At 32.3% G+C, this 50614-nt stretch overlaps 3 protein-coding genes and 1 pseudogene across 9 annotated transcripts; 2 read left to right on the top strand and 2 right to left on the bottom strand.

The window, feature by feature from the left end:
* Nucleotides 1-4995: 4995 nt before the first annotated feature.
* Nucleotides 4996-7160, top strand: LOC127794013 (putative UPF0481 protein At3g02645). 3 transcript variants are annotated; one of them, XM_052324867.1, is made up of 3 exons: nt 4996-5499; nt 5804-6235; nt 6367-7160. In XM_052324867.1, the coding sequence occupies exons 1-3, from the start codon at nt 5007-5009 to the stop codon at nt 7038-7040; spliced, it is 1599 nt and encodes a 532-aa protein (XP_052180827.1). In that variant the 5' UTR covers nt 4996-5006; the 3' UTR covers nt 7041-7160. The 3 variants fall into 3 exon arrangements, with proteins under 3 accessions (XP_052180827.1, XP_052180828.1, XP_052180829.1); XM_052324868.1 differs by having other exon boundaries at nt 4996-5436; nt 5792-6235; XM_052324869.1 differs by having other exon boundaries at nt 4996-5436.
* A 2321-nt stretch (nt 7161-9481) lies between these two features.
* On the bottom strand, nt 9482-19510 carry LOC127793711 (uncharacterized methyltransferase At2g41040, chloroplastic). Of its 4 annotated transcripts, none has more exons than XM_052324399.1 (8): nt 19224-19510; nt 16289-16404; nt 16037-16177; nt 14857-14938; nt 13604-13797; nt 13318-13429; nt 12153-12257; nt 9482-9811 (listed from the first exon to the last, which is right to left on the bottom strand). In XM_052324399.1, exons 1-8 carry the CDS (start codon nt 19386-19388, stop codon nt 9683-9685), a joined length of 1044 nt encoding a protein of 347 aa, XP_052180359.1. In that variant the 5' UTR covers nt 19389-19510; the 3' UTR covers nt 9482-9682. The 4 variants fall into 4 exon arrangements, with proteins under 4 accessions (XP_052180359.1, XP_052180358.1, XP_052180361.1 ...); XM_052324398.1 differs by having other exon boundaries at nt 9482-9814; nt 19224-19507; XM_052324401.1 differs by having other exon boundaries at nt 16289-16389; nt 19224-19506.
* Nucleotides 12618-12754, top strand: LOC127796095 (U2 spliceosomal RNA; annotated as a pseudogene).
* A 3566-nt stretch (nt 19511-23076) lies between the features above and the next one.
* LOC127794176 (probable flavin-containing monooxygenase 1) lies at nt 23077-28029 on the bottom strand. 2 transcript variants are annotated; one of them, XM_052325106.1, is made up of 7 exons: nt 27624-28029; nt 26014-26520; nt 25518-25755; nt 25082-25257; nt 24633-24991; nt 23563-24534; nt 23077-23248 (listed from the first exon to the last, which is right to left on the bottom strand). In XM_052325106.1, exons 2-6 carry the CDS (start codon nt 26449-26451, stop codon nt 24162-24164), a joined length of 1584 nt encoding a protein of 527 aa, XP_052181066.1. In that variant the 5' UTR covers nt 26452-26520; nt 27624-28029; the 3' UTR covers nt 23077-23248; nt 23563-24161. The 2 variants fall into 2 exon arrangements, with proteins under 2 accessions (XP_052181066.1, XP_052181065.1); XM_052325105.1 differs by having other exon boundaries at nt 26014-27542.
* Nucleotides 28030-50614: the final 22585 nt, after the last annotated feature.

Raw genomic sequence — 50614 nt, forward strand, 5'->3', positions numbered from 1 at the left:
AAATAGGGACACCAAGCCTCACGGAAGCTCACAAGGGACAAGCCACACAAGACTCCCAAATCGGAGCCCTAAACCCTCTCGGCAAGAACACCAATCTTCTCCCAAAACCACACAGGTAACGTTCATCACAAGATCCACCAAGGAACAAGAACGATCACAGAGATATGAAACGAAGAACAGTACCCAAGAACTTACCTCAAACGGATCTGTCGCGCCAAGTAAATAGAGGCTACTCACCGACCGACCATGGGCTTCCCAAAGGAAAGGAAGATCACTCCAAGAAGATGAGATCTGACCGAAGAAGGAAAAAACCAACTTACGGATCTCAGCCATCGAAGGAAAGGATCGGGAGAGCAAAGAGAGGAAGAGAGAGAGAGAGGCCGTCAAATGAGGGCAAAGAAGGCAGAAAAGATGCCTTTTATATGGTGGTACTAGGGCACGATTGCAAAGGGCCATTTGGCTTGGGCTTAGGCTTGGGCTCGGCTTGGGCTTCCTTAAGCCTTGAGCAAATGGGCTCAGCCAATTTCTCCTCCAAATGCCTAATTAAGGGTTTATGGCCCGACTTTTAATGGGCTGCCAATGGATGGTATTTTGGATGGTACTTCAATCCCGGGCCGAAACCTATGAAGATAAACCCGAATATTTCGTCATAGCCTTGGGCCTCTTTGGGAAACAAAAACAACAGTTGAAAAATAACTTTTGCTGTTAGTAAATGCATTTTTGTAATTTTTGCCAAATATATCTATTGTTGTCAAGATATATACAATAATAAATTTGTAGTTGTGGAAGAGTATTCGTCTTGAACTTCTAGTCTCTAACACACTTGCAAAAGAAGAAGCAATAGTTAGGGATGTCTCTTACGTGAGCCTTTCGATGCTTAAATTAGTCTTCATTGAAGAGTATAAAAGAATAAGAAAAATTATAATTTAAATATAATTTAGTTTTATCTCGATCAGAGAAATCACCTCTTATTTATAGAGGTTGAAGTTGACGGGTGAAAAAGCATCTATGTCTTTTAGATCATCTATTTTGAATTTTCAGCTAAAGATATTAGAGATAGGTTTAACACATTTTTTAATCTTAAAAGATTTTGGGAAGGTCTCCTAAGTTACATGGGACAGTTATTTGAGATAATCTTTCAGGGATAATTATATATTTCATAAAGGCCTCCTAATTTTTATTTTTTATTTATTTTTTTTTTTTTTTGGGGGGGGGGGGCTTCTTTTCCTTGAATTTATCTTAAAATTAGCTCCACTCTCTTGAACACAACAATATAACAAATTTATAAGATATTTATTTTACAAAAAAAAAAAAAGAATTTTCTTTTTCCTTGTGACCGCACAGCGAAACAGGCCCTAAACCCGTGGAACAATGTAGCAGGTCATTGGTAAGTAAAAGTGTTAAAATTTTAGGGTTTCAAGAAATTAGAAAATTTGCCTAGCTATATAGTTAATTATGTCACATGATATTACTTAATTTTTTTATTTACGGTATTGGAGTTTATACTTAGAATTTCTAATAAATAATTAACTTATAATTAACACATGAAGTATTATATCAATAAAGTCTCAAATTTAGATTCGGCATTTAAACTTTAATTGACATTTTCACGCTATATATGATAAGTAGTCAAGTCTCAGGTTAATTAGCAAAAATTGAATTATCATATTGGCTTGCCACATTTTCAACATGGTATGGTATATATATATATATATGTTAAAAACTTGTGCTTTCGCAACATAAAATCCAAAATTAATTACGTAGAGATTGGATTACAATTAATATTATCTAAAAGAATTGACTTACGAATGAAAGGTATCAATTAATTATAAAAGGCTAATTTGTCTTATTATAGGTCGAAGTACCTAAAAATTAATTAATTTGACATGGATGGATGCCCAATCTATCTATATTTATAGCAGCCGAACAAGAAACATTTAATTATTTGCAACATTGTTACCTTAAAGGATTATATTTATATAAATGTAACTATCATCCTATAAATTTTTGTTTTTATTTAAAAATTTCCTTATGAATTAAGTAGATTTCTCAACGTCATTGATCTTAGATTTAGATAGAAGATAAAAATTTATATTAAATAACTAACAAAATAACATGTGTAAAATTATTAAGATCATGTTCGTATGCGTGAAATAAAGCATTTGAATTGAACGAATACTAATCAAACACGCACGATAACTGTTACTGTAAAAAATTTTAATATTTTTTCATATAACAAGCAAGTTATTAGATTGGATGAATGTTATTCAATGTTGCAACTAGTACCTCATAGTTAATATTTAAGATTACGTTCTCTTTGTTTTTCAATTTTCAGTTTTGAGTTTTGAATTCGTTTTTAATTTTCTATTTTGCTAGTCTATTTTTAGAAAATTAAAAATACGTTCTATTTGTCATTTTGAAAAATTATTACTCAAAACAGAAAATTAAAAAATGTGTTCTCTTTGAAATTTTAAAAATAATTTTTTAATAATATTTTATTCAATAGATTTGATTATTCAGTAAATTAGAAATATTTAATATTAATATATTATTAAAAAATATATACATTTTAAAGTTAATGAATTTTATAATATTTTTTATTATAATAATAAAATATAAATAAATAAATGTGTTTTAAGTTTAGAGTTTATTTTGGATGAAAACATTTAAAATAATTTTTTTTTATTTTGAATTTTTTTATAATTTTTTTCATTTTAAAAAATATATTTTTAAAAATAATAAAGAGAACGTATTTTTATTATTATATAGGACCTTGCTATTTGGATAGAATCTATCCGGATAGAATTGTCCTTTTTTGTCATTTTAATTATTAACATTAGGATAATTATGTCATTTAATATTTTTTTTACCAACGATACCAGTCACAATTTAAAATTTCATTCTCTCTCTTCCTTATAAATTTAAATTTTAATCTCTCACCTAATTTAATGAATTTTTAGAATATCAAAAGTCATAATGACTTTAAATACGGATTATTCTACTTTGTTCGAATTGATTGACGCACAAAATCATTAAAAATATCAAATAATAAAAACATTAATAATAAAACCCACTCAATAATTCAGGTAAACCCCAATTTCTGAGACTGCATTTAAGATGCAACCGCTGGCGGGTTGCATTTGGGATGCACCCGCAGCCTGCCAGCATGCAGTCCGCTGGGATGCACCCGCAGCCAGCCAGCATCCCAGCGGATTGCAGCTGGGATGCAGTCGCTGGCGGACTGCATTTAGATGCAGCCCGCCAGCATCCCAGCGGACTGCAAGACGCTGGGATGTAGCCTCGGGCTGCATATGCAGCCTACCAACATCCCAACAGATGCAATCCGCTGGGATGGCAGGCTGCATCCCGCCAGCATCCCAACGGACTACAGTCCGCCAGATAGAGAACTGCATCATCTGGCGAACTGCATTTTTTGCCTAGTATGGGCGGACTTCAATATAGATGAAGTCTGCCCGTTCAACTCGAGGCAATGCGATAATTTTAAGATGAGATATTTTTATCATTTGATGTCTTTAGTCATCTAGTGCATCAATTAATTTGGATAAAATAAAATAATCTATGAAATGAGTCATGCATCAAAGGTGTACCAATAGCATTTTTTGAAATAAAATAAAAGAAGAATGCAAAGAGAATATATTAATTATAGCCAATGGTGTGTTGCCACCTAAGTGTCATGATGTCATTATTCATTTTCATAACTAATTTTTTTTGCTTTGAAAATATGCAACTTTAATGTGTTAGATAGTAATTTTAGACGGGAGTTTTAGGAAGAGAAAATACGAGTGAAGAGTTAGAATTTTTATAAGGTTAAAATTGTCTTTCTGTTTTGTTTAATATAATTAAATTATTATAAAATAATATAAAACAAGCATTAAATGTCTTTCTATCTAGATAGATTCTATCTAAATAGATTTACCGTTTAAAAAAATTAAAAATTAAAAATAACTTAAAAACAATAAAGATGAATGAATTAATAACAAAACATTAATCCCTGGGATGCATGAATGAATTAATAACAAAACATTAACCCTTGGGATGCCTTCCTCTGTGAGGTTCCCCTCACTTGGTTTTACAATTTTGTATAAAAAAATTGGTAAATTTGAATCTATTCACAATAACTATGTAGAAAGTAGAATTGGATAGAAAAACTTGGAACGTCCACCGCATGCTAGTGACACTGGGACAACCCCAGGAGACACAAAATATTAAGATTTTGTTCTTTTTGCTTTTTAATTTTTAATTTTGAATTTTGAATTCATTTTTAATTTTTTGTTTTGATAGTCTGTTTTTAGAAAATTAAAAACATATTCTCTTTGTCATTTTGAAAAATTATTTTTCAAAACAGAAAGTTAGAAAACGCATTTTCTTTGAATTTTTGAAAATAATTTTTTAATAATATTTTATTCAATAAATTTGATTATTCAGTAAATTAAAATTATTTAATATTTATAAATTATTAAAAAAATATCTATATTTTAAAGTTAATAAATTTTGTAATATTTTTTTCATTATAATAATAAAATATAAATAAATAAATATATTTTAAATTTAGAGTTTATTTTAAATGAAAACACTCAAAATAATTTTTTGTTGTTTTGAGTTTTTTTTATAATTTTTTTTGTATTTTTAAAAATAATAAAAAAAAACACATTTTTATTATTTTTAAAAATTAAAAATTAAAAATAACTTAAAAACAGTAAAAAAAAAAAAAAAAACGCAGCCTAACCCTTTTGACGTTCGTTTCGCTGTCTGCATGGTAGTAATGGTATTACAATGATGCCGCAATATAAATAAATGCATGGTTACGAGGGAATTGTAAAAAAATGTCAAATGTCATTTACACGTGGGAAAGAAGAGATAACTGTTTGGAGAATCTGATGTGGATTGTCGCCAACCACACGCCATCTCCCTTCCCTCCTCCTCCTCCGATCTCTATATAAACACTTCCCCCCATATATGCATGCAACTCTCCAAACCAAACCAATATGTCCATGGACAGAATCTTCAACTCTCTCTCCGGCGAGGAACTCTGGGTAGAACAGATCTCTGAGATCTCCGAGAAGGAGCTCGAATTCGACATCGGCATCCCGGTCTGCGTTTTCCGAGTGCCCAAATCACTGAGCGCCTTCAGGCCGGCCGCCTACAGCCCCCAGCTGGTGGCGCTGGGGCCCTACCACCATCTCCGCCCGGACCTCTACGAGATGGAGCGCAGCAAGATCGCCGCCGCCAAGAGGTTCCTCAAAACCCACCGGAAAACCCTGAAATTCAAGGACATCGTGGCCAGGCTCCACGAGCAAGAGCCCGCCATTAGGGCCAGCTACCACAAGTACATTGAGCTCAACGGCAACACCTTGGCCTGGATCATCGCCATTGATGGGCTGTTACTGCTCCACATCTTTTATCAGTGGGCTAATGGTACGCCTCCTCATTACTCGCTGCAAACTGAATATCCGAACCGGATCGACCAATTTCGGTTAGGTTCGGCTAATTTAAATTAAATTCTTAAGATTCCAATTTTTTTGGTTTTGAAGATTATAATTTGATTTTTAGCTTTGGTTATTTAATTTTTAGTTAATTCAATCTTCAATTTTAGTTTTTAGTTTTTACCGAATAGGAATAGGTTGAGATAATCAGACTTAATTATAACTTTTAAAAAAAATACCACAAAATTACAACTAAAATAAATACATCTAACAATAATTCTTAATATTGGTTTTTCTTTATTAATTTTGGTTATTTGCTGTCATTTCAATTAATTTTCTAAATTTAGATTTGGTTGCAGGGTTCGACGTCCTCTACTCGGCTGATTTTGCCAGCCGGAAGCTAACGCGAGACGCCATTTACAGAGATATAGTGATGCTAGAGAACCAGATTCCGACGGTCCTGCTGAGGGAGATTGCAAAAATAGTGTTCTCATACTCTGAAAATGATTACAACGATGTCAGGAAGTTGCTGATCAACAGCATGGTTTACTTCTGTGAAGCCCTCTCTCCACTCGCAATCTCAAAAACGACTTTTGATAAGGATTACCAGTTCGCTCATTTGCTAGATTTGATGTACTTTTTACTCGTGAGCGAATCGTTGAACCGGAGCTCCGAGCCCAGCAAGCATGGCGGACAGGTGGAGATCGTTGTTGACATTGGAGAAGAAAACAGACATGCTGCTATAGGGTTTGGTGGTAAAAGGATTAACAGTATTCTCAAGACTGTGACAGGTAAATATATATATATATATATAGTGTTCATCATGATAATCCAAATCATATATAGTTTGAATGAGGATTTGTCGATAAAATTCATAAAGAGATTATAGTTTTTTAAAATATTTTTGTTTCTTCGCCTTCAGATAAGAGTAGAGAGAGGATCTTGGAAAAACTAGGGTTCGATAAAGGGAGCGAACCCAATGAAGTTCGAGAAGAAAACAAGGTTTCCTCAATGGAGCAAATCACAATCCCCTCGGTGGTGGAGCTCTTCAATGCCGGAGTAAAGTTCCAATCGACACCTGGGGGGATCGAAAGCGTCAAGTTTGATTCCAAGAAGGGGACTTTTGGCTTGCCCGTCATTACTCTGAACGTCAATTCAGAAATGGTCCTGAGAAACCTGGTGGCTTATGAAGCATCAAGAGCCGAATCAATGTCACATTTGGTTGTAGGTTTGTACACGGATCTGATGAATGGGATCATCGACACCGCAGACGACGTGAAGTTGCTTAGGGAAAAAGGTATTATCAGGGGGCGGCTGAGAGACGGCGAAGTGGCGGATCTCTTCAATGGGATGTCTCGGTCGATCGGGAAACCGGACCACCGGTCGGTGATAGAGAGGACGGTTGAAGAAGTGAACCGATACTATAATAGTAGGCCGAAGGTGAAGGTGAACAATTTCTTGAAGAAGTATGTTTATGCCTTCTGGAAGGTTCTCACATTTCTTTCTACGCTTTTGGTGATTACTTTGCTCTCGTTGGAGTCATTTTGCAACGAATATGGCTGCTCTCGACTCGTTGGAAAGGGTAGCAACAAATGATCTTATTAGCATATACGTACTAATTAGTTTCATTCATTAAAATGGTATGGACAAAAGTGTTTATGTAGTTAAATACTATTTTATAAATGTAATGTTTGAAATTTTAAATGTTGGTAAAAATATTATTTTTTACAAAAAAGGAGACTTTTTTCATTGTGACAGCACGGCCAAAGATGCCCTAAACCCGTTTAACAATGTAGTAGATCTTTGGTAGAAGTGCTAAAATTTTAGTGGGTTTCAAAAAATTAGAAAATTATACAATACTCCATTCTTTCATTTGTGACTAATTTTGTAAAAATTAAAAGAAAAACACAAAACATAACTTATTACAGGCTATTTGACACAAAAATTCTATACTTTTACATAGAATATACAACTTTGTGTAAAATACAAATATTTTGGGTCAAATATAACATAACAAGTTATTTGTGTCAAATCATGTCAAGTTATTAAACTCTTTTTATTATTAGCACGTGAAGTATTATATCAATTAAATCTCAAACTTAGATTTCATATTTAAATTTGTGATAATCGTCTTTATACGACTCCTTGTGTTCGTGCATTTGATTACGTCAAGGGAGATAAATTATAGGTTGGGTCTTTGATCTTTGAGTAGAGCAAGAATCAAACTCATAACTTATCAAATTAACACTGACATATTCATCTAACAACTCGAGCTATGTCGTGAGAGCTCCCTATATAAACTTTAATCGACGCTTTCACACTATATGTGATCACGTAGTTAGAGTCTCAAGTTAATTATCAAAAGTTGAACAAAACTACTTTGACTTGGTTATCATATGGCGTACCACATTTTCAACATGGTATGGGATATATGTTAAAAACTTGTGCTTTCGCAACATAAAATCCAAAATTAATTATGTGGAGATTAGATTAATTACAATGTTATCTAAAAGAATTGACTTAGGAATGAAAGGTATCAATTATAAAAGGCTAATTTGTCTTATTATAGGTCGAAGTACCTAAAAATTAATTAATTTGACATGGATGGATGCCCAATCTATCTATATTGGTGTTGGTGTGGGGTAAGTAAATTATTTGCAGATGAAACGTTTAATTTCTAATCTTGACGAACAAGCAACATTGTTATCTTGAAAGGATTATATATTTGTATAAATGTAACTATCATCCTATTAATTTTTATTTTTATTTAAAAATTTATTATAAATTAAGTAGATTTGTCAACTCTATTAATCTGACTTAGATAGAAGATAAAAAAATATATTAAATAACTAACAAAATAATACATATAAAATGATCATGATCGCATGCGTAAAATAAATTATTTGAATTGAACAAATACTAATCAATCACGATAACGATTATTGTAAAAAATATTTTCATATAAGAAACGAGTTATTGGATTGGATGAATGTTATTCAATGTCGCAACGTGTTAACTCATAATTAATATTTAATATTTTGTATTATCTTCTTGTTGTGTATACTATGATGCTTATATTAATTTTTATTTTTATGTACTAAAATAAGTAAGCAGCCTTTTCTCTCTCCCCCTCTCACTCTCGTCAAGTCCTTTTACAAGAACACTTCTATCTTCCTAATTAATGGAAAGATCATGTCACGCATGGATGCACCCATAATTTATAGCCAATATAAGATATAATAATAAATAGTTTCGACATTCAATTATTTATTTTTGCTATAAGCGAGGTCATGCAAATGCAACGTTTTATTTATTTATTGTGTTCGCATACTTAATTACCTATATTATATCTTGTAGAGCTAAGTTATGATATATTCTAAAAATTTAGATAAATCTTATTTATGAGTTTAAATATATATATTTTAAAGGTTTTTTACTTAGAAAAGAAACTTATCATTATTTATTAAAGAAAATTTGACGACAAATTTTAATCGATAAAGAATAACTTTATAGTTTCTATTAAAGTTTTTTTCTCACTAATTACTTTACAAATAGACTATTTTCATAACTTGAGTTTATAATATTATAATTTCAATTAAAAAAAACTTAATGATTGTTACTAAAATATGCCCTAATAATAAGTCAATGTCTCTGTGTGTTAAAAATTACAAGGGGGTATGAGCAGCCATTATTCAAATTATTTGATTTTGTGTTCATTTCCCTTAGCAATTTTGTTTTCTTATCAAATTTTCCTTGGGATTGAAAAGATCAACTATTAATAATGTGATTTAATATGATATGGATTGAATAATTCAGCACATAATTCACATTAAAACCTGATCATTAGCAATGTCTAGGGGCATCTCCCTTAATCAACCAGCTTTAAAATAACTGTTCATCATTTTGCAGTCATTGGTATTATTTATAGAACACTAAAACATGAATATTACAGTAAATACACAACTATTTTTTGAAAACAAAAATTATACCCAATAAGGTTAGTGTAAACTCTTATTAAAAATCGAACACACAAAACATGATTAAAATGATTTAAACATGTGAATTTTGCACATGCAACCACATGCTTTTTACATGTACATGAGAATCTTTGTTTTCTGTTGTCTTCCTTCCTTCATTCATTCCACAAATCCTAGTTCCAAACATAACCTTAAAAAGGGATACATTCAACACGGCATAAGACAACAAAAGGTGCCAAGAAAATGGTACTTGAAGCCTCTTTAAGGCTTCTGTGCAGAGAACATGATGAAAGACTGTTGAACTTTCTTTGTGTAGTTGATGAGACCACAAGTTCTGCATAAGTCCTCTATCTCCTCTTCCACAAAATAGCTATATTCACGCAGGCTTCTCTGCTGAAGAAAGCAAACAACTTCGTTCGGTCAATGCCAGAGAAACACACACAATCAAAAGTAAGCCGGTCATGTCGTAGGAATATAGGAAAATGACAAAATAAAAAAAATAGAATATGTCATGCAAGGCGTTTCCAAGAAATTATCTATAGGATAGTAATTTCCTCACTAGGTGCAATCGTTTTATGAAAATTCTAATCCCAGGATACAATGTCGAACTTAAGAAATCAAAATTGCACTTTTTGATTTCTTCAACCACCAAGAACTCAAACCCAACAATTGAGAATAAAAGAAAATGTAGAGATGGCTGATATCAAAAGTATGCAAGAGTATTGATGTATTTCTCACACTTTGCACCTCAAATGTCCAAACTATTTATAGACAATGAAAGGGTGCTTATCAATAGACACAAAAACAAAAGAACACAACCTTTTGAAAGATTGTGTCCCTTTGAGAAAGGACTGATCCTTTGGAAAGGTCACAACTCTTTAATATAAAAAGACATGACTTTTGAAATTTGAAACTATATGTCTTCTTAAATTTAAACTAAAGGACATGTCTTTTCATCCCATAACTACCCCTTTATTTAAATAAAGTAAATCAAAGAATAGATTATAATATATATATATATATATCATAAAACTATCAATGTTATTACTATTAGATTATATTTATATATAACAGGTCATTGTTGTTCAGACAAATGAAATAGGAGAATGCGCCAAGCAACAGGCCTGGGCTACCACGACAAACAGCCAAGGTTGATGGACAGTGAGACGGCCTGTGCGGTGATACTAAAATTTTGAGTGAAACGAGGAAATGAAAGGCTATAAATCTCTGTAAATAGTACAATGAACTAAGCCGCAAATACTTTTGGCTAATCTCTGGAGAAATTAGGACCAGTCTCCACAGAAAATTTGAGTAAATCTAGAGTACATAGTGAAAACAATTACACAAACACCGTTGACGACAACATGTCAAGCCTCTACCCTACCATGAGAAATCAGTTACATGAATTCTAATCTGGCAATCATTTCTTTCTATGGTCTTATCTTCTATAAGGCCTCTATAACTCATATACTACTCAAGGGTCTTAAATCAAGTTTTCCTTGGTCATTCTCTGCCTCATAAATGCCTCTATTGGTTTGCTTCTATTCAACAATTCCATAGATGAATAATTTGTGGATGAGTAGATAATTTTTTACTAGCGCATCACATCCAAGCCAACATAATTAAATGACTTTAGGGAGCGTTTGGTACAGGAGAAATTTTAATATTCCTGAGAATTTTAAGTTAGGAATTTATATTCCCATATTTGGTACAACTTTTTTTATAAAAAGAATTCTGGGAATGATTTTTAAATAACTTTCCCACAAAAAGATTTCCATGGGAGAGGTTGGGAATCCAAATTTTTCATGGGAGAGGTTGGGAAATGTTTTTAATAAAGAAAAAGACTAAATCACCCTTTATCTTTTTATAACCCCATACAAACATATTATATATATGTAATATATATATATATATTTATATATTATATATTAAATATAAACATATATGTTATAATATATTTATATTATTTATAATAAAATATTATATATATTAAAGTATCTATTTATACAAATATATATTATGTATATATATTATATATACACACATATATATACATAATGTATAAAAAATAATATTTTTTTAACTTCCTAAAGATGTGGGTCCCAATATTTTATATAGTAGAAGGAATTTATTATTTTTAATAAAAAAATCAAATAAGGGTAATTTTGGGAAAATAACATAAATTTTCAATAAGTTGTATTTAAACCAAACATAAAAATGTAAGATTCTAAAAAAAGAATACTCAACATTCCTGAGAATGTTTAAATCTAACCAAATATAGAATTGTATAAATCCTGGAAATCAAAGATTTTCAAAAACATTTCCAGAAATTATGAATCCCAAGAATTTAAAAACTTCTCCCGTACCAAATGCCCCCTTAAGTGACACGCAAAGACCAGCACTGGCACCCAAAACTTGAATGGGCAACATGAGAAATCTTGTGATATCCTCCCAGCTAGAAACTTGAAGCCACTAATTTTGTAATCCATTTATTGAGTGAATAAAACATGCATGATCAGAACTATAAGCTTGCAAATTTTCTAGCTTATATCAGAAATTGCTCACAGCCTTCAATATAACATTATTTTTCTTACTGCAGCTTCTAAAAAACAAAAGTAATAGTTAGGACATTTTAAGTTAATGAGAGGTTAATCACAATCAAAGATAATTTACACTACACATATAGAGCACATCATGGGAGTGATCGGCATGGGATGAAAACGGGCATCACCTGTTCAAAGGGCCTCAAAATCTCAGGAGTTGATGAACCAATTCGAAGAAAGGTAGTTCCAGCAAAAACACCACCACTACGCAGTATTCGAGTTATTTCAGCAATCTGACACAATACACATAGACGTTGATGATTTTCAACAAAGCTCAAAGTTATAAATCAACTAACTTAATGGAAACCCAATCAAATAACTATAGCTTGCAAAATTCGTGATTAGAAAATCGCCTCGTAGAGCAGAGGAATACATAGCAGATCCCGCATACACCACCTAAATATTGATGACCGTCATTTGCTCCCTCTTTTCTTTTCTTTTCTTTTTTTTTTCCTTTTTCACTATGCATAGGTTTGCAACAAAGATTCTCAACAATTATTTACTATGCATACGAAAATCAAACAGAACAAAGATGATTCCAAGTGGAGCGGCTCGACATGCATGATCCATTCAGCAGGCATAAAGTAGTTTTAATTCCTTTCTCGGCCTTTTGGCTAAGATAAGTGTAGTATCTGTTCTTATCAGATATAAAGTAGTTGCAAGGACACGTTCCCTGAAGCAATAAGCTAATCTGTATAATGAATAATATTATTTTTCTTTTATATCTCTCTTTTTCTTTTCTTTTTTTGTTTTGTTTTATTTTTGTTTTTGCATGTGCACTGTGACTTAGTAATGCACTATTTGGTATCATAATGAAGCTTATGGCCAAGCAAAGCTCTGAAAAATTGCTATCAACCACAGAAACAAGGTTTCAGGTTGGAGGGGGAGCTGTACAGTAACAACCATATTAGGAGGGGCACCAAGCACAGATTTTCAACAGAATCACACCAGAAATGAGCAAGAGTAATAACCCATCTGCCCTTTTCTTCCTTTCCATAGGCCCGGACCCTTAAGTGTAGGTGTTCTGTGAACAGGAAAGAAATCAATATAATAAAGTTGCAGTCAGTCTTGGACAAGACCAAGACTCTGTCAAAGCACAGATTTGGTATTGAGTTGGATGTCCAAACCAATGACTGCTCATTTTAGGTTGCTGCAAGTGTTGCTGGCACAGCTCATCAGAAGCAAAGTTGCAGGATGGATCAAAAGAAACACGATGCAGGTATCACAACAAATAACAGTGAATACTCTAAAGTAGAGATAAATCCAGGAAAAAAAATAAAAATAAAAACTTACTGCATTGGAAGGAGATGGCCAACAATGCAATGCTGCACCAGCATGAACAGCATCAATCGAACCTGATGTAAAGGGCAGCCTGGAAACATCTGCCCTTACCAGAGCAAGATTGCTACAAATTCCACAGTGAAACACAATTCAGGTTTCTCTTTCTTATAGAACAGTACTACCCCTATAGGAAGTCAAATGATAATACATGGCTAATTATTTGATCCAAAATACTTCACTGATGATCTAATGTCGTGGTTCCTTTGGTACAGGTGCAAATGAACAAAGAAAATCTTACGTGGTTAAGATTGTATTATCATTCTTGATGAAATCATAACACTGACGAAGCATATTCTCAGAAAAATCCAGAGCAATGACTCTTGAATAGATCCCAGATTTGGCAAATTTCCGAGAAAACAAACCACTCCCGCAGCTAACATCTACTAAAACACCACCTTCTGCAGGTTTAAAGTATTCCTGAGCCATTTTGAACTGCACAAAAGCAATTACAGCAATAAACCATTATGAGTGGACATTGCCAGCATGTTCTGTCATGTTCACAAGGTATTTGATCAGCAACTCCAAGAGTAATCAGGCAGACAGGGATACTGCATATTTGTAATGACTATTAGGAAGATGTCTTTTCTGCTTTAACTATATGCTTCTGTCTAAAAGAACCAAAATGCTACAAGATAATGCTAACATCATGAGTTCCTTGGCAACAGCATACAAAAACAAGAATGTGTATCTTCAGAAGCAGACATGTAATGGTGAATGGTTTCTGTTAAGTATTCAAATAAGCAGTTCAACATTGTTCTCGTGTCCAGAAAGTGTCTAATAAATCAAATATCAAAAGTGGGTCATGCCATCAATGTCACATACTAAGCCGTGCATTGTGCAATCTGCTGGGAAAGAGGAATGAAGTCTTCTCCAGTCTGCAGATTGGTTAGATATCAAAGCAACAAGGCCCAAATACACAGAGGTTTCAGTAGTGGAACCCACATAATAATGCTTCAACTTTCAAGGAGTTCAGCGCAACTTTTGTTCTCCATAACTCCTCATTTTGTAATAAGGTTGATTAAGGAAGCTTGAAAGAGAATTAAATATCTATAAATTGAAGTGCTTATTGTTAAAGCTTAAAAGAGGAAGAAGGGGGGGGGCTGTTAAATACATTTGATTGGTAATACACAAGAAAAGGCTCTCTTACTGTGCACATCAGATTCTTGATTATTAAATTCTCAATACTAGTGCATGGCAAGTGGAAGTGAACCAGTGGGCAAGTTAATAATGTGAACTGATATTTTGTGCACATTTTGCATTTTAATCAGATGAAGTATCTCTCAGTTCAGAAACAAAAGCACTGTTATTCATGAAATCATCCCTTTTACTAGACAAATTAGCCTTGCATCTTCCCCTGTGGTGAAGATCATTGCAACAAAATCAATAAACAATAATGTAAGTTCCAATTTGGTGTCATTATTTTGAATGGAACTCCATAATAAGCTCAACTACAAGAGTTCATCTCCAGTGCAAACTAACAAGCAATCTTACCTCTTCATCAGGACCTGGAAAGCCACTGCGATTAAAATTTTGACGCCAGCCTCTTTCATACAAGAATGAAACTAGTGGACTCCTAAAGAAGGAAGATACCAAAGTCAGCCAGGAGGATATCCTACCCAAAAATATCTCATATATTTACTGCAAATAAAACAAAACTCAAGAAAGAAAACCAGTAAAAAAATTCTGTCACTACATCCAAAAGCAAGACATTCAGGCTACAAAGTAAACAGATAAAAGTGCAGACACCTAAAAGCAGATAAATAGGCATGAATGCTAAATACTTGACCTGAATTATTTATATGCCAAAAAGTATATCCTAACTCAACAAACAATTAAAATCTATATGCCTATGATAAGTATATTATAATATCCCAAGAGCCCAAAGAAGAATAGTATATATCGAGGATAAATAAAGAAGGAAACAACACCAGCTAGATACCTTTTGGACTAAATGTAAACAAAGAACTCCTGAGTTAAGCGTGTTTGAACTAGAGAAGCTCAAAGATGACCCCTGGAAAGTTCGCGTAGACCCATCAGGATAAGTTGTTCTGGTCTTTCCTATCGCTCGATGCGGGATATTACAAGTAGTATCAGAGCCAACCTTTGGTGAAGGTGGTCCGATGAGGGAGGGGAGTGGCGCCAAGGCTTGAGGGCCTGTTCAAGGAGCGGTTTCTGGCAGACTTCTAGGAAAGCAGCTCCTAAAGGGGAGAAGATCTGGGACCAGTTGTAAAGTCATATGACGAGGACGTCATGTGCTCAAAGGGAAGAGAATGTAATACCTCAAGAGCCCAAAGAAAAATAGTATATATCGAGGATAAGTAAGAAATGAAACAACACCAGCTGGATACTTTTTGAGTTGAATGTAGACAAAGAACTCTTAGGTTAAGGGTGCTTAAGCTGAGGAAGCTCAAGGATGGATGACCCCTAGGAAGTTTGCATAGGCCCATCAGAATAAATTGTTCTGATCCTTCCTATCGCTCGATGCGAGATGTTACATATATCCTAACTCAACAAACAATTAATATTTATATACCTATGATATATATAACGTGAACAGGCTCTCACCAGAGTTCGCAAACATGATGGAACTTCATTCATTACTACATAAATTATTGAACTCTCAAGTCTACAATTTGTACCATGGGAAAATGGACAACAATATCATTCGTACCGAAATAACTCTGTCCGAGCAGGTTGGTACTCTGTGTAGTCCTTTGTTCCAGCAGTTACAGTGAGATCCAGATAAATGTTTTTGCTAGAGTAGGACTTGTTGCATCTATTACATTTGAAACCAGACCTGTAAATTGCAGGCCTGCAGATTTGGCAGATTCTCAATCAGAACTAGCAAGATAATGCATGCTACGAAAAGAAAAGATAATAATGCCATTACACATGACACAGCCTATTCTGATTTTTAACTTACAAATTAAAACCTGGAGGGCCTTTCCTTATTAGCTGTTCAAAACATACAGGACATGCAAACAATTCAACTTCAGATGTCTCTTGAGGCTGAGTAACTGAACCCTGAAAAAAAATATCCTATCACCCCAATATTCACTATTGAGGAAGGATGAGGAACCCAAAATAAATTGGAAGAAGAAAAGTAATGCTGAATTCTTATATGTTAAGCAATATCGGTTGATAAAAGAAATATAATGCTCCTGTAAGTTGTATCACTGCCAATAGACATGATGAGAGAAGTTCCATGTGAAGTATCCATTAGCAAAAACAGTAAACATCAAAGATTTAATTTGAAGACAGGATGAACTGATAAAGCATCAGTAATGGTGCTCATTATGTGCCTCCAAATCAAGGTAGTTATGACTCTCAAAATCAGATATTTTTCAAATGACAATAGGACCTGCAGCATAAATGGAAACAACCCAAACTGAATATGTTATGGCTTCTTAATTTTGGAAGCCTTATTTCCAACTTTTAAACTATAAACCTCTATTTGATTTTTATAATTAACATACCTAGGAAAAACAGGATTATAATAACAAACAAATCTAGACCACGTAATAAGATACATGATATTTTCAAAAGGCAGAAAAGTTTGCAATTCAATTGAATTGAGCAAGGGAGTCAGAGGTCACCATGTCAATTCTTATTTCTGTAGCACAGTACAAGCAGGAAACGAAGGCAGACGCACATACATGCACCAAAAAAAAAAGAAAAGATTAATTATGGTGTTGCATGTTTATATATTAGCATGGTATTGCATATATACATTATACATATTTGAAAGTCTCCACCAAAAAAATCCAACCCAGTTTATGTGGCCTATTATACTTCTAATTTGAATTTAAAAGAATATAATCAATTTCCCAATGACCAATTCTCTAGATTTATGTTTAAATATAATTACAATGCCCAAACTTTATTCAAATAAACCAAAGGACATTTATCTAAATTTATGAAACATAAATTTCTTCTTCAAACTTTGTATCCAACAAGTAAGAAGCATAAAACCGAAATGAGTTGAGTATAATTTTGCTTTCCATAAATATAAAATGAGAACTTTATTTTAAAAAATAGCAACAGGAGAAAATACTAACAATGTACTTGAAACCAAAGACTCTAAGGCTAAGAAGTACATTTTTTTAATGTACAAAACAACATTGACATTGACATGGTATTTTCCTCAATAATGCACAATACAACAGGAACATGCCAATATAGAAAATGCATGGTTTTATGTGTATGAACAAATTATATTATGTGTCTGCACGTGAAAATTCATAAACAAGTTCAATATCTTATTTCTTATTTTTTACACTATAAACACATTATATTCATAAACAAGTTCAATATCTTGACTGAGAAAATTCATGACATTGAAAAGCCAAGACAAAAGACTAATAAATATAATTATATTGTTGTTATTTTATACATGATTTATGATCTTATTCTTTTAACTTGTAATGTGAGTTCAATTTCTTTAATGATGAACAACCAGGTTCTTTAAGTGATGGGCATGCATTTTCTTACTATTGTTATGACTATCCCAAATGCCCTAATAAGAGTCTGATTCTAAGAAGAATTTAGAAAAATAGTATGACATGCTTAAGCAAGAATCTGATATGGGAAAGCCAATAAATTATTGGTGTCCAATGCAATATATTAAAGAATTATATGATATGGAAGTAGTCCTTGAAGTACCGATGTCCAATAGAACAATAAACCTTCTTAAAAGTATAGGTGCTTCTTAAAACATTTCTTCCCTCAGGCTTTTTTTTTTTTTGCCAAATCTTTATGCTACTACTAATGATCAACAGCTCCCTCCCTCCCTCAACACACACACAAAAACTTATTTCTGAGAGCAATCTTAATTACTCAACATCTACGAAGAGGGGAAGAACTCCCTCCCTCAACACACACACACACAAACTTATTTCTCAGAACAATTGTTCAAAGAAGAATAGGAGTAGATCAAAGAAAATAGCCATAAACAAGAACAAGAGAAATCCAAGTAACTAATTTTGGACAGAAATTGAACGACAGTATAAACTGCCACTTGCATAGACGGATGCATCAGAGGAATCCCATTTGAAAATTATTGAATGGATCAAAGCACTTCATTGTATTCACCCTATTGATATCCATCAGCTACCTTCTCACCACCAGAGAAAACCCAATGAAAAATTGGAATACTAATAATTCCTCATAGGCGCACTCACACAGAAACAATGATAAAAACAAGTTCATTCTCACAGTCGATAACCTCATCACCGAGGATAACCAGCAAACAACCATATCCCTTATCATAGTCATGCCACCCTTAGGCATAAAAGGTCCAAGTATGGCTACTGGTATGATATGAACTCACTTGGCATTTTAAGCCTTTGATGTACTTTTTCAACTTGTGCCTTATATATTCTTGCATATATTTCTCTTCCAAACTCCGAGCCAACTTTGACTTAAGCGTAGGAGAGTCCACCTTAGGCACACTCCAAAACGACTTTCTCTTGTGGTTGCAGATATCTCAACTCGCCACACAACACGAGGCACTAAAGATCCTACCAGTAGAATGCAGTCAGCACACTCCAAATTTCAACATCACAACTCTACAGGGATATGGATAGTATACTGATCCGCACTTAATAAAGGCAATTTTTAAAAGAAAACAACCAACTAATATTCAACTCTTTATAAGCCTAACCCCCATTAGTCTACAAAATTACCATCAAATTCAGAGACTGCAGTTAGAGAAAAATCAAACTTTCTAGCTTCCTGAACTTCTTTTGTTTCCAAAATAACCATTACTGACCCATATACACGAAAACGAAGCAGATAAGAAGCATAGAAGCTATCATATTTTCTTGGCAACCAAACAGAGAGAGGTAGAGAGTGAATACCCGTTCTAGAACCACCACAGAGGCTGCGCGGACTCCGAAGCGAAACGATGGAGGGGAGAAGCGGGGAAGGGGACGAACTTGGGAATGGTGAGAAAGCAAAGGGCATTTCGGATATAAGGAGTGGTCAAGAGGACGAATCGAAGGCGAAGAAGAAGGAATAGCCATAGAAAATTGATGGGTTTTCAGGCTCAAAGTTCGTTCTTTCTCTCACAGAAACAACGAATGCTCGAAGACCCACATATGAGCAACACCCTTTTATATGGCCATGGTTTGGTGAGCGTTGTGAATTGCCCCAGCTGCGTGGAGAAACCGTGTACACGTTCTTAAATATTTTCATTTCCACTCCTAAAAACTGGATCTTTAATTCTTTACTCTGTGTAAAGAATATTTACTTTTTGAACCCCACACTATATTTCAGTATCAATTTATTTTATCATTGATAAATCGTATTTGAAGATTAGCCAATTAGAGGTGCAGCATCTAGTTTGGAAGAATATAGAAGCAAATATAGTTTGAATGTATTTTAAAATTATATTAATAAATAAAAATGTAAATAGCAATTCAAAAATTTTGTGAGAAGTTAGAAAAAAATATTTGTATAAAATTTCTATACAATAAGCAAAAAGAATTTGGCTAAAAATTTTTGACACAATGAGCTTTAAATTCGATTGTTCAGTATGTTTTTAAGAATAAATAAATTATCATCTTTATCATTTTACTCGAACAAGTACTCACAAAATCCAATGAAAAAATATACAATGCATATCTATAATGATATTTGAAAATAAATGTGACAAATGAGCCACCTGTGCTTGGTCAATATCAGGTGTAAAGATTATTTTGTTAGGTCATCTTTAATCACACTTCTTATTTTATTTTATATTATATTATAAATAATTCACTCCCTATTCTAATTTTACTTAGAAAATTATGCGTACTCCAACCACATTTCCTATTCTCCTTCCTATCACACTTTCTATCACATTTATTTATTAATAAATTTTAATTATATTTATTTTACCTCACTTATAATTTTTATTATTATAAGATTTTATTATTTATTTGATAATTTAATAATAAATATGACGGTATTAAAATTTTATAATATTTAATATATTTACAAATAAATTTACTAATATTTTTTAAAAATGATTATTTAACAAAATTATTTAAAATATTTTCATGATTCGAAATTTAATTGTCAAACTGTGCAAAAAATCACAAAAATAAATACTATCCTTGTGATATAATAATTATTATTTTAAATACAACATTAAATAATCTAATTGAGTAATTTTGACATTCATTTTTAGGATCAATTTCAAAACATTACATTAAAACATATAGAAAAATTATATAATACACAAAATGAATTAAATACACATAATCAATAATCAAATACACACATACACATATAAACAGATACACACATTACATTAAAATAATGAGATACACACATACACATAATCAATAATTAAATATACAAAATAATTAAATACACACAAATAAATAATCAAGTACACAAAATAATTAAATACATGTATATAAAAAAATAATCATCAAATATATAAAATATAATTCACTCAATACTTCAATACATATAAAATGGAATAGGGAGCAAATTTAAGCTCCTCGTCTATAAGGAGCCATTTTAACCAAAACCAAATTTTGAGTGACAAAACATATAGAGGGCTGGGTTGGGTTGGAGATGAATTGAAGCACTTTCTTCCTCAATTTTTTTATTCAGAAGGATTCTGACCATGTTGGAGATGGCCTTACATTTCTACATTTAGTATGGGATAATGCTATTCGGCCAGAAGCAGTGCCCGAAGAAGTGCCACCCAAGAGATATCGCGAAATTTTGGTGCAAAATATCGCGATATCTTTAATAAACAGAAGAAGCTGAAATTTCAAATTTTAAATTATTTTCTCTCTCTCTCACCCCCTCATCTCTCTCTCTCTCATATTCTCTACCAAACCCATTTTCCTATCATTTTAGCCTTCTCTCTCTCTCTCTCTCTCTCTCTTTTTTTCTCTCTCTCTCTCTCTCATGCTCCCCTTCGAGGAGGCTTATTCTTCCCTTCCTCTTGTTAAGGCCATATCTCTCTCTCTTTCGCTTGCGCGTCCGACTGAGCCTCTGTTCTCCCTTGGGCTTGTTCCGACCATTTATCTCTCTCTCAGACAGCGTCTCCGACGTGCCTTGGCTCGATCTGAGTTCGATCTATAAGGAGGTGAGTCTTTAGTTTTATTAGCAATGGTATATGCGAGTTTTGGGTTTGGCCGAAGGTTTAAGCTTAGATCTATGGAGATTCGGCCTTTGGATCATGTTGGTTTTTGGGTATGTTGTTCAATGGGGATAAAGGTGTTGGGTGGTTGCCTCGGATCGCCGGAAACCACCGGCCACGGTGGCTGGTGGCGACTGGCAATGCGTTTAAATAAGTTTTGGGTTTGGCCGAGACTTTAATGTTAGATCTAGGGAGATTGGGCCGTTGGATCTTACTGAATTTTGGGTATGTTGGTTGATGGCCCTTGGGTATCGGGTGGTCACCTCTAATCGTCGGAAACCACCGGTTACGGTGGCCGGTGGTGGCTGTCAGTGCATTTTTAAATTTGGCCAAAAATTAAAAATTAGATCTACTAAAATCTAACCGTTAAATATGTCCTATTTTTTTGTATGTTATCTCTCTCGACTTGGTATTTGTGATGGTAGGCTCTGATCGTGGGAAGCTTTTGTCAACAGTCATCGTTGGCGGCGTTGGTCGCGGCGGTTACATACATACATATTTTTACATATTCTGTTTTGTAATTATTTGAATTTATATTGTAAATATTGATATTTAATTATGAATTTGTATTGAAGATGTTGAAGTTAATATTGAATTTGTATTTAATTTGTGATATTTGAATATTGTGAAAGTTAAAATTAAATTGATTTGTATTTGTTTTGTGAATTTTTGAATTAAAATAATTAAGTTTATTGAAGAATTGAATGGGAAGTAGTTTTTGTTAATTTTATTTGAAATTATTAATGTGTAGATATATTTTAAATTTACATTAAATAAAATTTAAAAAATAATTAAATAATTCTATGTGATAATAGAGATTGAGTTGTACTCGTTTGAATTTTTCTAATCAGATAGATGGAGAAGAATCATGAGCGATACCAACCGTTTGTTCAAATATTTGTTCATTTGGAATTAGCTCTATTTTAATTTATCAAGTAAATTATGATCACGATTAAAAATTTTATTTTTTTTAAATTTTATTTAATATTAGAATTCATAAATTATATATATGTACATAACGAGTACTATTAAATCATAAAAGAGGAAAGATACTTCTTTGTAAATAAGGGACCTACCAGCTCATTTTCCACCCTAATGGTAGAGTAACAGGTTGGTTTCTTCCTTGCAGATAAATTATGCCACGTTAAGTGACTCTAAATATAAATGAATCCAACGAGTGAATGTAAATATAAATTAGGCCATGTTAAGTGACTTTTCTTTTTACGAATAAAGAATTAATTTTCCTTTATTAAAAGTGTACAATACACTTTTAAGTGTTGGTTTACTATATAATTATTATATCATTTACAAGAAAATTATTTTCACCGTTAACTTTCACATTAATATAAATTTAAATAAATTAAAATTTAACTTTATACACATTAATAAATATAAATATAAATTTAATATTAAATTAATTTAATATTTAATTTAATAAATATCTAAATTCAAATAAAATTAACAATAAGTACTTATCATTCAATTCTTAAATAAACTTAATAATTTTAATTTAAAAATTCACAAAACAAATATAATTCAATTTAATTTATTCATATTTAAACCTTCACAAATTTAATTTAACTTCAACATCTTCAATACAAATTCACAATTAAATATCAATATTTACAATATAAATTCAAATAATTACAAAACAGAATATGTAAGAATATGTATGTATGTAACCGTCGCGACCAACGCCGCCGACGACCACTGCTGGCAGAAACTTCCCACGATCAGAGCCTACCATCACAAACACCAAGTCAAGAGAAATAACATACAAAAAAATAGGACATATTTAACGGTTAGATTTTAGTAGATTTGATTTTTAATTTTTGGCCAAATTTAAAAATGCACTGACAGCCACCACCGGCCACCGTAATCAGTGGTTTCCGGCGATCAGAGGTGACCACCTGATAGCCAAGGACCCATCAACCAGCATACCCAAAAATCAGCAAAATCCAACGACCCAATCTCCCTAGATCTAACATTAAAGTCTCGGCCAAACCCAAAAAATGCGTAGATGTACTGATGACAAAAATGTCTAAAAGACTTACCTCTCTTCTTGTAGATATGAGCCAATGGAGACGTGAGAGTGTCTCAGAATAAAAGAGACCGAGAGAGAGCCAGAGATGAAGTCACACGAGCGAAAGATGACAACCCTTCTTCGATCTGAGAAGAAGGCTTGCACTATGGCCGATTTGTCTTTGAGCGATAGGGAAGGTCAAACTAGAGAGCACAAGAGGAAGCAAGTGAGAAGAGTGAGAGATTTTGCAATGGATAGGGTCGAAGAAGAGAGAACACATAGAGAGAAAAGGGAGAAGAGACTAAGAGATTGAGCGTCAAAGGGAGGGAAGGACTCAAATTAGAACAGGGGTATTTCTGTCAATTAGACTATAGGTGAAATTGTAATTTTGTTATGGGGTGCCACTTCTTCAGGTACTGCTTCTGGCCGAATAGCATTATCCTTTAATATGTCCCAACTGGGGAACCTCTGAGGCTTACTATATCCTAGTGGGACCCACAATCCTACTGGGGTCGTGTCAATCACTCCCCCATATTTGGGTTGTGACAAACGTACCCTTATTACAAGTGAACACAATATGGTAATTGCCTGAATAACTTTCAGCTATGATAATGGCCATCTTGGTTTTTGCTAATGCTTTGATTCACTTGACCACCGAGGCCCGAGCCCTGCAAACTCTGTTGGTCCATATGGCTGGAACAGCTTTGCAAAGAAGCCTTTCTTTCTCACTGGTTTACATCCAATGTCTCTACACAGCTGATCATTGTACCAAGTATGAATACATCCAATACAAGCTACTCTGTAAAACCTCCCGGCGTACTTCTTCATGTAGTTTTCCCACATTGTCGCTTCATTCTCCATGGCTTTAATGCTTGGCAGCTCGAATGCTCCATCGAGAAAATGAGCTAACCACTGGCACCCCATTTCAGAAGTGTGCAAACCCGAAAAGGTCACCGGGTATCCTATTACAGCTAGCTGTGGTATTCGCGGAGGAATAATCTGTCTGTCATAAGAGAAGAGTTGGCAATGTTGATATTTCATATTTCATTTGAAAACATAACGTCGAACCTGAATTTAAGTGAATGGAGTTGTGGGAAAGACCTGTAAAGAGGGACTATGGAGGTCGGTGACCTCATTATGTGTTTTTGATAGGTTGGAGAAGAGAAGATGTTTCTGAGCTTCTCATTGCCTTTGTATCCGGTGGCAAATATTACGAGGTCAGCTTTCAGAGGCTCGTCTTCCCCATTGATAACTAATCCTTCTTCACAGAAACTAAAGCTCTGTGATTTCTTTAGAATGATGCTTCCCTCTTCCACTTTGTCATAGAAGTTTTCAGGCAGAATAGCTATCTGACAAGAAGAAATCTCTTGGAGAAAGCTGTGGTTTGGTATCATTCCATGCTTTTTCAAGGGAAGCTTCCATCTAAGGTAGCTCTCGACAAATTTTGACATCCCCCATCTCTGGAAGGACAAGCAAACATACACAAAAAGAAGCATGTAATTAATGAATTAATGAACTGTACATATTGTTATAGGATTAGAGAAAGTTACCAAAGTTGAAAGTAGCGCGGCCAAAATGCTATGCAGAAATGCTTCACCAGGCTTATGAACTAGTAGTTCTGCGAAGTGATTGAAGTACAAGTAACCCAAATTCACTCCCCATACACTGCGAGTGGTGAACATCCAGTGGGGTGTCCTTTGAATCATCGTGCACGGTGGATTGACACCTAACAAGCAGACCAAAATAAAAACATAATCTGTTGTCTTTGCATTAACAAGGAAATTCCAAAACAAATATCCCATGAAAGAACGAGTTTGATTACTGCTAGGGCAGTAACTAATTAGTAGCCGATTCAACACATGCAGGATTGAACTAGCACACAATTTCTTGTAGAGAATATAAACTTAATGAAGGAAACTAGAAATAGGCAGTTCCGGCTATTGAAAATATGCTCATCTAAATTTTCCTGGAAAATCTATCACTTACCATTCGCATTTGCACATTCTGCTGCTATGTCCACTGCGGATTTCAGTGAACCAATGACTGCAATTCTCTTTCCTTTAATTAGTTTCGCTGCCTCTGCATTGTCCATGGCAGAGTAATCCATGGAATGCATTACTTTTCCAGTGTATACTTCCGGTCCATGATCAGGAGCAAACTCTGGCATATTTGGCAGACCACTGAATCGTCCCATGCAAAGAATCACAAATTCAACTTGGTACTCCTACACAACACAACATGAATCCCAAAGTACTCTTGATGTAGCAAATACCACGAAAGATGTCAAATTCAACACTAGTTCCACCCCAACTTTATGCAAATATAATAACAATTGAAATTGTGAATCAAGTAAAAAGCGAGCAGATTACACATATTTCAATTGTTTTCAAGAACTGTGAAATCTATTTGAACTAAGTAGTGGTCATCCCATAATAGAATGAAAAACAGTAGCTCGAAGAGGAAACAGTAGCTATTTGTGTACCTCTGGAGAGCATGTTTTATTGGTCTGCGCTTTTATGTGCCATTTCCCCTTGGAGCTGAAGGGCTTACCGGTTCCACCCCACAGATCCCACGACTGCATCTCTTCATCGGATTCTCCAACGTAATCTATACTTGTGACTTTGGTATTGAACTTAATATAAGGTAAGATTCTGAAATGTTGAGCATAAGATTCTATATAGGACAAAAATTGGATGTTACTGGGGTACTTTTCTTTCACAGAAAGCGACCATGGGAAATCAGAAAACTGAAATTCTTCTTTGGTGTTTTGGAGCTTAGTGGACTCTATGGTTTGAGTCCAGACTCCTCCAATGCTTTCTTGAGCTTCAAAAACTATTGGATGAAAGCCCTTCTCTAGAGTGTACTTGCAGGCAAGAATACCGCTCATCCCCGCTCCGATGATTGCCACCCGTTTCTCCATTGGTTGAATTCTGGAGTTTGGAAGTTTGGAGACGAGATCGCAATTACTCTCGCTGTAAATTTTACAATCCTGGGAATATACCCACTTAAACAAGTCATATAAATTCACAAGATCCTAAACGTTTTTTTTAATTGTTTAAATTGTTGCAATAAGCTGATCCATAGGGGCTGCAACAGTTTGATTGATTATCGCTCGCTTCTGTCTCCTCAAATGCACCCACAAGAAATTAAATGTTAAAAGTGATTGTGCTACCATAAATTAGGATTTGCATTTTTTGGTTATAGGTTCAATTTTTTGTCTTATATAATAAAGTAAAATTTTTAATTACGATTTATCTCCTGTCGAAAGTACAGTGACCAGAGCAGCAGAAATGGTCATTCAATAAATTAAATGTCAACCTAAAACTTTGTCTAAAATTATAATAATTACTGAGGGAACAAACAATGATGAGGCACGCCATGTACCATCATCACACAGGAATCGAAAACCAAAGAGAAAATGTGGCCTGGCTGGTACTTGGTGGGCTTTTCATTCAGTTTTCAAATCACTTTCACTATTTTGACAATGAAAACTGAAACTGGCGTTTGCTTCCTCAATTTTCGATTTTCCAAATAAGCGTTCGCTTTTTTATTTTCATTTCGTTTTAATTTTTCCTCCTCCCCCACCACTCATCGCCAGCAACCTCCGACGACTCCTCTGGTCGCCGGCGATGATAGGGGTGAGAAAGAAAATTTAGAAGAAAAAAAAAGAAAAATCAAATAAAAAGCTGAAAACAAACACAAAGTTGTCAAACAACGTATCAGTTCTCACTTTTCTAAATTGAAAACCGAAACTGAACCCAACAATTAAAAGTTAAAAACTAAAACTTGAAAGCTCTGTCAAACGGCCCCAATTGCTATGTACCATCCACCATGCCAACCTTGTTTGTGCGCTGCAATTTTATCTAGAAAGAATTGAAAACTCATCTCGATTCATTCAGTCTAAGACAACAAATCACTTTCAAAAATCGATTCAAGTATACTGCAATTAGGACTAATTTTAACTGTTCCATCACAGTTTCTTCTAGTTCAAGAGCTGAAGGCATTAGGGAGCTGCACCACGAACGGAAATTAGGTTGACTAAATAGATTAAATGAAGCAATAAAGATAGAAAATCAGGTAAAAAGTACTCACGTGCGATGTCAAGATGACTGCACCTCTGAAAATGGTTTGAATCAAAAGCAGAGCTTCAAGGAGAATGAACTAAAGACGAGATTACAGTTCATTAATACAAGGACCCTAGATTGTGTGAAGTTTTCAAGCCTGATAGCTGTATCAAAAGAACAAGAAGTGAATTTGAGGTGGATTGGTGAGAGAGAAACGAGGGGTTGTGCTCGATTTAGATCCTCCTTATCTGTGGAAACTGTAGCTGGAGATAAGCCTGGTTTGAGTGTTGGGGGGCAGGGGGGTGGTCCTCCCTCCTAGTAGGTGGTGTGAAGAATCTAAGCCAAACCACATTCCATGCAGAAGAGCAAAACAAAGAAGAAGAATAAGGAAAAAGAAGAACAAGGCTACAATAAGTCACACACTAACATTAGGGTTAGGTTTTAATAATAGAACAACACAGTATATATAGAAATCAAGAGAGCTTGGGTCCTAATTTACCCTCCTCCCATGGTGTGGGGCTGCCAGGGTAGGGGCGCCTGTTATGGGCATTACCAGAACAATAAATAAGAGAGAAAAACACTAAACTACCTTAATGATGAAATACTAATTACTCTAGCAGGTGGATTGTCAACAATGGTAGGATATTTTTAGAAAGATGGTGCATTGCATGGTTGGGTATTTTTAGGAAGATGTGCATTGCCAATATGGGCGCTCGCTCCTAGCTGGTGATTGCCAATAATGGTTGGGTAGCCTCTCTCCTAGCAGCTACATTGTTAATCGTTAAGAGTATTTCTAGAAAGATAGCGCATTGCCAATAATGATTGGATATTTCTAGAAAAATGGCGCAGGTATGATTAGATATTTTTAAAAGAATAATTCAATTTCTTTCACTCATATTTTTATCTTATGAGACTAAAATATCCCTTAACGAGATTAGACTTTTGTGCCTCTTAGTCCATAAAAGTCATACTTAATAACTGAAAAGAATGAAAATAAAAAATGAGAGAAAAAATAGCAAAGTTTTTTATTCGATTTTCACAGTTCCTCCCTATCTGTGGAAACTGTAGCTAAAGATGAGCCTAGTTTGAATGTTAGGGGCAGGGGGTCCTCTCTCCTAGTGGATGGATTGTCAATAATGGTTTGATATTTTTAAAAAAAAAAATTTATTCACAACGAGAATTTTACTCTTCGCAGTCGTTAAAATTTTATTTTTATTCTTTTATTTTTTACATTCAATTTAATAACATTTTGCAGTCAATATTTTTCAAAAATATCCTCTACACAGGTAGCGATTCACAAACATTCATCTCTTTAATATCTTCAAACCTCAATAATTTCGATTCACAAATATAAGCTTCACGAGACACAAAAAATAGATAAAAAAAAATAATCACACACTATATATATACAAAGACATGCATACATATATATACGCGCACACAGACACACAAACATATATTTATATATACTTACACATACATATAGAGATATATATATAGGAAAGAAGCTCGACAGCCATGACTGCCAAGCTTCATCAATCACGCCCAAAATCTCATATATATATATATATATATATACAAACACACACATACATATATATATACGCACGCACAGACACATAAATATATATATATATACATACACATACAAATAGATATAGAGAGAGTGGAAGGAAGCTCCTTCCTATATATAAATATCTATATATATGTTTGTGTGCTTCCTTTTGTGTGCGTGTATATATATATATATGTTTGTTGTGTTAATGTATATATGTATATATAGGTGCAAGTGTTAATGTATATAGGTATATATATATGTGTGTATTTTTTGTTGTATTGATATTTTTTTTTGTTGTATATTATATACATTGGATATGATATTTTTTTGTTATATTATCTTCGTTTTGGAAGGGATGAACGGCGGTTTTGAAAGGAATGAGTGGCAGGTAATTGATTGAGAAAGAAAGTGAATGTAAGGGTAAAAATAAGTTTTCAAAATAAAATATTTTAAATATATTAAAATATAACTACGAAGAGTAAAATCAAATAGAAGTTCCTTTTATAGAAAGATGGTGCATTACCAATAATGGTTGGGTATTTTTAGACAGATGGTACATTGCCAATAAAGGGGCGTCACTCCTAGCATGTGGATTGCCAATAATGGTTGGGCATGTGGATTGTCAGTATTGGTTGGGTATTTTTGGAAAGGTGGGGGCATTGTCCATAATGGTTGGATATTTTTAAAAAATTAGCACATGAATAATTAGATATTTTTAAAAAAATAGTTCGATTTCTTTCCCTAATAATTTTATTTTATAAGATTAAAATACCTCTTAATAAGATTAGAGTTTCGTGCCTCTTAATCTATAAAAGTTGTGCATAATAAGTGAGAAAAAACAAAAAAAAAAAAATGAGAGAAAAAATAGTAAATTTTTTTGTTTGATTTTATATTTCTATTTCTACCTGCATAACTATGATCAAACAAATGACCAAATACTATTTTGTGGTTCGATTGAGCTAAAATTTAGAGAATATGTTATAGTCTTATGGTTCTATGATCCGAATAATAAAGATTTAATTTGGAAATGGAGATCATTGTGAATCAAGTCTTTTTTTTACTATTTTACGGTTCAACTAGGATTTCAATTTTTGTCTACGCAGTTGTGATAAAATAGACGACCTAATAGTACTTTTATGGTTTGATAGAGTTAAAATTTAGATAGTATATTCTAGACTCGTGGTTCTAGAATATGATGAAGATCTAATTTAAAAGTCGGGATTCTTGGAAATCAAGCTATTTTCGTACTATTTTGTGGTTCGATTTATTCTTCCGCAACACCTTTGTTATTTTATTAATTTAAGATATATTTGATTTTGTGTTTTATTTCTTGTGATTCTTAAAAAAAAATTGTAATCTAAATTTTATGATATTAATAATTTTTTTAAATAAACTTCGATCTTATAATTTTTACTCTTTACATTAAAAAATATTTTACCTAAATTAATTATCTCTTTCATTTTTATGATTGTACTTAAAAGTATTTTTCCGACTGCTTTTTTGGTCTCATATTTTCACAAGTTAGAAGAATTGGGTAAAGTGATCCCAACATTGATAAGAGGAGACCCGAGAGAGAGACAGAGCGCAACAATAATGGAGCATTCCATTGACATGATTATATGCAGGAAGGGACATGACTCCATTGACATGACTATACGCAGGAAGGAAACGTCTATCCTGAACTCCGTCTATAGACCACTCATGTACTGAACCAATAATAGAGCGCCACGTCACATATGACAGAAGGTGTACAAAGAAGACTTGCAACAGTAAAAATAATTTCAAAAATCGAGTCCTCAGCTCCTCTCTCTCCCAGTCGTCTCCTCAGGCCCCTTTTTCTCTCTGGCGGCGTTGCTTCGGTTTCTCTCCCTCTTTTCAGGAACTTTTTCCCACCACTTCCGATTCATTGCTTGCAGATTACGAAAGAGAGAGAGAGAGATTCCGGTGTCGATAATCCTTGCGAATCCAGTTGCGATGGAGGCTTCTGACAAGATGATAATAGTAAGAATCAGAGCCTACCTTGAGCTAGGACTATAATTCAAGGTACACGACTGAGAGGGTACCAAATTTTTTTTTTTTTTTAGAGTAACTACTGGGGCTGTAATGAACCGAGCTACTCGTGAGTTGGTTCAAAATTCGACTCAAAAATTAGTTCAATAAGCTAGTTTATGATACAAATAAATTAAGTTTGAGCTCAAATATTTGACTCATTTAGTAAATGAGCCGAACTTGAGCTATCATTAGCTCGACACATTTGGTTCACAAACCAGCTCGATATACTTATATATATATATTAATTTTATAAATTTATTAAATAAAAAAATATTTATTACTTAATACTCAATAATATAAATATATACTTAATAATTTTATAAATATATTATTTAAATATATATATATATACATAAAAGTAAAGTAATAGTCAATTTCTAGTCGAGCTGAGCCGAACCAAGCCAGCTCGTAGTCATCATCAAGCCGAGCTCGAGCTAAAAAAATAAGCTCATATCGAGCTCGAGCCAAGCTATTAGCCAACCTAAAATCAATCGAGCTTAGCTCGAGCGGGCCTAACTCAGCTCAGCTCGACTTATTGCCAACCCTAGTAGCTACATCCCTTATTTTCTAATTTTTTAATATTTCCTCTTTCCCCACTCACTCTCTCTCACAAACTTTCTCTTGGCTAATTTCTAATTTTTTAATATTTCCTCTTCCCTCACTCACTCTCTCTCACATACTCTCTCTCTCTCACGAGACCCCCCCTCTTTCTCAACCCCCCGTCGCTCTCACACATTACTCTCTCTTCCTCTTATCTATTTTTTTTCTCTCTTTCTTTTTCTTATAACATCCCTTATCTATCTCATTAATTAAACACATCTAATTAATTTTTTATTAATTAAACAAATCTAATTAACTCTCCTCTCTTTATCTTATTAATTAAACATATTAAATATTTAAATTATAAAATTAAATAATAATATATTTATAATACATATTCTCTATTAGTGATATTAAATTTTTGTAACTTAATAAATTAAATTATTTGATCAATCTTCATTTGAAACTATATTTTACTCTATTATTTTAGACCAAACAAATTACATATTTGAAAAAAAAAAAAATCAAACCCCAAATATTATTCTTTATCTTTTGTAAATTTTTATAATTTTAATAAAATTAATTAGTTGATAATTTTTTTTATTTAATTTGTATAAAAAGACACACTTGAGACAAAATTTGTCTTGAACCTTAGAAAATCGGGGATCGACTCCGGTAACAACCGTATTTTCTATCTTTTGCTGAATTAACTTTCCACTTTCCTTAGATAAATTGTGTACCTCTTTCGTTGTTTTCTGGAGCAATTTGGCCGATCTTTGTCCTTCGAAGCAATCCTTGTTTGTGAAACCAACATAAATCTGGTGAGTCTTCGTAAATCAGTGTTTTGATCACATGATATCAATTCAATTATAGTTTCAAAAGGAGATTTTAGGAATTGTTGAATCTTTTGACAGTGTTAGCTGACAAATACTTAAAACGAGGATTTCTGTACTTTTTTCCGTCAATCCTCTAGTTTTTGATAGTCTTGTTCAACTTTATATCTGAACTGTTTACATAATCATTTTTGGAGAGCAAGCTACATGAATGTTAAATTTTCAATTTTACGAGTATGGTTTTATTATTTTAAAGTTGAATTACATTTAATTTTATGATTTACATGCCAAAGACTCTTTTACGATTTTACGATTTTAATAACTTTAACGACAAAGCTTTTACTCGCACAACTTTGATCACAGTGGAGGGCTCCATTGACGTGATTATATATATATATATATATATATATGCAATGGAGGTGGCACGCCAGTGGGATAGTCTCAGGATTCGCCCTCTAATCTCGGGCTACAAAATGGGAGAAAAAAAGTTGAATTTAGGGGGTGTTCAGCTTACCTATTTTTAAGAGTAGCTTAGTTTTTAAGTTATGTAATTAACCATTAACGTTTAAATTCATAACATATTTGAATAAATATATTTTTAAATTATTAATTAATAACTAAATCTCGACCCGTGTAATGCACAGAATATAATATTTAACAAAAATATATATAAAATAATAATTTAAAATATGAAATATACATTACAACAAATTTAATATACTAAATAAATTAACGAAGAAACAACAATTTTATTTCATTATAATTAAAGTAAATTTTGAAAGACTTCTTTGTATACAACATTTGTGATCAAAATTGTTTGTTCACTCTCTTTATCACATATTAGCATCTTCAACCATCTTTTTTGATGCATTAGAACTGTTGTATTCAATAAATTGAATAATTTAATTTTTGGTATATTAGAACATGTTGTATTCAATAAATTGAATAATTTATTTTTTGGTACATTAATTGGAAATTGCTGTATTCAATAAATTAAATGTAGGCAGAGTAATAGTTTGGAAAAAAATAAATAAATTAGCATAGTCAACTTATTAAGTTTCCGTCTTCCTAGCTTAAATTGATAGTTGTACATTCGGTAATATTTATTTACTTGAAGAATTAACATTGAATGTAATATCCTCAAATTTTTGGAAATAATAATAAAAGAATAAATTAATTTAATTTAATTAATTTGTGAGGCGGTGCGAGTGTGTTGTAGAACAAGTATAAAAAAAAATGATATTTTTCTCTCATATGGAGAGAATTGGCTGTGAAGCAGAGAATAGAAAGAGAGAGTGAGAGTTGGAGAGGGAGAGCTCGGGAGAGAGCTTCAGGCCGAGAGTTGATGTGAGAGAGAAAGAGATTGGGAGAGAGAGAGCTAGTGGCTGAGGGCTGGCCAGAGGTAGCATGAGGCGGCGCTGGCAACGAGCTGGTGCGATCGTGGGAGGCCATGGCCTACGCGGAAACAACTCGCGTCGGAGGTAGCCATCGATGGCGGCCTTGCAGCGACGTGGAGCGGCGGTTCGTGATGGCGTGAGGAAGCAGCCAGGAGCTTCGCCAGTAACCATGGCGGACGATCGTGCTGTGCGCGCGTGCTGACGGGGCTGAGATGTAGTGGTGGCTCGCGGGGGTTGCTGGGCCAGTGGTGTGGACCGGGGATAGCGGTGTGGCTAGCAACGGCGGCTGGTAGAGCTCGACCGCGGCCGATGGCCACTGGTGCAGGGCGCGCGCAGGGGAGAAGGCGCAAGAAGAAGAAGAAGAAGAAAAATGAAGGAAAGAAAAGAAAAGAAAATAAGGAAAAATAAAAGAATTTTGAGATTTTCGGTATGAAAAGTGATCAGGTATGTGAGTAAAAATTAGTAGGAACGAGATATGTTTAAATTATAAATTTTACGCGATTAGAATTTTATTTTGGGTCCAATTTTATTAATTTTGGGAGTTATTCTATTTTACAGCGTGTATTAATTTGGTGATGTTTAAGCGTGAAAACGCTGTAAACGGCTAGATACAGGCAAGCTCCTTCTACCCTTACAATTTCTTTCCATTTTATGATCCCCTCGTCTTCCCTTAACTCGTTTCAGTATCGCGTATTAATTATATATATAAATTGGGGATGTTATTGGCATTATTTAATTTAAAATAAATATGAGATTTATTGGGATTTTATTTGTGGTGCGCCTACGTGGGATTTTAGGCAGTTAAGTTATTTATATTACACGGTTAAATTTAATTAATGCGAGCCATGGATTTATTAATCGCTATTAAACGTTTTACTTCGCAGCGGTAGTGCAAGAAAAAGAAGAAACGGCCGTGTAAAGGCAAGCTTCTAACCCTCTCCTCGTGTTCTTTAATTTCCATGAGAAACCCCATGATTTCCTATATTTTATCACCTCCCTTACTTTAATTCGGCACCTAGCCTTATTTGTTGAGTTATTATTCATTTGTTGTAATTTAAATTAAATCCGAGACATCTAGAGTTTTATTTGTTGTGAGCTTACGGGGGTTTGTACCGCCCCCACTCCTTTTGGGAATGATGCTAAACCAGCCTGGGAATTAGGTTCCTAGACATGCGGGTTTATTTACGATTTTATCGGGTTTATTTACAGTTTTTCTCGGATTTAATTGTGGTTCGGTTAGAGCTATCAAGCAGTAGGGAAGAGGTCGGTTGTTGGTGACATTGGGGTAGACTATTGTACGGTTCTAAAGTGGACCGTCGTGTGGACACTCCTAGTCACTGGCCGTTGACCGGTGCTGGGCACTGCTGACTAGCTCTACCAGGTTGTAATTTACTACGCGTTTAGATTTATTATATTACTGTTCATGATTTGATATGCACATGGGTGCGGGTTGCATGTTGGGGTATTCATTTGTTGAGTATGCTTGGACATGGACATTATAGTTTGGTTAGGTTGCATCCAGTACGGGCATATGCATCGCGTGTGGTTTACTATGTGGGCGGAGCATGGCCTAATGCCTGGATGTGTGGGCGCCTTGTATCACGTTGATGCTCATTACACCATTGCATTGTTATGTGCATTGCATAGTTACTGGTAGTATTTAGTTCTCGGATGGGAGTACCGTTCCGATGGAACCTCTGGCTCGGGTGTCGGGAATACCGACATGGATGGGTGTCGGGAATACTGACATGGACATACGGGTGACGGGAATACCGACCCAGGACAGCGCGCACAGGCTTGCTGGAGGTATTTGTTACCATCCAAGGCAGCGACAGGTTGGTATGGTGATATTTTACTCTTGAGTAATAAAATAGTTGTTTTGATAATAACTATATGAAAATCAATCTCTAAATCTTTATGAGTAAATATTTATGGATAAGTTTGTTTTTAATCAATTTATATGAATGTGAAAAACAATCTTTAAATCTCCTTGAAGCAAAAGTTATGAAAACTTATAGAAGAAATATTGAGTATTGTAATATCCCAAAATTTGAAAATAAATAATAATTATTCAAACCGGTGTTTGAGGATATTATTGAATATTTGAGGAATTAAGAAAAATGATGAATTATGTAATTTTGAGGAAATAGGAAATTTATGTTTAATTAATTTAATTGGTGTTAATAGTAATTATTAGTAATTTGGAAGTATTTATGGAAATAAGAAAATAAATTAAATTAGTGAAATTTCTGGGATGTTTGGAGTATAAGTGTAATAAGGGAAAATAGGTATTAGGGTGTGTGTGTAATTAAAGGAACTTGTGGGTGTTAAAATGTAATTTCCGGAGCTGCCGTGGGATCACCTTAAAACTAATTTAGTGTGCGTATAGGTTGAAGAGTGCAAGCAGCGCGGATGGTCGCGCGCGCGTATGGCCAGGCAAGGGACGCGGGATCGAGCTGGGCTGGGAGCATGCACGCGCTGGAGGAATTTTGTTGGATTTTATTAAGCCTCAAGCGCCCAAAACGGCGTCGTTTTGAGGCTAGGCGGTGGCACCAGCTGGCTGCCACGCGGCAGCGTCTGGTGACTCTTCTTTTGCCTTTTTAAAGGCCGATTTCAGCAAAGTTTCGTCCCAATTTTGAACCAGCAAACAGAAAGGAAAATTGGAAGGAGAAGAAGCGCGCACAGTGAGCACGAAGAAGGAAATTTTGGGAGAAATTAAGTGTTTAATCAAGATTTAATTGGGTTTTATTTAGCCAGGTACGTAGAGAAATATGTGTTAATTAATCTGTACGGTTGGAATTTAATTTTGGGCTCAATTTTATTAATTTTGGGAGTTTAATCTAATTTACAGCGTGTATTAGTTTGGTGATGTTTAAGCGTGGAAACGCTGTAATCAGCTGAACGAGGCAAGTTCTCCTCTACCCTTGCGATCTATTTCCATTTGGAGAATCCCTTGTCTTCCCTTAATTCGGTTTGGTTTTGCGTATTAATTATACGAATTAGGGATGTTTTGGGCATGATTTAATTTAAAAGAAATATGAGATTTATTGGGATTTTATTTACGAGGTGCCTATGTGAGATTTAGATGGCTAAATTAATTATATTATACGGTTAGATTTAATTAATGTGAGCCTCGGGTTTTATTAATTGTTATCAAACGTTTTTAAACGTTTTACTTCGCAGCGGGAATGCAAGAAATGGAGGGAACGACCGTGTAAAGGCAAGCTCTTAACCCTCTCTTCCTAATCTTTAATTCCCGTGAAAGACCTCGTGATTTCCTGTATATTATCACCTCCCTTACTCTAATTCGGCGCATAGCCTTATTTGTTGGATTATTATCCATTTGTGTTTATGTAAATTAAATCTAGGACTTCTAGAGTTTTATTTGTTGTGAGTTTACGGGGGTTTGTATCGCCCCCATTCCTTTGGGAATGATGCTGAACCAGTTTGGGAACTAGGTTTCTAGACGTGCGGATTTATGTACGATTTTATCGGGTTTATTTACAGTTTTCTCGGATTTATTTATGGTACGGTTAGAGCTATCGAGCAGTAGGGCAGGGGTCGGTTGTTGGTGATGTTGGGGTAGACTATTGTACGGCCCTGAAGTGGACCGTCGGGTGGGCACTCCTTATCACTGGCCGTTGACCGGTGCCGGACACTACTGATTATCACTAGCCGTTAGATTTATTATATTGTTGTCGGGTGGACACTCCTTATCCTTTGCTTCACATCCTAACTATTGGTATCATGTTTTTAACAAAGATTTTATAAGAAGCTATCCCAAGGCTCTTAAACAAGTATGGGTTCCAAAGGGAACCTTCTATGCTAACAGTGGTGATCCCAAGGTGGTTTGGGCACCAAAGGCTTGTGGATAGTTATTTGTGTAGGTTTCTTGACATCCAAATGAACTTTAAAGAGAAATTTTTTTGTGGATGAATCAAGCATGAAGGAAAGGGGGATGAAACGAAATTCAACCCCAAAAGATGTATTGTCATCCAAGAGTAAGAGAGTTTGCTAAATTTAATCTTGGTGGTATATTTTCTATCCCTAAACTCTTTATGTTTATAAGTTTTTATAATCTTGAGTTATAAGTGTGGCTTTATGATTTTGTTGAAAACTTATATTGGTTTCTAAAATTAAAATTAAGGGGGAGTTATAATATTAAAATGATTTTCAAATTTTATGCCTTGATCAAGGGGGAGAACAAATCTTTTGATATATGTATGCTTATCTTGGCAGTCTTGGATGTTTGCTTTCGAGTTTCTAAAATATGGATAGATATTGACATTTTTCTCTTACCAATGAATGCTTGCCTCTGAATGCATGCTTAATTTGATGAATGATTTCTATGAGGATTTGGTTTAAAGGGAAGCCTCTCTTATTTATGCTCTCAGCATGTTCCAAAAAGGGCGAGTATTAATCTTTTTGATTTTGACAAAAAGGGGGAGATAAAATGAATGAATTGATTTTCATATTTGTTTTTGTCATCATCAAAAAGGGGGAGATTGATATTTTACTCTTGGGTAATAAAATAGTTGTTTTGATAATGACTATATGAAAATCAATCTCTAAATCTTTATGAGTAAATATTTATGGATAAGTTTGTTTTTAATCAATTTATATGAATGTGAAAAACAATCTTTAAATCTCCTTGAAGCAAAAGTTATGAAAACTTATAGAAGAAATATTGAGTATGGTTGAGAGTGATTTGAAAAACTTGCTTGTTGAGAGTGATTTGTTTCAAAATATACTTTTGATAATCTCAACTTGCTTTAAAGATAATCAAAATGAGTTTCTAACAGAATCAATTAAGGATGTATTGATAATTCAAGTTTTTCTATAGAATAGTCGACTATCAGGATCATTCTGTTGACTATGCTTCAAAATAGTCGACTATTTTTAATGTTCTGTCGACTATTTAAGGATCTGTCGACTATTTTAGCATCTGTCGACTATCGAGTAAAAATAGTCGACTATGCCTTCTGATCTGTCGACTATTTTTGTTCATAAATTTCAAAAATTTCTTCACATTTCAGCATCTGTCGACTATTCAAGTATGTCTGTCGACTATTGGATTTTTGTATTAGAAATAGTCGACTATCAGTATATGTCTGTCAACTATTCTTAATTTTACATGTAAAAATAGTCAACTAATCCTTTTCTCTGTCGACTATTGTGCTTCACAGAATTTTATAACGGCTAGTTTTTCAACTCCAACGATCACAAAAACAGCTAGTTTCTTCTTCAATCTTTATGGATGCTTATATATACAACTCATGGATGATCAAGGAGAGGCTAATGGATGGAAACGAGATGATCTAGCAATTGCAAATAATTTTATTCGAGCTTACAGTGTTTGGGCTTTCATTGTTTTATTTTTCTCTCAAAGGCTTGGCTATTCTATCATTGTAAATTTATTGTTAAGCCTTGTTTTTCATTGTGAGAGAACTTGTAACTAAGAGTGTTAACTCTTAACTTATCTCTTTCATTTGTATTGTTTCTATTTTCCTAGCTTGTGTAGCTAGAGGGCCCATTAAATTGGGAGGTTGTATTTTCTAGCTTGTGTAGCTAGAGGGCCTACTTGTGTAAGTAGGAGGTTTTAGTGAATTGGTTTAAAATCCTTAGTGGGAGCTAAGGTAGTGGATTAGGCTTGGTTTGAGCCGAACCACTATAAATCCTTTGTGTCTTCTATTCTGCTTGCTTTACATTTATCATCTCATATGTTCTATGTTTTAAGTCACTAAAACCTCAATTGGGTCAAAAAGTTTTCAAGTTTCTACCAAGCTTTTAATTATACCAATTCACCCCCCCTCTTGGTGTGTGCCATAGAACCTACTGTTCTAACATATGGGACTTGGGTGCCAGGTGTCTTATGTGGGCTCTAAGGACCGGTATGTGCTATGATTATGCTATACTATTGTGTTGTAGCGTCTCATGACTTGCGTGTATTTGGGGGTTGGTGTTCTGGGAGAAGTTTATTGGTTTTGTGCAGCCTTCAGCCTTTATTTTCTTATGCTTGCTGAGTCTCTCGACTCACCTTGTTTTTCCATCATTCTAGGTAGTGGCAGCGTGGGCCATGGCAAGGAAGTTAGCTTTTGGTGGCAGAGTCGGTATGGTGTACAAGCAGTCCCGTCATTCTCTGTCAACTCTGATGTCTGAGTATGAGTTACTTTATTATTTTGTACTGTGTCAGGTCTTTCCTCGATTCTCGTGTATGTCGGTACAAGAGTCTGTGTTTATTTATTTATTATGTGACCGCTGTGATAGCGGGGTACCCGTAGTGCATGCATGTGTTTAGTTTCATTTCCGTTGTTCTTATTTTTGTGTATGCATGCCATGGTGGTTTTTGGTCTCGTGTTTCATCCCTTCTCCTTTCGTAGGCGCTCCTGTTCGGATAGTCCTGGTGGTTGGGGATATTCGGGCGGGGGTGCTTAAATTGAAACTATCATTAACCATATTTATCTACTATTTAATGTGTCTAAGATATATTTTTTATTTTTTAATTTCTAAATATTTATTTGTTGTATTCAAGAAATTGAATAATTTATTTTTTGTTGCATTAGAACTTATTGTATTCAATAAATTGAATGTAGGCACATTCGGTAATATTTATCTACTTGATCAATTAACTTTGAAACCATCATTAACCATATTTATCTGTTGTTTAATATGTCTAAGATATATTTTTTTTATTTTATTATTCTTAAATATTTATCTATTGTATTCAATAAATTGAATAATTTAGGTTGCGTTCTCTTTACTGTTTTCAATTTATTTTTAGTTTTTAATTTTTTAAAATAATAAAAATACATTCTCTTTGCTGTTTTTAAAAATGCATTTTTGAAAACAAAAAAAAATTTATAAAGAAAACTCAAAACAACAAAAAGTTGGTTTGAATGTTTTTATCCAAAACAAACTTTAAATTCAAAATACATTTATTTATTTATTCATATTTTATTATTGTAATAGAAAAAATATTATAAAATTCATTAATTTTAAAATGTATATATATTTTTTAATAATATATTAACATTAAATATTTATAATTTACTAAATAATCAAATTTATTGAATAAAATATTATTAAAAAAATATTTTCGAAATTTGAAAGAGAACGCATTTTTTAATTTTCTGTTTTGAAAAATAGTTTTTCAAAATGACAAAGAGAACGCGTTTTCAATTTTCTAAAAACAGACTACCAAACCAGAAAACTGAAAATGAATTCAAAACTCAAAACTAAAAATGGAAAAGCAAAGAGAGCGTAGTCTTATTTTTTGATGCATTGAAACTATTGTATTCAATAAATTGAATAATTTATTTTTTAGTGCATTAAAACCTGTTATATTCAATAAATTGAATAAATCATTATTGAATAATTTATTTTTTGGTGTATTAGAATCTATTGTATTCAATAAATTGAATGTAGGCACAGTAATAGTTTAAAAAATATAAATAAATTAGCATAATTTAGGCGAGAAACTATGGTATTAGCAATAACTATCCTACTTTTATATATATATATATATAAAGATTTTACAATAATTAGTACTTATTATTTCAAAACAATTACAAAATTTAAATTATTAATCTAATAAGTACTAAATGCAAACTATTAATGAAAGTTTTGGGGATTTTTTTTTTTTTTTCAGACTATCCTACTTTTATATATATAAAGATTATATGTTTAGTTTGAAAGAACTGATAAATTATTAGAACTTGATAAAAAGACAAAAATAAATATATTATTAAATAATACAAATAAAATATATAAGAATATAAATTTTAAATAAAAATAAATAAGAATATAAATTTTAAATAAAAATAAATTATAAATTAATGTTTAACTAATAAAATGTCACAATTACAATATTTTATTAAAGTCAATATATATTATGTGTTATATATATATATATATATACACACACATATATAGTGAAAGGTCGCTAACGACGACAAGAAGCGACGGCTAAGGCGAGGGTGAGGGCAACTGCGAAGGCATTGGGCACCTGATCTGCTAGTAAGGGCAGTAATGAATGCGGCCGATTCGACGATTGCAATCGCAATCTGCTGGAGGTGATGATCGATTTGCTACAACATCGATAATGGAAGAGGTGAAGAAGATGGGAGAAGATGAGAGCAATGCGAGTAATGGAGGAGGCAGAGAAGAAGAGGGATAAGGATTGTAAATCTGTGAAATATACAAAAGTAAATAGCTAATTTAATAAGTAAATACAAAAAGCTTCTAATAGCATTTTTGGAAAAGCAGGAGGGGGAATTCTTGCCAAACGCTATGTATTATCTTTTAAGCTATTGGATGTTATCAAATATTTAAAAAAAAAGTTGCATAACTTATAAGTTAAATCAATAGTTTATAAATGGTCAAATCAATAAGTCAAACACGCGCTTAAACACGCAATATTTTCAAGAGGAGAACATTTAATTATGTTATTTAAGACATGGGTGAGTTTAAACGTATAAAGATTATTTTTTGATTATGTTATTTAATATTTTTAAATTTAGTTATTTCTTATTACTTAATCAAATTTAAAAATATTAAACTTTGAGTTCAAATTTTAGTTTTCGAATGTATGGGTCACTAATACTAGTCTATATCTAAATATCTATATATATTATAACAAAACAGCCGTCAAATTCTTTTTCTACCTATTTTTAATTTTTATTTTGATATTTTATTATGTTTTATTTATTTATTTTTTTACCCAAAATAAAATTTTTGGAGATTATTAATTAAGTCTAGATTTGTGAAAAACGTGTAATTCTTAGAACCTATAGATAATTTTTTTAGCTGAATAGTGCTTGGGTGTAAGCATGGTATATGAAGAGACAATATCTAATTTATATTATTAATTTTTAAATATTAATATAAAATTTTAATTAAAATAAATTACAGAAATATAAGACTTTTTTTAAATCGGGATAAATCTTGAGATATCAATTAATATCATTGGAAACCGACTGTCAAGTAAATTTAAAAAAAAAAATTTAATTTTTTATTTAATTTCTTATAATTTATCTCTCATTCTCTCTCAATAAAGCCATCACTCAAAACTCTAAAACCCTTATTAGTTTCAAAACCATGCAAAAAAAGTGCAAATCTTATCTATGTTTATGTTATGACTTAATTTTAAAAAATAATTAGTTGGTATGTTATGTTAAATTAGTTATTTAGAAAAAATTAAATTATTTTAAATAAGTCGTTCAAGTTATTTTGACAAAATTAATATTTTGTATAGACTATTTATATTTATCATATGTTGTCATATTTATGTTAAAAAAATTATTATATTTTATATTTTTATTATTGACAAGAGTAATATGTGAACTCATATATGGATAATTAATTTTAAAAATTTGATTATTATCATTTATATAATTAATTAATTATTTAAATTATCTTTATTTTTTATATATAGTTTAATTAATTTAATTTTTTTTTATAATTTTAAATATTATAATTTTATATATAACTTAAATATTATAATTTTATTTTTTAACTTTATGTTTTTTGTTGCTTTCTTAAAAATTTGATCTATCTTGAATGTGGTAATTGATTGTCAGGAGAAATATATAAAGTCATGTATGGATAATCAATTTCAAAAATTTTATTATTGTAATTTATATCATTAATTGATTATTTAAATTATCTTTTATATATATTTTTTAATTACCATTTATTTTAAATTATTTAAATAATCTTTTTTAAATTGTCATTTATATCATTATATATTTTAATTAATTTAAATTTATTTTTTATAATTTTAAATGTTATAATTTTATTTTTTTAACTTTACTTTTTTTATTATTTTCTTAAAAATTTGACTTGTCTTGAATGTGGTTATTGATTGACAAGAGAAATATATGAAGTCATGTATGGATAATTAATTTCAAAATTTTGATTATTATCATTTATATAATTAATTAATTATTTAAATTATTTTTATTTTATGTATAGTTTAATTAATTTAAATTTATTTTATTATAATTTTAAATGTTATAATTTTATATATAACTTAATTAATTATTATCATTTTTTTAATTAGTTTAACCATATTTTCTTATTTTTAACTAATTAATTTTAACTGTGTTTTTGGTTTGTCAATGTAAAAGAATTTTGTGTAACAGTTTAATTCTTTAAAAGTTCATAGCATTAAAATTTCCAATTAATAGTTTTTTTAACTTTAAGTTATCTAAGAGGAAAATGTAAAATCTTGTATCAATAGTCAATTTTGAAATTTTGATTATTGTCATTTATATAATTAATTGATTATTTAAATTATCTTTATTTTATATATAGTTTAATTTATTTATTTATTTTATAATTTTGAATGTTATAGTTTTATATAATTTTATAGTTTAATTAATTTAAATTAATTTTTTTAAATTTTAAATGTTATAATTTTCTATATAACTTAATTGACCTTTATTATTTATTAATTAGTTTAACCGTATTTTTGGTTTTCAATCAATTAATTTTAATCGTGTTTCGTGTTTGTCGATGTGAATAAATTTTGTGTAACAACTTAATTTTTTGGAAGTTGTTCTAGCATTAAAATTTCCAATTAATAGTTATTTTAACTTTAAGTTTTCTAAGAGGAAAATGTAAAATCATGTATGAATAATTAATTTTAAAATTTTTATTATTGTCATTTATATAATTAATTGATTATTTAAATTATCTTTATTTTATATATAGTTTAATTTATTTATTTTTTTTAATTTTAAATGTTATAGTTTTATATAATTTTATAGTTTAATTAATTTAATTTAATTTATTTAAATTTTAAATGTTATAATTTTATATATAACTTAATTGACCATTATCATTTATTTAATTAGTTTAACCGTGTTTTTAGTTTTTAATTAATTAATTTTAATTGTGTTTCTGATTTGTCAATATGAACATGTTTTGTGTAACAACTTAATTTTTTGGAAGTTGTCATAGCATTAAGTTTTCCAGTTAATAGTTATTTTTTAACTTTATTTTTTTTTGTTACTTTCAACAAATTTTGACCTATCTTAAATGTGGTAATTAATTGTGAGGAATAAGATGTAAAATCATGTATAGATAATCAATTTTGAAAATTTGATTATTATAATTTATATGATTAATTGATTATTTAAATTATCTTTATTTTATATATATCATTTAATTAATTTAAATTTATTTTTTTAAATAAGTCTTTTAAGTTATTTTGACAAAATTAATATTTTCTATAGGCTATTTATATTTATCATATGTTCTCATATTTTTTTTGAAAAATTTATTATGTTTTATATTTTTATTATTGGCAGGAGAAATATATGAAGTCATATATGGATAACTAATTTTAAAAATTTTATTATCATCATTTATATAATTAATTGATTATTTGAATTATCTTTATTTATATATATATAGTTTAATTAATTTAAATTTATTTTTTTATAATTTTATATATAGCTTAAATATTATAATTTTATTTTTTAACTTTTTTTTTGTTGTTTTCTTAAAAATTTGACCCGCCTTGAATGTGGTAATTGATTGTTAGGAGAAATTTGTAAAGTTATATCAATGTGAACAGGTTTTGTGTAACAACTTAATTTTTTGAAAGTCATCTTACCATTAAGTTTTTTAATTAATAGTTATTTTTTAATTTATTTTTTTTGTTGCTTTCTAAAAGTTTTGACTTATCTTGATTATAGTAATTGATTGTCAGGAAGAAGATGTGAAATCATGTATAGATAATCAATTTTGAAAATTTAATTATTATAATTTATAATAATTAATTGATTATTTAATTTATTTTATTTTATATATAATTTAATTAATTTAAATTTATTTTTTATAATTTTAAATGTTATAATTTTATATATAACTTGAATGTTATAATTTTATTTTTTAACTTTATTTTTTTTGTTAATTTTTTAAAAAATTTGACATGTTTTGAATGTGGTAATTGATTGTGAGGAGGAATATGTGAAGTCATGTATGGATAATTAATTTTGAAAATTTGATTATTATCATTTATATAATTAATTATGTAATGCCCCGTAAATGTCAATTTAATTTCATTTTGGGTAATTTAAATTAAAAGAAATATTAAAATATCTTGTTGATATTAATAATAATAAGAAGTATATTAAAAGGGGAGTAATAATATATTAATAATAATATTTAACCATAATTAATATTAAAAGGGGACCATGGTTAATATCTAATTAATATGTAAGGAATTGAGAGGGTTAATTTATAAGTTCTAGAATGTCAATTTGCTGGAATGTCAATGTGCTTGGAATTAATTAATAAGAAGTATAAAGCAAGGCAGCAAGCGGCCACTTTAATTTTAAGTGATAAGCAGAAGCAAATTAGCATTGAAGGCACAATTGAACATTTAATTCCCAATATTTGAAGCCAAAGCGGCGTTGTTTCCTTAAAGAAGCGGTGGCCTCCAAAGTTGGTCCAAGCAGCTGCCACGCGGCTGCTTCCCATCCATATATTTTGCTTATATTTAAGCCCAAATTCGGGCGCATTTAACTGTAATAGAACAGCCAGCAATTGTAGAAAAAGAGCAGCATGCGCGGGAGAGAAATTGGGAAAAATTGGTGAAGAAATCAAGATTTAATCAAGTTTAATTCAAGTTTTGATTAGCCAGGTATGTAGACAAGCTAGTAATAAATATTCTGTACGGTCAGAATTTTGTTTTGTGTCTAATTTTGTTAATTTTGACAATTAATTGCAGTTTGTATAACGTTGACCGTGTTTGGTCAAATTGAGCCTAAGGCTATCTTCGGAAAGGCAAGTTCTCTATACTCTCGTTGTCGATTCTTTCATTATCAATTTATTTGACCTCCCTTCGTTGGATTTGGCTGTTAATAAATTATGAAATTTAAACAGTGTGTTTAATAATTTAATTTATTAACCTAGTTTCGAGGGTATTATTCGTTGGTTGCCTACGGGGGTTTGTATCACCCCCAAACCTATGGGAATGATGTCGTACTCACCCGGGGCTAAGTTCTTAGCTGTCGGGTATTATTATTAGATTTTTGGTTATTTATTGGCTAGAGTGGTTAGGCAGTGGGGATAAGGGTTAGCTGTACGGTGACAGTGTGACTGTTATACGGTCTATTTTAGACCGTTAAATGGTCTCTCCTAGTCACTAACCGCTGACCGGTGTCAGGCACTACTGACCTACTCTATAGTTATGTGATTATAGCATGCCTGATTATTTTATTTTTGTTGCATGGTTTGGTATGCACATGGGTTCGTGCTGCATGATGGGATCATCATGATTTGGTTATGCTTGATCACGGACATTTTAGATTGGTCAGGTTGCATCCAGCACGGGCATATGCATCGCGTGTGATTTACTACGTGGGCGGAGCATGGCCTGATGCCTGGATGTATGGGTGCCTTGTATCACGTTGGTGCTCATTACGCCTTACATTTTATATGCATTGCATGGTTACTGGTAGTTATTAGTTCTCGAACGGGAGTACCGTTCCAAGGGAGCCTTTGGCTCGGCTGTCGGGAGTACCGGCAGGGATACGGGTGACGGGAGTACAGACTCGGGACAGTGCGCACAGGTTTGTGGTGATTTATATTGCCTTTCAGGGCAGCGGCAAGTTGGTATGGGACTTGGGTGCCAGGTGTTTTATGTGGGCCCCAAGGACCGGTATATGTTTTATTATGCGGCACTGTTGCGTTGTTGCATCACATGACTTGTGTGTACATGTGGCTTTATATTTGGGGTGATCTACTCTTCTGTTTCATTTACAGCCTTTCTTTTCATATAAACTTGCTGACTCTTGCGACTCACCTTGGTTTCTATCATTCCAGGCAAGGGTAAAGCTAAAGTCGAGGGCGAGGACCGCGCCGCCTAGCAGCCAGTCGTGTCAGTAGGGTGTACAGTTTGCTGCCTCCGTCTTCTCTGATGTTTTGTTAGGAGTCTTGACTCTTATTTTTGACTGTGCCGGGTTGTCCCTCGTTTTTCCTACTTATTGGCACAGGGTTTGCATATATTTTTATGTACCCCGTGACCGTTGTTCTAGCGGGGTACTTGTAGGCGTGCATGTATATTGTTTTGCTTCCGCTGTTGTATTTTTATATGTATGCATGTCAGGGTATTTTGTCTTATGTCTATTTCTCTCTCCTCTACGTAAGCGCTTTCGTTCGGATAGACCGGGTGGTTGGAATATCTGGGCGGGGGTGCTTACAAATTATTTATTTAAATTATCTTTATTTTATATATAGTTTAATTAATTAAAATTTATTTTTTTATAATTTTAAATGTTAAATGTTATAATTTTATATATAACTTAAATGTTATAATTTTATTTTTTAACTATATTTGCAAATGTAGTGAAGTTTTTAGTGTGATGAAGTTGATAATTAACCCTAATTTGATCTCTAAATGCACGTGTATGCTAGAAGTAAGTCAGGTTAATATAGTATTTAAGGTTTTAAAGTTTGCAATGTGTTAAGAATGACCATGTACTAAAATATATTCTAATGTGTGATGCCCACTTTTCTCAATAGCAAGAGTCTGATCTTTATTGAAAGATTAAAAAGACTGAAATTGAGGAGAAAAATGTGATTCATCTATATTTGTAAAATAAGTTCGGGGGTTCCTAATATGTATGATGTAAATACAAATTAATGACATTATATTATAGATTTCTTCATCTAATGATGAGGTTACTATGTCGTTGAAGTTGGGTCGTGAGTTATAGATACATTGGAAAACTATAAAGGGTGTTTTGCCAAAAGGGCTCTCCTTAGCGATTTGTTGATTAATGCAACTAAGAAGATTCGATCGATGATCAATAATGAGGATAACTGAAAAAGTTTATCTGATTGGTTTCGGATTATAATATATATATATTTTTTTTGTTATGACCTATTCCTATAAAACTTTTGAGGTTGTTTTGTTAATTGCTACTGAATTTTATTTGTTGGCTTTTGTTATAATTTCTTATGCAAAGTAAACTTAGTTTGCTGATTTTTTATTTCTAAATATTTTGGTTGTTGTTAGATTTATATCTAGGCAATTTGTTTGATCTACATGTTTTTTGTTTTCTTTATTATTTAGTTTTTTTTATTGATTCACACATGTATTTGCTCATTTTTTATGTTCTTTCACTTCTATTTATTTGTATATTTTTTTTAGTCCACTAATTTATAGTGGTGTTTAATGTTCCTAAGTGCTTTCTTACCCGCATTCTTTTTTTTTTCACTGCATAAATTATTCTTTTCACCGTATTGCACAAAAATTTATCATAATTGAGCTATAGTTTATTAACATACACAATATTGAAATCATAACGAACATGGCGAAAAATATTTTCAATCAAATAATTAATAAAACGGATCAAGAAATCACCATTTGTATTGAGTAATGAACTACCTTGCTATTAAGAGTTCAGAATAAGACATGCCACATTTTTAGTGTTTAGTGCATCAAAGTGAAAGTAGTGTGTTAGAAATGGTAGACGTTAACCTCACTCTAACAAGTCACGAATATTATAGATGTTGGATATAATTTTTTGTTAAAGACACATATGTGTTAGTAAAAAGACCATAACAAAAGTATAAAAAATGTCAAAAAATAAAAAAAAATGTCAGACAAAAAGGGGCATAAATATTCCAGAATAATTGAATAATTAATTTTGTTGTATGTTTGTTTATTTCTCATGATTGCAACATAATTATTTTATTTATTTTTTACTTATTTATTATGATATTCATTTATTATAATTACTGAATTATGTAACTTTCGCTTTAACGATTATTATTTTTTCTTTCAATATCCGTGCATCGCTCGGGTGATGCACTAGTTTTTCCTAACAAGACGGGTATGATTAAGAGGTAAAATATATTAAAGTATTTTATCTTATACACACTTTAACGAAGGTTTAATTAGATCTAATTAACAGCCGTGAAGACAAAATGTCTTGAAGACAATTTATCCCTTTTTTTATTTTGGCCGGGGGGGGGGGGGGGGGGTGGTGGTAAGTATGAAGGCAATTTACCTTAAATTATAACTCATTATATTTATAAAAATATTTTTTATCAGGTCTATGGACAATGTTGGGCCATTGGGTGGTCGACCTAGCAAAGCCCATCAGTTTGGACAGTAATTAGGCACAGGTCGACCCGGTGGGGGCCGCCGAGCCTATTTAACAACATTGGGCCCAGCCCAATAATATTTATATATTTATATAGCGCAAGCATAGACTCATCAATACTACAATACTCAAGTCGTAGTGAGGGAATCTTGATACTATGAAGATATGTCATAAAGTGAATTTTTAAAATAATTTGTATTTTTTATTTAAAAAAATTAAATTAAACTTAATTACCAAGATTTGAGCTCATAACTTTGAGAGTAAAAACTACTTAATTTTTACCACTTTGCTACCATGTATCTTCTTTTACATTTTGTCTTAAGAAAATATAAAAATTAGACCACAATTATCATCTATCACCTAATAAATATTTATTTAACATAATTTATTTTTTATTTGTGCATGCATAACACAAGTCACACTTCTGGTTAACTAAAATTGACATTTATAGAGATTATATCATGATTTATATGATTTATTTGAGATGTGAGTTGGAGTGAGGCTCACCTCCTCTA

This window comes from Diospyros lotus, chromosome 2 (assembly GCF_014633365.1).
Source record: "Diospyros lotus cultivar Yz01 chromosome 2, ASM1463336v1, whole genome shotgun sequence".
NCBI classification, from domain to species: domain Eukaryota; kingdom Viridiplantae; phylum Streptophyta; class Magnoliopsida; order Ericales; family Ebenaceae; genus Diospyros; species Diospyros lotus.

What these genes read in the sequence shown, in the direction of transcription:
- LOC127794013 (XM_052324867.1), top strand. Translation starts at nt 5,007, where the DNA reads ATGTCCATGGACAGAATCTTCAACTCTCTCTCCGGCGAGGAACTCTGG. An exon ending in GATCGACCAATTTCGGTTAG is followed by an intron (nt 5,500 to 5,803) that starts GTTCGGCTAATT and finishes ATTTGGTTGCAG; the next exon opens with GGTTCGACGTCCTCTACTCG. An exon ending in TATTCTCAAGACTGTGACAG is followed by an intron (nt 6,236 to 6,366) that starts GTAAATATATAT and finishes CTTCGCCTTCAG; the next exon opens with ATAAGAGTAGAGAGAGGATC.
- LOC127793711 (XM_052324398.1), bottom strand. Translation starts at nt 19,388, where the DNA reads ATGGCTATTCCTTCTTCTTCGCCTTCGATTCGTCCTCTTGACCACTCC. An exon ending in GGCCCTCCAGGTTTTAATTT is followed by an intron (nt 16,178 to 16,288) that starts GTAAGTTAAAAA and finishes CCAAATCTGCAG; the next exon opens with GCCTGCAATTTACAGGTCTG. An exon ending in TTCCAGGTCCTGATGAAGAG is followed by an intron (nt 13,798 to 14,856) that starts GTAAGATTGCTT and finishes GCTTTTGTGCAG; the next exon opens with TTCAAAATGGCTCAGGAATA.
- LOC127794176 (XM_052325106.1), bottom strand. Translation starts at nt 26,451, where the DNA reads ATGGAGAAACGGGTGGCAATCATCGGAGCGGGGATGAGCGGTATTCTT. An exon ending in ATAAAACATGCTCTCCAGAG is followed by an intron (nt 25,756 to 26,013) that starts GTACACAAATAG and finishes TGTGTTGTGTAG; the next exon opens with GAGTACCAAGTTGAATTTGT. An exon ending in CCGCGCTACTTTCAACTTTG is followed by an intron (nt 24,992 to 25,081) that starts GTAACTTTCTCT and finishes TTGTCCTTCCAG; the next exon opens with AGATGGGGGATGTCAAAATT.